Here is a 72089-nt window from a genome sequence, read left to right as displayed (position 1 = left end):
TTCATTTACCAGTGACAGCAGTCATGCACCACACTCCATTCATGTACCAGTAACAGCAGTCATGCACCTCACTCCATTCATTTACCAGTGACAACAGTCATGCACCACACTCCATTCATGTACCAGTGACAGCAGTCATGCACCACACTCCATTCATGTACCAGTGACAGTAGTCATGCACCACACTCCATCCATTTACCAGTGACAGCAGTCATGCACCACACTCCATTCATGTACCAGTGACAGCAGTCATGCACCACACTCCATTCATGTACCAGTGACAGCAGTCATGCACCACACTCCATTCATGTACCAGTGACAGCAGTCATGCACCACACTCCATGCATTTACCAGTGACAGCAGTCATGCACCACACTCCATGCATTTACCAGTGACAGAAGTCATGCACCACACTCCATTCATGTACCAGTGACAGCAGCCATGCACCACACTCCATTCATGTACCAGTGACAGCAGCCATGCACCACACTCCATTCATTTACCAGTGACAGCAGTCATGCACCACACTCCATTCATGTACCAGTGACAGCAGCCATGCACCACACTCCATTCATGTACCAGTGACAGCAGCCATGCACCACACTCCATTCATTTACCAGTGACAGCAGTCATGCACCACACTCCATTCATGTACCAGTGACAGCAGTCATGCACCTCACTCCATTCATGTACAAGTGACAGCAGTCATGCACCACACTCCATTCATGTACCAGTGACAACAGTCATGCACCACACTCCATTCATGTACCAGTGACAGCAGTCATGCACCACACTCCATTAATTTACCAGTGACAGCAGTCATGCACCACACTCCATTCATGTACCAGTAACAGCAGCCATGCCCCACACTCCATTCATTTACCAGTGACAGCAGTCATGCACCACACTCCATTCATGTACCAGTGACAGCAGTCATGCACCTCACTCCATTCATGTACCAGTGACAGCAGTCATGCACCACACTCCATTCATGTACCAGTGACAACAGTCATGCACCACACTCCATTCATGTACCAGTGACAGCAGTCATGCACCACACTCCATCCATGTACCAGTGACAGCAGTCATGCACCACACTCCATCCATGTACCAGTGACAGCAGTCATGCCCCACATTCCATTCATTTACCAGTGACAGCAGCCATGCACCACACTCCATTCATGTACCAGTGACAGCAGTCATGCACCACACTCCATTCATGTACCAGTGACAACAGTCATGCACCACACTCCATTCATGTACCAGTGACAGCAGTCATGCACCACACTCCATTCATGTACCAGTGACAGCAGTCATGCACCACACTCCATCCATGTACCAGTGACAGCAGTCATGCACCACACTCCATCCATGTACCAGTGACAGCAGTCATGCACCACACTCCATCCATGTACCAGTGACAGCAGCCATGCCCCACACTCCATTCATGTACCAGTGACAGCAGTCATGCACCACACTCCATCCATTTACCAGTGACAGTAGTCATGCACCACACTCCATCCATTTACCAGTGACAGCAGTCATGCACCACACTCCATTCATGTACCAGTGACAGCAGTCATGCACCACACTCCATTCATGTACCAGTGACAGCAGTCATGCACCACACTCCATTCATGTACCAGTGACAGCAGTCATGCACCACACTCCATGCATTTACCAGTGACAGCAGTCATGCACCACACTCCATTCATGTACCAGTGACAGCAGTCATGCACCACACTCCATTCATGTACCAGTGACAGCAGTCATGCACCACACTCCATTCATGTACCAGTGACAGTAGTCATGCACCACACTCCATCCATTTACCAGTGACAGCAGTCATGCACCACACTCCATTCATGTACCAGTGACAGCAGTCATGCACCACACTCCATTCATGTACCAGTGACAGCAGTCATGCACCACACTCCATTCATGTACCAGTGACAGCAGTCATGCACCACACTCCATGCATTTACCAGTGACAGCAGTCATGCACCACACTCCATGCATTTACCAGTGACAATAGTCATGCACCACACTCCATCCATGTACCAGTGACAGCAGTCATGCACCACACTCCATGCATTTACCAGTGACAGCAGTCATGCACCACACTCCATCCATGTACCAGTGACAGCAGTCATGCACCACACTCCATCCATGTACCAGTGACGGCAGTCATGCACCACACTCCATGCATTTACCAGTGACAGCAGTCATGCACCACACTCCATGCATTTACCAGTGACAGCAGTCATGCACCACACTCCATGCATTTACCAGTGACAGAAGTCATGCACCACACTCAATCCATGTACCAGTGACAGCAGTCATGCACCACACTCCATCCATGTACCAGTGACAGCAGTCATGCACCACACTCCATTCATGTACCAGTGACAGCAGCCATGCACCACACTCCATTCATGTACCAGTGACAGCAGCCATGCATCACACTCCATTCATGTACCAGTGACAGCAGCCATGCACCACACTCCATTCATGTACCAGTGACAGCAGCCATGCACCACACTCCATTCATTTACCAGTGACAGCAGTCATGCACCACACTCCATTCATGTACCAGTGACAGCAGTCATGCACCACACTCCATTCATGTACCAGTGACAGAAGCCATGCACCACACTCCATTCATGTACCAGTGACAGCAGCCATGCACCACACACCATTCATGTACCAGTGACAACAGTCATGCACCACACTCCATTCATGTACCAGTGACAGCAGTCATGCACCACACTCCATTCATGTACCAGTGACAGCAGTCATGCACCACACTCCATCCATGTACCAGTGACAGCAGTCATGCACCACACTCCATCCATGTACCAGTGACAGCAGTCATGCACCACACTCCATTCATGTACCAGTGACAGCAGCCATGCCCCACACTCCATTCATGTACCAGTGACAGCAGTCATGCACCACACTCCATGCATTTACCAGTGGACAGCAGTCATGCACCACACTCCATCCATGTACCAGTGACAGCAGTCATGCACCACACTCCATCCATGTACCAGTGACAGCAGTCATGCACCACACTCCATCCATTTACCAGTGACAGTAGTCATGCACCACACTCCATCCATTTACCAGTGACAGCAGTCATGCACCACACTCCATTCATGTACCAGTGACAGCAGTCATGCACCACACTCCATTCATGTACCAGTGACAGCAGTCATGCACCACACTCCATTCATGTACCAGTGACAGCAGTCATGCACCACACTCCATGCATTTACCAGTGACAGCAGTCATGCACCACACTCCATCCATGTACCAGTGACAGCAGTCATGCACCACACTCCATGCATTTACCAGTGACAGCAGTCATGCACCACACTCCATCCATTTACCAGTGACAGCAGTCATGCACCACACTCCATCCATGTACCAGTGACAGCAGTCATGCACCACACTCCATCCATGTACCAGTGACGGCAGTCATGCACCACACTCCATGCATTTACCAGTGACAGCAGTCATGCACCACACTCCATGCATTTACCAGTGACAGCAGTCATGCACCACACTCCATGCATTTACCAGTGACAGAAGTCATGCACCACACTCAATCCATGTACCAGTGACAGCAGTCATGCACCACACTCCATGCATTTACCAGTGACAGCAGTCATGCACTCCATGCATGTACCAGTGACAGCAGTCATGCACCACACTCCATCCATGTACCAGTGACAGCAGTCATGCACCACACTCCATTCATGTACCAGTGACAGCAGCCATGCACCACACTCCATTCATGTACCAGTGACAGCAGCCATGCATCACACTCCATTCATGTACCAGTGACAGCAGCCATGCACCACACTCCATTCATGTACCAGTGACAGCAGCCATGCACCACACTCCATTCATTTACCAGTGACAGCAGTCATGCACCACACTCCATTCATGTACCAGTGACAGCAGTCATGCACCACACTCCATTCATGTACCAGTGACAGCAGCCATGCACCACACTCCATTCATGTACCAGTGACAGCAGCCATGCACCACACTCCATTCATGTACCAGTGACAGCAGCCATGCACCACACTCCATTCATGTACCAGTGACAACAGTCATGCACCACACTCCATTCATGTACCAGTGACAGCAGTCATGCACCACACTCCATTCATGTACCAGTGACAGCAGTCATGCACCACACTCCATCCATGTACCAGTGACAGCAGTCATGCACCACACTCCATCCATGTACCAGTGACAGCAGTCATGCACCACACTCCATTCATGTACCAGTGACAGCAGCTATGCCCCACACTCGATTCATGTACCAGTGACAGCAGTCATGCACCACACTCCATGCATTTACCAGTGGACAGCAGTCATGCACCACACTCCATCCATGTACCAGTGACAGCAGTCATGCACCACACTCCATCCATGTACCAGTGACAGCAGTCATGCACCACACTCCATCCATTTACCAGTGACAGTAGTCATGCACCACACTCCATCCATTTACCAGTGACAGCAGTCATGCACCACACTCCATTCATGTACCAGTGACAGCAGTCATGCACCACACTCCATTCATGTACCAGTGACAGCAGTAATGCACCACACTCCATTCATGTACCAGTGACAGCAGTCATGCACCACACTCCATGCATTTACCAGTGACAGCAGTCATGCACCACACTCCATGCATTTACCAGTGACAGCAGTCATGCACCACACTCCATTCATGTACCAGTGACAGCAGTCATGCACCTCACTCCATCCATGTACCAGTGACAGCAGTCATGCACCACACTCCATGCATTTACCAGTGACAGCAGTCATGCACCACACTCCATGCATTTACCAGTGACAGCAGTCATGCACCACACTCCATTCATGTACCAGTGACAGCAGTCATGCACCACACTCCATCCATGTACCAGTGACAGCAGTCATGCACCACACTCCATGCATTTACCAGTGACAGCAGTCATGCACCACACTCTATGCATTTACCAGTGACAGCAGTCATGCACCACACTCCATGCATTTACCAGTGACAGAAGTCATGCACCACACTCCATTCATGTACCAGTGACAACAGTCATGCACCACACTCCATGCATTTACCAGTGACAGAAGTCATGCACCACACTCAATCCATGTACCAGTGACAGCAGTCATGCACCACACTCCATTCATGTACCAGTGACAGCAGTCATGCTTTCCATGCATTTACCAGTGACAGCAGTCATGCACCACACTCCATGCATTTATTCGCCCATTCCGATAATGTACAACACAAAAGAGGTGTTTTAGGGTGGGTGCCACCATGGAATGTGCTCACTATTAAAACATTTTTTTTTTAAACTCTTTAAATGTTAGAATTCTGGCTATGGAGTGCTTTAAACATATTACACAATATGTGTTCATCTTTCTTTAATTTATTGTGCACCCTAGGTTACTGTATGACCTTTTGGACTTTTAGGAAGAAAGCCACAGTGGGAGTGTTTCACCTGACGAGGCTGCAGCCTGCAGGGAATAAAACTACAATTCTAATAGTTCACATTGTTGTTCATACTTATATTATTTGTATACGGCACTATTTTTTTCACATGAAGGGGTCTTTAACCAATATTTGCTTTTCCCCTTGGCTCATGACTCCTGGTGGTTACTTCTTTTGTCCGCCAACTATCTCAGGTGACTCATCGCTGATCTATGAACTCCAGGAGAAAATGCTTAGTTGGTCAGTGATGATCCGGACTCATTGCTATGCTCTTCTGTTGCCTGCAAGTGGCACTGTGCACTCTTTCAACAATGCAACATACAGTAAGTACATTACAGGGACAGGAACGGTGACTTGCAGAAACCTGCAGCCACCACGAGCAAAAATACCTGCCGATTGCAATGAAGAAACTGGTGTTTGTTTGTCGGAAATGCCTTTTCTTCAATGTTATGACACAAAATTGCACCTGAAGCCTTGTACATCATAGGCATGTTTTCAACGGAACCTTTTGTTATCCATTGTTATAGTGTCCCAGCAAGAAAATAACTCAGTAGTAACCTTCCCATGAAGGCGCCGTGACAATTACATGACCACCATGAGGGATTTAGAACATATTTTTAACACTCTCTAAGACCAAGCAAACATTGTGTAAAATACAAACGAATACACATACTGTATCCCCTAGCTCCTGCAGGGCTTCGCCATGTTCTTCTGTTGCTCGTGACCGCTGGTCAGTAATACACAGCAGAAACTGGTTTGTGGTCTACAGGACCTTTTTGCACTGATAATTTAGGAGTGTAATTTCACCACTATATTTCGTTTTGGTTTTTTTGTTTGTTTTAATAACTTGTAGTTTTTATTGTTTTTTTTTTTATAACTCACGGCATTAATACATCTCAGAACCATTACTGCATCATGCGATATCTATATCTCACGTGCATCTCAACTGTACAACAACAATTTTCAATAGTTAACAAGGTATAGTAATAATCACAACCAATATTAGACTTCGTATTTCTTGTTCTTCCACCTTCTTTTTAAAATCGCAACCCACTTCCCAGCCGATCAGTGAGAAAATCTAGCACAGAAGAATAATCCTCTGCTCTGCTGAGCTTCCCAAATGCTTGAATATATCCTAGTGCATGTGAGTGAAATAGCCCCATATCCATTTCATCCTCTTTGTATTTTACGCTGTTGCCCCGTTTGGCCCTTTGTTCCATACTTTATACCGCACCTGAGGAACCTTTGAGCTCTGACATTTGTTGGTAGTGCTCCCTAACAGAAGATACTCTTGTATTGCTTTCTTGGAGGGGTTAGAAGACATTCCTGATACCGCAGCATCGTTACTTGATGAGCCAGTATTCTTTAGCCAACCATGCGCTAAACCAGGGGTGGCCAACTCCAGTCCTCAAGGACCACCAACAGATCAGGTTTTCTGGATATTCCTGCTTCAGCACGGGTGGCTCAATTAGTGGCTCAGTCATAATGACTGAGCCACTGACTGAGCCACCTGTGCTGGAGCAGAATCTACTAGTGCAAAGTCACATTCTCCTGCTTCCTGTTATCTTGAGAGATGGCGGCACGGCGAGGAAGAAAGACATGGGCCGAGGGCCCGGTGGAGGTGATGGTGGTCGCTGTCGGCGACAGAGATGCATGGACAAGGGAGCTGCAGTAGGTGGCGTGGTGATGCGGTCCTGATTGGCTGCTGGCTCATGCGCTCAGTGGTGTGGCATGGATTTTGGCGGGAGGGATCGCCCGGTAGAGTAGAGGCATAAGCGGAGGTGGACGGCAGAAGGTAGAAAAAGGGGAATTTTATATTGTGGTTTTTCAAAGCATTTTTGGGGGGTTTTCGGATTTTTCTGGGTTGGGTTTGGGATGGGTAGAGCATTTGGGGGAATTTGCGTGGTGGGGTGGTTGCGGATTCCGGAATCCGTTGGCGGATTGACGTTTTGACGAACCTCCGGCAGATGGCAGATTCCACTAGCGGAGGGAGCTGGCAAGGGCTCAGTGTATTAGTCCGGAATCAATCCGCAGGCGGATTTCGGGAACATTGTACAGGAGTTGGGAGGATTCTGTCAGGAGTGTGGGGATCCTGACAAGGGCGTGGATTTTGGGGTAAAATTAGCCCAGATTCAGCATAGGGGGTGGATTTGTTAGTGGAAACTCTCACAGTTGGATGGGGGCAGATTCCCAGTAAAATCCGTGCAGATTGGACACAAGTGCGGATTAAGCATGTTTTCCAATTCACGCTTGATTAGGTTAATAGGGCGAAATCCGGGTAAAACTGTGCGGATTGAACACAATGGCGAATTGTGAGGCTAAATCAGAGTGGCTCATATGAAAAAGTTTTTTGGGGAAAATCTGAGCGGATAGAGACTTTATCAAATCTGTTAATGGATTTCGCACCATGGAACAGATTGGCAAAATGGACTTTGTTGCTTGTACCCATATTTATAAGCCAGGAAGGTTCCAGCGGCAGGGAGGCCTCGAGTTGTCAGGACAAGGATCGGCGAGCGAAGCAAGTAGAGGATGCACCATGAGGATGTGGCAACGCTGCCCCAGCATGGGACATCACAAGGGGTCGGCCGGAGCCTGCATCCGCCCAAGGCAGCAGGGAGCAGCAGAACAGGATCCACAGCAGGGAACAGCTAGGACTACTGCAGTACCGGCCTCTGCTGAGACTAAGCCCATATAGGCAGGTACGGAAGGATGGGGGTACAGCTCCAGGTTACGTTGTTTTCTGGTCATATTTCCAACAAATATAATCTCTTATTAAGTTGTGTGTGTTTTTATAATTAAAAACATCAAAGAACAATGGGTTGTTTAGATTTTCCAGCAATTTGGCAAATGTAATCAAGTAATACAGTACTTACAAAGGGAGTGTACTTTTAAACAAGAAGATTAGGAAAAAGGTGTTATAATGTAAACCCTGACAGACCCAGTGTCATAACAGATGTGTCCAAACTATGTATATATGATCAACTTTATACTCTGGCTACGCAGCATGCAGAGAGTACATGGGTCTGACAAATGTGTGTTTATATTAACATGATCCTATTACTTCAACAGCAGAGATAATTAACTACACAATCTATTCAATCAACCAGGAATTATCTGTCAGCAATAGAAGCTGTAAACACTGTTTCATTTCAACATGTGAAAGAGGTACAGTACATAGGCAATCATTTTTTTTTAAAGCCTCTTTTTGAGGTCTAATTTTATTCAGAAATTGGACAGTGATAGAAAGCATGACTGTGCACACTTGAAGTCATTTTGTAGGTACACAGCTGCTTTATGTCATAGAAAGGCCTTGGTCTTTTTTATGCCTCGGCTGCCAATGCTTGGCGTGGGTTTAAAAGTGCATTCACTAATACTTAGCAGCTTTTCATACATTTCAAGTTTACAACTCCTCATCTGAAAATGTTGCATTATAAACAGCATGACCACTAGTTCCCACCACCTAAAGTCTTTGCAGAGATTAGTTACAGGAGTGGACGTAGAAGGAGCCTAGTAAATGTTAATACTGTATGTGTTTAATTGTAGTGCTATTTATAGTGGGTATATAATAAAATGTATATGAGATGTATTGGACTTTTGTCAGAAATGCCCATGGTTCTGACTAATTTGTTGGTGTAGTGTGGATACACTGGGTTTATGAATAATTGTTTTGGAGTCACCTCCATACTTAAATATAAGAAACCCAGCAACATTAACATTACTGACATCTCTTCTAACCATTACGAACCATTGGAGCCACTTGCTCATAGCACCAATGGAACAAAGACTCATTAATATTCACGGCCAGGCACATAATATACAGTTTTATTAGATGCTTCAGTGCATTTCAAAACGTTTTGATGAACCCCAGAAAATGCCAGGGTGAGTAAGAACCTCTTCACTTCTCGGTTACTTCACAACAAAGAGTCAGCAACCAAGCCAAAGACGAGAGAAGCACAAAAAGGCATGCCAGCTGCCAGTGTTACCCATCTCTCTACAACCTTAACACTGTGTTGACTGCGCAGCTTGGGATGCCAGTACTGTGGTTATTGCAGTATCTCTTTTGGTTGTGGCGAACAAATGTTCTCATACCTTTTATGTGACCAACAAGAAAGGGTTCAGTAGATTTTGGTCTACATGAACTGTTACACATTGTGGTCCTAAAAGTAAATTTTGGATGAACACCTTTTAACTTTCAACACACCCTACGAAAGTGAACTACGTGTTATCATCCCTGGCTACAGATTATTGTTACTGTGCCATTATACTGTATATCCTTTAGGAATTTTCATAAATAAACTAGCCTGGGAAAAATCTGTGTAATTCATACTAGAGGTGGTCTTGAATAAAGAATAAATATATCTACTGTCTCCTTAACCTGAATGTACTTGCCTTTTCCATTCTTCATCTACAATAACTCTGTAATGATAAGCTGCATGTCAGCAAATCCCACCAACATACCTCTGTCTTCACTTGGCACATCCCCAAATCCTCAGTAATTCATTCTTGCTGCTTCTTAGGACAGGAATGCCTTTTTTATGCAGTGGGAATTTTCATTTGTTTTCTTGGCACTGCTAGTGGACTCTTCCAGTACATGAAGGATTGTCATCTAATCCTACTTCCAGTTTTCCTTGTGCTTGTTTCAATTAGCTTTAAAACGCAGGGCAATGTCAAGTTGTACTATTTTAAGTCATGTAAAACATGCAAAGAATAGAAAACGCGCTCCTACAATAAAAAATAAGACAATCCGAGCACTTTGTCGCACAGTACAAAGCACCTTCAAAGAGTTGGAATTATCACTTTATAATGCCATACTGAGATAAAAATACGGCGCACCAATAATACTTGATGAATTAATCTTACAAACACGCTGCTTACAGAGATTACATGTTGATATGAAAGCTAGACTTGTCATGATAATGCAAAAGTTGTTTTCCAAAACTCAACGGAGTAACAAGCTGATCATTAACCCCACACACCTTTATGTAAAGTGTGCGTTTATCACATACCATTACTTGCGCATTATCAGTGCGCTATCAGGCTAAATAAAGTCATAGCTGTCAACCTATTATAAATGAGGCTTCTTTCTTCCCAGAAGAGTCGTTCGTGTCTATATACGAAAAAGTTGTAGGTGTTGGCGGGCGATCCCACGTCTGCGTGGGTAAGGGTTTCTGTGTACAAGGTTGATCCTATTGAAATGTAAGAGGAGGAATATATAGAAGTTTATGGAGCAAGGGATGCGTACAAGAAAAAACATAGTGACACTACACTGGCGGACGCCTTTATTCTTCTGCGGCCTTTTCCCCGCGATTTTAAAAATCCCGGGCAAATCGCGGGATGATGCGGCCCGTTCACGGCCGTTTCTCGGCCGTTTTGTGCGCCTGCGGGCATTGCCATTGTTTAGCGCTAAGCGCTATCAGCTGTTATCAGCTGTTGCCGGGCCGCTTTCGGGCCGCGCGCAGAATGCCCGTGACCATCAGCAAACATGCCCGAAAAATTTCGGGTATGTTGTAGGATAAACGTGGACGCAGCAGTACCTGTCAAAGAATGACATGTTTTACACTAATATAAGATAGAAGCTAGAAAAGTTGATTTAATTCTCTACTTAAAGTGAATGGACCTTTAAAATGATTTTTTCCCCTAATACACATACACTGCAGAGTTTATCTTAATCCTTCCACCGATCACCAACTGCTACCAGTAGAAGCTGTACTGTATATGTAAACCAGAGTGTGTATATGCACTATCAATATACAGGCATACCCCGCATTAACGTACGCAATGGGACCGGAGCATGTATGTAAAGCGAAAATGCACTTAAAGTGAAGCACTATCTTTTTCCCACTTATCGATGCATGTACTGTACGGCAATCGTCATATACGTGCATAACTGATGTAAATAACACATGTGTAACAGGCTCTATAGTCTCCCCGCTTGCACACAGCTTCGGTACAGGTAGGGAGACAGTATTGCTGTTCAGGACGTGATGACAGGCGCACGCGTGAGCTGCCGTTTGCCTATTGGGCGATATGTCCTTACTCGCGAGTGTACTTAAAGTAAGTGTCCTTAAACCGGGGTATGCCTGTATAAAGATGACTCTTTTGGGAAATATTGCCAATACTGTAAATCAAAAATACTAGATATGGGGTGGCCTAATCCAGTCCTCGAGGGCAATCAGCAAGTCAGATTTTCAGGGTATCCCTGCTTCAGCACAGGTGGCTCGACTGGGCCACTGATTGAGTCACCTGTGCTGAAGCAGGGATATCTTGAAAACCTGACCTGCTGGTGGCCCTTGTGGACTGGATTTGGCCATCCCCGCGATAGACTGTACTGTCATACATTTAACATATTGGTGATGCAGAAGACGCGTCAGTGCTGTACCTGTGAAGCAGGAACGAACCAGCCACGGAAAGCAGAGTGGGAAATACTGTAAATGAGCTCACAAATACCAGCCTCCGTTGCTTTGTATTTCATATTGATACACAGTGCTTCATAAAAAAACAGCTTCATATTCCTTATATGTACTGTACTTATGGTTTATGATTATATGCAAGTATATTTTTATTTAGATAGTACCAATTGGTTACGCAGCTTTTAAACAAAACAAAAAATAGATTAACAAAATAATAATACTGGGGAACATGGTACAGCAGATAAAAGTGTTCCCAGTACATACTGTACAGTATATTGGGGGGGAAAGCGTTAATGCCCAAAAGAGGTGGTAAACTGGGAGATTAAAGTGTGTTGGTTTCTAAAACATGGTGGTCAAAAACAATACAAATTATACATATACATATACATATACATATATACATATATACATATATACATATATACACACATATATAGGTCAAAGAGAGGAGGAGGGGTGTTATTTTATATTGCAGACACCTTACAATTTACACTGTTACATTGCCCACCAAGTCCACCCTCTTTTGAAACTCTAGTTGGCAAAATCTGCCTCTCCTTTTCTAAGCCCATCTTGCTTGCTGGCATCTACCGCCCCCCTAAAGCCCCTCTACAATCCTTGACTGATATCACCCAATTTCTTGCCTCCATTTCCTCTCTGAATGAGAAGAGTGAGCTGATAGTTCTAGGGGATTTCAACTTCAATTGGCTTGACCCTAAAAACCACAAAATCCAGATACAACTCAAGTCACTTAACCTATCGCAACTCATTTCCCAACCCACACGAATAAATCTGAAGTCGCATAACCATTCCTTGCTAGACTGGATTCTCTCCTCAAACCCCAGCAGAATCCAATCCTCTGGCATCCTTCCTGATATTTTCAGTGACCATGCAATAGGGTATTGTGTAAGGAAAATTAAACCGCCCCATTCAAGCCCTAAAGTTCTCCTCACTAGAACATTTAAAAACTTTAACCCACAACAGTTTCTGGATGACCTTACCAACTGCCCATGGCACAGAATCGATTTAATTCCCGACCCTGACTCTGCGCTCGACTATTTCCAATCCGAGTTCTTAAAACTCTGCGATACCCATGCTCCACTACGCAAAATAAGGGTACGGGGGGCCCACCTTCCATGGGTTACACCTGACCTTATAGCACTCTACCAGTTCAGGGATGCCTTGTGGAAAAGCTACAAAGTAACTGGCACTACCAAGGATCTCAATCACTACAGATGCCTGCGGAACGTGTGCACAAGGCAAACAAGGTATGCAAAAGCACAATATTACTCTGACAATCTCCACCAAAATACATCAAACCCAGCTAACTTCTGGAAGGTTATCAACAATATATTCCAGGCTCCTAACCATCAACAACCAAGTAATATCACTAAGGGGGATATTACTCTGACAAACCCCACTGACATTGCAAATGCATTCAATGATTACTTTGTGGGGTGTGCCACTAACTTATTAGCGAAACGCAGCACAAACCCCAAATCTGAATCTCATCCTGGGAGTACCCCTATAGTCCCACCCCCTCCCAACACTGCCCACAATTTTCAATTTAGCCCAGTATCTGAAGAGGAGATTACACAAGCGCTCCTCAAACTAAAACTAAGCAGCCAATGTGGACCCGACTTACTACAATCTAGGTTCCTACGACTTGGTGCCCCAGCCATTGCCAAACCAATTGCGTCCATAGTCAACTCTATCCTGTCTGCAGGCCATATCCCTAAGACCTGTAAAACTGCCAGAGTTGTCCCAATCTTCAAAAGTGGGGACAAAAACACTGTCTCAAACTACAGGCCAATCTCACTTCTCCCAATTCTATCCAAAGTTATGGAAAAATGTGTCCACTCCCAATTAAGCGATTTCTACACCAAGACAAATTTCCCTAGCCAATTCCAGTCTGGGTTTCGTCCCAAACACTCCACCGTAACTACCCTGCTAAAAGTTTGCAATGAAATCCAGTGCGGAATGGAACGGGGACAACTCACTGGTGCAGTATTCCTAGATTTTGCAAAGGCTTTTGACACAGTTGATCATGTTATCCTGCTTAACAAACTCCAGAGCTCTGGAATAGGGAAACATGCTTTAAACTGGTTTCAGTCATACCTATCAGGAAGATCCCAACATGTGTCCATCTCAGGCTCTAACTCCAACCCCCTGGATATCACCTGTGGTGTCCCGCAAGGCTCTGTTTTGGGGCCCCTACTCTTCTCAGTGTTCATTAATGATCTTCCCACAGCTTGTAAGGAAGCCTCAATACACATGTATGCAGATGACACAATCCTGTTTGCACACAGCCATAGCCTCTCTGACCTTCAACACATACTTCAGTCTGACTTTTTGAGACTCGAAAACTGGATTTCCCAAAACAAACTGTTTTTAAACACTGACAAGACTGTAACAATGGTATTTGGGACCAAGACTAAATTCTTAAAGCTTCCAGTGACTGAGCTCCTGATTAGAACCAACGCTAAAACCACCCTAACACCTGTCACTAGTTTTAAATACCTGGGCTTATGGTTTGACTCCCACTTAACATTCGGGATGCACATTGATACCCTGACAACCAAGACCTATGCCAAACTAGGGGTACTTTACATGAACAAATCCTCCCTAAGTCTCCTGGTCAGAAAGCGTATTGCACAGCACATGCTAATTCCAATTATTGACTATGGAGACATAGTATATGGCTCGGCTCCTCAAACCCACCTTAGCAAACTTGACACCCTCTACAATTCAATTTGTCGTTTTGTTCTCCAATGCAACTACAACACACATCACTGCGAAATGCTCAAAGAACTAGATTGGTCATCACTAGAGTCTAGGCGCAAAGTTCACCTTTCCTGTCTCACCCTCAAATACTTTCTGGGCAAGCTACCCAGCTACCTGAACAAGCTCCTCACCCCTACCACATGCAGTACCTATCACCTGAGATCAGACTCCAAAAGACTATTCATGGTCCCAAGACTCAACAAAGTATCCGGACGTTCCTCCTTCTCCTTCCGTGCACCCCAAAACTGGAACAACCTACCAGAGACTCTCATATCCACCACCAGCTTAAGTTCTTTCAAATCTAAGGCTGTCTCACACTTTAATCTGGTCTGTAACTGTTTCATACGCTCATAATATATATTTTCTTTAACTGTGCATGCAATGTCTTGTATATAATGTATACCTTGTTCATTTATGTAACTGTATTTGTAACCATGTATTATTTTGTTTTACTCTGTGCCCAGGACATACTTGAAAACGAGAGGTAACTCTCAATGTATTACTTCCTGGTAAAATATTTTATAAATAAATAAAATAAATAAAAATATTATACACACATATATATATATTAATATATATACACACACATATATATATATATATTCACACACACATATATATATATATATATATATATATATATATATATATATATACACACATATATATATATACACACATATATATATACACACATATATATATATACACACATATATATATATACACACATATATATATATATATATATATATATATATATATATATATATACACACAATAATACTGAGTTGAGTAATGGTGAGTAAAAAAAGTGACAAAAACCCTCCACAGGAAAGCAAATATGCAAATACAACTGTATGCTCATCTGCATGTCTTAGGCAGGTCTGCAACCCCGCCTTTCCCCATTATCACCCAGCATACAGCACTTCCACTGCAGCAAGGGATTCTGGGAAATGACATGCAAATGAGCACACAATGTCACTTTTTGCCTCAAAAACCATTTTTAACATGGTTCCCTATAGGCTTAAGCTTGCTGCATGGTCACAGCTTTGAGCACAGCCAGGGTTAAGGTGCATACCCAGAAAACCACCCACAGACAGCTGTTTCGACCTTGATGGGTTTCATCAGTGTGGGGTTGATTTTAACTGGATATATTATGGTATATATATATAATATATATATATATATATATATATATATATATATATATATATGTATTAATTTTTATTTAAATGTGGAGAGTCAAAGGAGGTTACTCATGAAACTGCAATAGTGCCGATCGGGGACTTTTGCACAGGAACGCAGATTAAAGTCAAAGGTAGTTTCCATGCAATAGTGCCCTGATTTGCACTACAGTAATTCAATTATTAACTCCCAAAGTACCTATTTGTAATCTATAACGATCCACTGACTGACAATTATGCCTGCACACTTCTTACCAGCTAAGGCTTCTTTAACATCTCGGAGAACAGAAACCCCCCCAAAAAACTGTATGTGTATATGGAAGCTTAAAATGATTATACAGTGCGGGGGGGTCTTCTGGGGTTGGATAAAATATGTCCATGCAATAAGCCCTTAAAAAGAAAGAAAACATCTACACAACATTATTGTAATTGGTTTCCTTAGAACAACTCAACCACGTTTAACACCTTCAATGTTAAACCAGACTGCAGTAAAACATGGACCCCCCCCCCCCCCCGTGCTACATTCTCAGTGATTTCATGCTTGTCAGATACTGTACCTACTGTATGCGGATCTGTTTGCCTAATCAAGGCACCGTAATTACTTTGCAAGAAAAAACTCATTCAGCTATGGATTTCAGGATTGACAAAAAGAGATGAGATAAAGAATGTAAAAACACGCCAAAGTATTTGCCTACTCTGCAAACATTAGAAGCCTGAAAACATATTTCCAAAAAACTTCTGTGCGTGTATTTCAAATGTATTTCTTAGAGATGCCAGTTACAAACATTAAAGCTTTCAAACATGCCTCTTCCATTAGTTAACTTTGCTCCGACGACGCACCGCCCCCTTCAAGATAAGTTTTATAGGTATATTTTACTGGCAATGATAAAAGAGATTCCTTGTGCAGTCATATCACGGACAGCTATCTCTTCGGAGTGAGTGCTTTCTGATGCCTACAAATCTGGCGTAGTGCCACATTTCTCTCAATCTCATGTTGCCTGCACATATTGAAAAAAAAAAAAAAAGAAGCATACTGTATTTTCTTTGTAAATTCTATGAAGATGAGCCTGTGAGTGAAATTGATGGCTGCCCCACTCATGGCATACCAAGGTCTGCATGGACTGACGCAGATACATTGTTAATATGAAATACCTGACAGATGTACACGATCCTTTTATCACTAGGAAGTGATTATTCCACAGCAACCTAACAAACATACTGTAGGTGTTAAGGTGCGAGCAGTATAATGTTACAAGTTCTGTAATAACTATGCAAACGATTATGGGATTTGCAATAGATAACACTGCAATGGTATGCTTCCTTTCTCAGGAAGACCCTCCCCATCATGCAAGCTGCCCCATCTCCTCAGCATTTTTGTATCTTTTAGGGTAAAGACGTTCTCAGTGGCTTACATCCATTTAACATAAACTTCTTAAACATTCATCATAATCGCATAGAAGGATGTAACAAATGAGAAAAGGATGATTAATCCACGTCATTGTTGCCGCTGTGACTCTTTGTACATACTCTAGATATGACACAACATTTTCAGTCCCCAGAAACCATTGTCATGTGGCATCCATTGTTCAGAGTGTGGATATATGCACCTGGATTTGCTCTTTAAAGGAACAATTCATGGCGTTTTCATTTTATAACACAGCATTGAAGCAGGGGGTCCCCGGAGCTGAACCCCATCCATTTCAGCTCCGGGGACCCCCTGCTTCAGGAGATACTTAACTCCATATGGGGTGCCGGTAACCACTCCGGCTGAGCTAGCTGGGGTTAAAAGTTGAAAGCTGCCGCATCACATGGCACTATAGGAAGCTGAAAATGATGACATCACAGTCTCTTATTGGCCGCAGGGGGTTGAACCTTTGAAACACCGCTATAACGGGAATCCTGCTAGTCGAGCGGAAGAGCTACCGGCACCCTGTTTGGAGGTATCTCCAGAAGCAAGGGGTCCTCGGAGCTGAAATGAATGGGGTTCAGCTGCAAAGTCCCCCTATTTCAATCCAATGTGAAATAAAAAGTTAATTAAAAAACAACTTGGATTCAACAAGTTTTTCAAAAGAAAAAAAAACTGGCGCAATAATGAGGAAAACAGCTGTCTTATAGTTGGAATAAAAAACAAACATTTTAAATAAGAATGAAAGATGAAAGTAAATCTTAAATAGCTACTGGTACACAATGCTGAAAAGGGCAGCTTTAGCTTGGGACTTACCACAGGTGTAGATGACATTGAGGTGCTTGCGGACTCCAGGATAGCACGGATCTCCAAATTCATAGGTGCTGGCATATACACTACAGCTTCTCCTTCCTTGGCACCGTTTTGTCATCAATGGAAGGGCTGAAGCTGAGTGGCACTCTAATAACAAGGAGGAAATACACTATGCTAAATATGTGCATTAAGTTAGAAAATCAGTAAAAGATCATTGTAACACCTTCTATGGTTTATAACCTCTCGTCCTCTTTTTTTTACGAATAAGTGCTACTCCATACTTGCTACATGCTTCCATGCAAAAAGCCCCTTAATTACAGCCTATTCAAGTGGGAAATATTTATGATGGTGTGCTGGCCTTGTGAAGTAGCACGCCTTAGTAAATAATAATCCAATATTTTCCTAGCTTCCATTTGTTTAAAAGAAAAAGAACGATAGCAGCAGTCCAGACAAACTTTGTGGATCAACATGAAATGTGTTTACAGTTTTTCCAGAATCAAGCTTTGGAAGGGGACTGCTTTTCCATTGTTTTTACCCAGAGTCAATTTACACATAATCTATTCGGATTAGCCATAGAAGGGAAGGAGAAACTTTTGCACAATATTGCAATGGGAAGTATCCTTGTTTGTCTCTAAATCAATTCTGATTGGTTTTTTTTTTTCTAGCATCAGTTAAATCAGCCAAGTCTGTCAGTAACTTGTGCACCTGAGTCAATAATCCGAAATGTAACCTTCTAAAATCTGACAAACTCCAGATACAGATAAAAAACCATTCTTGGACCTCATCAAAAACAAAGGGCTTGATACATAAAGACCCAGGATCTCTTATTCAGAAGGTTTGTTGTCTCTTGTCTACACATCATTTTCATATTCTTTTAGTAAAACTAGCACAGCCTGTATAAGAATCTATGGTTCCTCATGGATTGAGGGAGATAGATAGGGCTAGAGAGGGTGAGATCTTGGAAATATGCTAACTTGGATATGCGAAGTGTATTCAAATTATTGAAACATATTTCCCAGATCACTCAGGTATATTCCTTTTTGTACTCATGTTTCTCGCCAAACGTTGTTTAATAAAGTAGAAATATATGACAGACAGCACAAGCTATATAAAAAAGCTGATGCCAAAAAATAGTGAAGGTGATAGGGAATCCCTGTCAATTCTCAAATAAATATAGCATACATCAAAATCTACACCAAACTCTTATAGAATACACGTATATCAAGATGCTTTGAACCAAGGAATGGTATGTTTACTGATAAGTGAAACTGCATATACAGACAAATCCCCAGACAGCATACAGAATGTCAGGGAAAATTAGAAGCATGGATCAATGATGTGTCAGCACTACAGTGCTAAAGGTATTAAAAGTATCAAAAATACTGTGGAAGGCACATCCATCCCCAATATAGGGGAAAAACAGGGCAATATATCAATGTATGAGAATACAGAGTCCCTGTTTGGATATGCACTCCACCTTATAAGTGTAAATTATACATACTGGAAAGAGGTGGTGTATACCACCTCCACTGATTTTAAATAATGCATTGAGCTGCAGTTGCGAGTTTTAGTTTTAATCTACTTTTTTGTTTTCCTTTTGTTCAATAATAAATAAAATATTACTTCAAATCAGTGGATGTGGTATACACCACCTCTTTCCAGTATGCATAATTTACACATATAAGGTGGAGTGCATATCCAAACAGGCACTCTGTTTTCTCATAGTTTCCTAAGTACTATTATCCCTGAGTGCACCCCCAGTATTCAGCTGATGCAGAATCCAATCCCCTGTATATATCAATATATCAATGTAAGGAAGGGAAAGACTGAAGGCAATAAATAAAGCCTCAAAATCTATGCAAAAGTCAGAGTAAGGGCGGAAATACCGATGTTTCAGGGTACTGACCCTTTCTTCTGGCTCATTCTGACGCCTACAAAACACAGTACAGGCATACCCCGGTTTAAGTACACTCACTTTAAGTACACTCGCGAGTAAGTACATCTCGCTCGATAGGCAAACGGCAGCTCACGCATGCGCCAGTCAGCACGTCCTGAACAGCAATATCGGCTCCCTACCTGCACCGAAACTGTGCGCAAGCGGGGAGACTATAGAGCCTGATACAAATGCGTTATTTACATCAGTTATGCACGTATATGACGATTGCAGTACAGTACATGCATCGATAAGTGGAAAAAAGGTAGTGCTTCACTTTAAGTACATTTTCGCTTTACATACATGCTCCGGTCCCATTGCGTACGTTAATGTGGGGTATGCCTGTACCTCCCTTAATAAGATGAAATGTCCCCCCGAGCTTCTGGAAGCCAAACATACAGCGATCCACGGAGTGCTGCTCTCTCGATTTCACGTTTCTTCATCTAGACTGCATGAAAGCATTGGAAGCTCCAGAGGACATTTAATCTTATCATCTGGGGTAAAGTATATGGATAGAATGCTGTTATTTTAAGACAAGTACTGCGGATATCGGCTTTTTACATTGACATGGTTATTGTAAGCCTCCTAATTTTATTTGCATTTCTGTTTTTATAGAAATAATGCATTAAAAAAAAAGGGAGATGTCTGGACTTCAGCATGATGACACAAAAAAAAGAGAATCCACATGAAATATATTTACAAAAAAGTTTGCATCTCTCTATAAAAAAAAAGGATATTACACAAAATAAAACACTACAGACACAAAGGAATCTTGGTAAGCAGTCAAAAGTCTTCATTTCAGTTTCTATACAAGACTCCTCTGACACTGAATGTTTTTCCCAATATCCGAGCAGCTTTCTACTTTTTATCTACAAATTAAAATGGCATTCCAGTTCTGACCTCACACACAGTAAGGGAATGTATATTTAGACAGAATACTTGACAGATTCTGTAGGCTTAAGACTGAATAATTGCCTGAAGAATTCTATAGGTTTAACCTTTAATCTTGTGCTTAGCTGTACACCGGCGACCCATAACTGAGACTCGTCGGAAGCTAGCTTTAAGAAGCCTGTCACCTGCTAACTCTGTTGCCAGAAGCCCAGAAGCACACTACCGAATGGGGCAGTTATATAACAAACTACTTTTTTTAACTAATTCATTGCTATCTGCAGTTAGGTTGCAAGACATGTACTGCTGTCATTAGATATCTGAATTACTGGTATCCAAAGCTCGATTCTTTAGGCTTGGTGGAAACAGAGCATCAACACATCAGGCTTTGGCATGACATAATTACATGTTGACAAGTAAATGGCACCTACTGTATACCTAAGGCTGACAAAATAATTTAAGTTAACAAACACTGTGTGTTTCCTGAAACCACTGCCTAGAACTGGATTTTGGATGCAGAGTTTGGGTAGAGGAGGGTGCCACATTAGACGCTGGTTGAATCTAGAGTCCAAAAGTTGCTATGCAATATTTATAGGGAACTCATGGAAACCAAGTTCAGCACCTTTTTTTAGGAATCAAATAGTAACCCCAAATAATCATGAAATAATGAGGAATTGGACTTCAATCTTTAAAGCTGAATTATTAATCGTCGTTTATATTGATTATTTTTTTCTCTCAATATTACTTAATCTTCTACCCTACAAAAATGATATAATCCCCTTTTTGGTTAGTTAAACTTTTAATGTGTTCATGGTGATCAAATGCTTTGGAGAGTTTTTATGCTCTTTTCCTGACCTCCTTCATGCATGGCAGAGCAAGAAGATACTGAATGTGAGACAGAGCCTGGTAATTTATTGGCTTAACTGCCCAATAAATAATACAATATCGCATCTTCACTATACTTAACCTTTTTACAAAAATCATAAATGTCAATGTTTTATTGCTTTTAAAACAGTGGGGATTTGGGATCACTCTCCCTTTAGATCCGAGATCTAATGATGGCTTTGCTGGATATGGGCGATATGATGGTGGTATGGACTTTTGCAGAGCTTATACTACGTATGAGGAAACATATTGTTTCTATTTTTCATGCATGCAAATAATGTGATCTTGATAATTTCAGTGCTGGATGGGGTTGCGGCACCAGAGTACCGAAGCCCCTCATGCAAGTCCTGACCATGTGATCACTCCTCAGCCATCACATGGTCACGGCATCCCCACCATGGCTGCGTTCCCCAATTTCTCCCCCATGAAAAGGATTTTTTTTTAAATTGATGACGTTCGCAGACCGTCACAATGATCATCAGTGTGCCGGACCTCATGAAGGTCATAAGGGCACCCAACCAGTTACCTGGTGTGCATTGTTACGTTGTACTTTGGATACTTTAACTTCTGTATGGTACACCTTGTAGGACAGGGGTGGGAAACTCCAGTCCGCAAGGGCTACCAGCAGGTCAGGTTTTCAGGATATCCCTGCTTCAGCACAGGTGGCTCAATCAGTTGAAGACGGAGCCACTGACTGAGCCACCTGTGCTGGAGCAGGGATATCCTGAAAACCTGTTGGTGGCCATTGAGGACTGGAGTTGCCCACCCCTGTTGTAGGATATACAAGCAAGTTACAGCAACGTATACTATATATATTCGTGGAGAGCCTGATGTCGTGAGTTCCTGCGGGCGGTGATTCACGAGGGCCATATCGGATGCGGTGGAGTCACAGAGCAGTGTAGCAGAGAAGCGGCGTTTCCTGATCCTTTGGAGCATGAGTATTATCTCATAACATGTTTTTTAATCTTTTATGTTTGTGAGTTCATTTTATGAGCCTTTTTTGGGAATTAAATTCATTTTTGCACAGTAATGCACTAGGATTGGGCGCTTTTTTTCTTCTATTTTCTATGCAGGTGGAGAGGGAGGTCGTTGTGCCCTTTAAAGAAGCTGCCCTTATCCTGATAGTGCCCTTTTTTTCCTATATTGGACTTATTTTGGACTCCAAAGGATTAATTATATAGTTTGTATATGAGGGTCCACAGCACACCTTTGTGTAATCATTTATGCACATTTTATTAGTTTTCATTGATTTTTCAGTAAGAGATTATGTATTGATTTATAGGCTTTTATTTGATTTTATTTTGTATTTTCTCTATTTTTTGCTGTCATACCACACAGTCCTCGCGCAGTCCTCAATTGTATATGTATGTATGTATGTATATATATATACATACATACATACACACACACACACACACACACACACACACACACACACACACACACACACACATATGCCTTTTTATGGGAATTACTAATGATAGAAGTATTATTTTCAGGTAATTTTCCCATTTGGTTCAGAATGAAAAAATCAAAACATCCATACAAAGCACACACATTTTTATAAATGTACCAGGGAACATCAGAGTCTTGAGAAAAGCCTTTCTACACAAGGATCCCCAGAGGTTAGAATGTTAGAATGTCAAAGCATGTTATCTGACATTAATGATGGCATTGAGGCATGAGGAACACATGGGATTTTGGTTCACCACCAGCAGCTATTCTAATTGCAATTTGATCTCTCTTTTTTTTTATGCTCATCTTGGTTTTGTTGTGATGATTGCAGTTCCCTTAAGTCAGCCCTGGCAAATTCCTTATGGTTCATATATATTAATAACCCATCTGTTATTATAATATAGCATATGTAACCCTCCGTGCCAGGCTTCAAGGGAGATTACATTGTGTGATATATATAATAACACTCTAAATTGCATTATGTTTGGAGATATGTGAAAGAAGATGGTGTCCTCTGGCGCGTAGTCAGTACATCATATAGATATGTGGAAGACAGAAAAAAATATGTGACCTCCAAAACAGCTGAGACCTCGCAGGCTTATACGCTTTGGCCAAAGGGTTAACTAAATGACCCTTTTTCAAGAGATATATAGGTATTTCACTGTGTATTTTTGTCACATTAGATGTTGCTCTGGACTTCTTTGTTTCTTGTTTTATACAATTAGCCACGCCCAGCAGCACTCCTTTTGACACTTATATACATATATGTATTTTGTGGTAATTTTGGGGGGGTTCTGAGAGCTTGCTGGGTATATGTGTGTTTGTTACAGTTATGTATCAATGCGTTGTGTACATTTATTGTGCTAAACTGGAAGTGGGGCTGAAGGAGCTTGGCATGTTTTGAGGTTGATGGAGTTCCTAAACTTGGGGGCAGTGAATCAGCAGTAGAGACAAAAAGGATGAGCAGAGAGTGTGGGACTCATGGACTTTGGACTGTTTGTGAGGTTTATCCCTGCTGTATACTGTATTCAGTATTTGAAAGTCACAAACAAACAGTGCAATATAAAAGAGTGAGCATGTGATGGTAAACAATACAAACACCACTAGACACTATTGAAAAACTTCCCTTTAGGAAAAGAGTGTCTGCTGCTGTATCGGATAGGTAGATGTCAGTACAACACCAACGAGATAAACAAAAAGAAAGCGCAGGACCCTCATAGTGTAGTATTTAAAATAAGTGTATTCATAAAAAAGGTGAGATATACCTATACAAGAAAATAAATTCAAATAGGCATGTAGGTATAAAAACCACTGTGAAGGAGACGCTCCCACATCTGCTGCACGGAGTCCCCTGGAGCTGGATGGTCGTCTTCTCCGAAAGGCTCCGGTGTAGAGGGAGAGGGGGATTGGCCCGGTATTAAAGGGGTTGCACCCCATATGGCCACCCCCTGACCTCACCAGGGAGGCAAGGGGTTAACTGGATTGCGGTACAGGAATGTGGTTTTTACCTTGCTGCAACATGAAAATGTGTGTTCCCCTGTTCCAATGTATTATCATCATGTAAGTGTCTGCACCACATAAACACTGGGATCCATCTGGGAGAACAAGGGTTAATAGTTAGAAAGTGATTATAGCCCTTTGTTTAATGTTCCCGCCTTTTCAGGCTCCATAGGCCACCACTGCAGCTCCATTCATTTCAATGGCGAATCCAGCGGTTTTGGACCTGTTTCCCTCGAAGACCAGCAGGTGGCGTCCGAGAGGAGGAGCGGCGGTTTCCCATTGTAAGTCAATGGACCCATTGACTTCAATGAGGATTCCTCGACGTCGACCTCCAGGAACGAGTTGGCAGCCGTCCAAACCGCAGACCGCAAAAGCGGACACAATGTCTATTAAAAGAGCCTTTTCACTATCAGTCAAGGTCAACGACAATTGGCGTGGGAACCCTAGGTTCTAGTGTACCGGGGAATAAAATTATTTTTGCCCCTAGCTCCTAGGCCTCCCCACACACGACCACCACAGGGTCCGAGAATCCAGGACCCCCATAAAGGGTCGCGCTCCAAGAAGGTCATTGACTTCAATGGCGGAGCAAAAAGCAGCGCGAGAAAACGACCAAGTCCGAAATCCTGAAATGTGTAAGCCCATATCTCCGGTTCTGGAAGGACCAGAGGGCCAGAGTTTGGGGTGCATGCAGTCACTGTTCCAGTCCATTTCCGACCCTCTCCGACCAACCAGACGGAGTATGGGCAACTGTAAAGGTCCGTGACTTTTCCCATAGACATCAATGGCGGCGGTTCCCCATTGAAAGGCTATGGCGGAGAGTCCCATAGACGCCAATGGCGGAATTTCCCCATTGTAAGTCTATGTCGGCAGAACCCATAGGCGCCAATGGCGGAGTTTCCCCATTGAAAGTCTATGGCGACGGAGCCCGTTGATTTCAATGGGAAATGAGTGAAAAAACGAGATTTATTTTAAAGCGGAGAGTTTTGTAGGAAAGAAATAAAAAGTTTAACTTGTATTTGCGTATCTCCGATATGGAAGGTCGCAGCGGGCTGAAACTTGGCCACAATGGAGAGTCACTTCCGGCAAGAAGGACTGGGCCGTTTCGACCCACTGGGCCCAACAGAACCGGTTATTTTAATATGTCTTTATATTAAAACCTGTACTGTATTTCAAAGCTGGGAGAAAAGCCTGTGAAGATTCCTGCCCACTGAGGAATGCAAATGGTCAGGGGGGCGACCTAATATCTAAGAACAGACACCCTGATCAAAGGCTCAGCCTCTCTAACTGTTTACATTAGGGCTGAGAAGTGCAGGGCTTGAGTGGTTTGTAGGTGCTATAACTCACACCTACAAACAAAGAATATCCTGACCAGATACCCCATCTGGTAGACTGCCCGGTGCCCCTGACTTGGGTGTGTTGCTACAGAAATGAGACCCCCAGGGTCCCAGTACGCATGTGCCATCTAGCTGGGGGGCATGGGTTAACAATGCTCCCACTTTAGAGATTGGGTGCAGATAATTGTTCTCCAATAGCCTGCACTCAATTGTAAGAATAGGGTTGAAAAGATATATAAACTGATGTCAACCCTACAGTCTTTGTCTTCTTTGATACCAACAATTGATGCCTGATTGCTGTGGAATTGCTAATCAAGATTCCTGATAACTTCTGCATTCCCCCATCCCCTAAGTAAGTGTACCTCTTGTCTGTTATTTGTATCATCTGCTGTGTTCACCTATCTAAGGAATAAATATACTTTATTATATCTAAAGCCGTGTTCAGTTCAACCCAGTTATTTGGTGTATATTATAACCTGTCATAAGTTACCGTGACATCCGGTCCCACCTCAGGAGTGTCACTGGTATTCGCCTCCACACCTCCGTTCTTCCAGGGTGACCAAGTCCAGAGAGGGTTCACCTGTCGTAGAACAGTCCGCCCTGTGGGTCTTTAGATCACCTCACTAGCAGCACATACTCGCATACGTCTGCCTTCCCTGAAGAAGTGACCTGGTGTCATGAAACGCGTTGGAGTTTTTTTGGGGGGGTACTGTGATACATATCACTGGGTGCTAAGTTCAGCTCTTCCTGGACTACTAAACCATAGCATAAGGGCTCATCTTTGGTATGTTGTCTCTAACCACTGAGACTGAGACACCAAGATCCCTGTTGTTTGCTCTCTTGCGGCTGGGGCTGTGATCAGCTGGGGGCTGTGATGTGTCGGGTATCGCTCCGTGATTCAGCCAACCAGCGAGAGGGATTCCCCTCCCCTAAGCGGAGAACTGCCCTGAAGCGGCGAGTACGTGCTGCTAGTGAGGCGATCTATGGACCCAAAGGGCGGACTGTTCTACGGCAGGCGAACCCTCTCTGGACTTGGTCACCCTGGAAGAACGGAGGTGTTGAGGCGCATACCAGTGGCATACTCCTGAGGTGGGATCGGAGCCTTTCGGAGAGGACGACCATCCAGCTCCATGGGACTCCGTGCAGCAGATGTGGGAGCGTCTCCTTCGCAGTGGTTTTTATACCTGCATGCCTATTTGAATTGATTTTCTTGTACGTGCATATCTCACCTTTTTTATGAGTACACTTTATTTTAAATACTACACTATGAGGGTCTTGCGCTTCCTTTTCTTTTTGTTTATCCCGGCTGTGTTGTATTGTTTGAATCGTATCTCAACTTGTTGCACCTGGATTTTACTGGAAGATATTATCACTTATGATTTCATACCTAGTCCCTGTCTTATGTGGTTGGTGCGCACAGATGTGAATATTGCTAAGTAGCCGAGTGACTCAAGGTGCACCCAACATATGGCATCTGCTTTGGCTGGGACAGAAGTTCCTCGGAGTGCACCAGTTTGCAGCATGGTGAACATTTCTGTGTTTATATGTTTTTCTTTTATTACTCTTTGAACGATACGGCTGGAATTTGTCTTACACATGAAATAATGTGTTCGTTATTTATGTCTCTGCAGGGATATTGTTGTGGGTAAATTCAAGGGAGCTGAATGAAAGCACATTTTGTAGGGCTAAAAAGAATCTCCAGAGAATGATTATGAAATGATTAGGAAAGAGGCTGGAATACCGACCTTTTTTCCCTGCACAAAGCTACTACGTGCAAGGTTCCGATATAAACAAAAGGAAAAGAATTTGTACTAAAAGAAGAAAAATAAATGCAAAGGGTAAAACAAACAAAAACTTGGAAGTCTAATATAACTGATCCACTCGCACGGCGAGAAGTTACGGAGCCCAGCGCTTGTACAACATATTGCTCCATGCAGTGTTTCGAAGGTCACAAGGAGCTTCTACTGGGGCTAGGGGGATATATTCCTGTGGCACTTCGGCGTCCCTGTTTTATTACAGGGCACACACTACTCGTGGATCCACCCGTGGCCACCCTAGTCACGTGGCTAGCGGTATAATATATATATTTTGGGGCTCTCATTTTTTTTAGCCCTTTGAATGTAACCAAAGCACCTATACAGTATGTAACGAGGACTCTCTTACATTTATAGATTATACATTTTTATGCGCATAAAACTCCCTGTCTATTGGTCAGGGTGAGTGATCCTATCACTACAAGTGTGTCATTACATTAGCCGATATACTAAATAATTTTAAGTACAGGAGCTCATTTATTCATAGTGGTGCCTATCTCAACCACCATTATTGTATTAATAACAGTATTGGAGCCACAGATTGTATAACAACTAGTTTTCAGTGATCCTCTTAAGCTACTGTATCAATCATATTATTAATTAGCAAATTAGACACGGCCTCCCCTCTCATCACCAGGGTCACCGTGTAGTAGCTAATCTGCCCGGGTTATGTGTCACCGCCCATGTGCAGTCAGTGTTTTCATTGATCTGGTAATTAGATCACTGTTTACACACACTGGGTCTTTTCTAAATACTGTGATCGCAACTACACTACTAAGTTACTTTGTTGCGGTCTTCCTTGTTGCAACCTGAGTTACCATACACCAGTTACTACTCTTACAATCTTGTCGGCACCTGTGGTATGTGCATGTATCTGGCATAAGACTACTGCTCACATGTACTAGTGATCAGTTCTAACTACAGTATATTGTTCTCAGTTTAGATGCATGTGGCAGCCCTGATTGGCTCTTGATAAACAGGACTAGCTTTCAGAGGATTATTCACTCGCAATAAACACCACCAGAATTCACTCACCCAGAGCCGTGTGTACAGTATTAACAGACACACTACCAATGTTTGCGTGTCAGTTCTGTGTCCATGGGCTTCTTTCATAGTGTATTGATACTTTCAGTAGCCTACCTGGCATTCAGCCAACAACATTAGTTTTCAAGGGACCGTTATCCTACCATCACTGTCAGTCTCAGGCTACCTTCACTTGGTGATTAACATCTCCCCCCATCTCATACACACACCCAGGGCCGCCAACAGGGGGGGACAAACGGTTCTGGCGTCCCGGGCCCCGTGAGTCAGGGGGGCCCTGCTTGGCCGAGTGTCAGTTCATTAAGTTTTTTTTTAAAAATTGAAAAAAAAATGGCGGCGATTCCTGTGGTCCCGGCGCGCATGCCCAGGGCAAGAAGGGTGTCCTACCCACTGCCTGTGGGCCCGCTGCCCGTTCCCCCCAGCATCCCAGTCCAGCAACCCAGCCCCCCCCTGCTCCCCACGTGGGACGGAGGGGGAAGCTCCAAAACAAGACAGTGAGACAGTCACCTATCTTTTGTTGAAAATTTAAAAATAAACAGGTTGCATTGTAATGTTTTTTTCTGTATCACAATAAGAAAACAGTTAAGTAAAAGTTGCGCGCTAAAAAATATTTTTTCGTGGTAGGTGCGCTATGGGTCCGGGGGGGGGGAGGGTGCACTATGGGGGGGGGCCCTGCTCCTTTCATTTGTCCTGGGCCCCATGATTTCTGTTGGCGGCCCTGCACACACCCTCATTTCCTGAGGGGTGTATTTAGGGGTAGTGGTATTAATTATTACCATATACCTTTCCAGTACAAATCCGGAGTTTCCACTGTGTTATTCCACCTGGGGTCTCCTGTGCGTCATTGTATGTTATTTTAATGCCCTTTATTTTATTACCTATGTTTCAATAAAGATATTCTTTTAATTTTACCACCAATCATCCAGAGGGATGTCAGAGTGCTACATATTGGGTTTCTGTTTCTCGTTTAGTTAAGTCTACTATAACATAAATAAAAAGTGCATCGGGGTTCAATGAGCATGTGAAGGACCAAAGAACCCAGATGAGGGCTATAGTGCCTGTTGAAAGATTTGGCTCAAATACAGAAAAAGTATCAGTGCCCAGAATAAAGCATTTGATCTCATAGGAACATCACAGACCAAGCACACCTTCCTGGACTTATAATAAATGCATCTTGGTCAATGTCATAAAATAGAAAAGAAGCATGAAAAAAAGTGTTCCAGGCATCCAGGTGCTCCTCAGTAATCCCTCAGAACCTACAGCAGACTGCCTTGCAAATGGGGTACAGAATACATGACATGTGGAAGAGGCGTCTGAGTTTGCCAGGGGCATTCTTTGATAGTAGTGAGGTGGTGCACCGATTGGTGGAGGTTGTGGTAAGGAGTGTGGCTAATTGTCTTAAAAGGCATGTCAGTTAGGAGAGAAAATCCATTAGGTGGGAGCAACGTACAGTATGATGTATTTTGCCACCAACTTGGGGCCTCATGTGAGCTGCGAGTATGTCCACTGCAGAGGATAAACTCTCACAGGGAGTCGGTATTAGGATGATACTAAATACATTAAGTAATCATTCAAGAAGTGATTATCTATTGAAGCAAACGTTTGCCTGATATGACTTTTAAATGTACCAGCTGCAAAAAAATCTGATTATAGCAAATGTCTTCCGAGATTTTATAATCAACAGATACTCATTAGTAAGGCATTATTCTAACCTTCTTTCTGTCTTCCCTGAAAAAGGTAAAGATAGTAAACAACTTACAGAGGAGCAACAATAATGTGAACTCTTGTGTGAGAAGTCTGCTATGAGATGATTTCTCCTGCGGTCACGTGGAATATAAAACCATACAATCAGAAAGGTTCTGGTAGTCTTAGTGGATGACCATATAGGGACTTAAAGCATATAAGAATTACCCTCTAAGAATTCCACTTAGAATCGACATAATATAAGCTCCCATAAATAAGAGAGGAATAGTACATTAGTATATTCTACAACTTCCCAGCACACATTAATATATTTCTGTGGCTACTGTACTTAATTATCAGCTATTATTTATTCAGCAATATTGGGTATTTAAGTATGTATTACGATATGTGGTACGCCACAGTGTGATATAGGAGTATGTATATATACTTTTTAACTATTTGGTATGTTTTTGTATAATTTTAAATGGTGCTAGAAAATAAAGATATTTTAATATTATATACACCTTTCATCTCTACTACAGAAAGCAGTGTTATTTCTTCGATTTGAGAGGGGTGGGGGTTCAGTGTTACTTGAAGAAGAAAACTGTGGGGTTTTGAAAGCTATGTACACTTTAATTTTATGTATGAAGAGTCATCATGTTGGTCCCTTAAAAGGTGACATGCACAGCCTACAACAAACCAACATTCTCCAGGACCAAAACGATTACTAGATACTTTAACTACGTAGGTGCCTATTAAAATTTAAACACCATTGAACTCCAACTGAGAAAAAGAAAGAAAAAACAAGGAATGCAACTCAATAATCATTTATAGAAGACAGATGTGGACAAATGAAAATATAATTTGTCTCAATAATATTACATGGGATAGAGGGAATTGAGAAGAAATCGTTTTGGTTACTTATGTTGATCTTACCTATTGAAGGCATGCCAAGGTTTTGGTATGGACACTCCAGACTGCCCCCCTGTGATCTTCCAAAGATAGCTGAATAAATGGCTATCACTGTGTTTCTCTTACAGGTCAACCTCAACCTGTCATCTTCACAGGCGACCTTACTCTTGTATTCATCTGAAACAAAAAAATGATGCTTGTGGTCAATCAATGCCTTCTAACTTATACAGAGCTATGAAAATGACAGCAAAACCAATCAATATTGTTGGAGCCTCACAGGCACCACACTTTAAGGAATCATTTGCTTCCTCTGACTTTCATGGAGTCAACCACCCACACATGGAGATTGCGGATAAACATCCCATTTGTCCTTAGATATCAAGCACTGAGTTTAAGATACAGTATTCTATTTGTTCTGTTCTTAATGCAACAACCTCTACATTACAAATGAGTAAGACAGCGATCAAGATCATGTTCAAACTGTAATGACATTTCCATAAAACCTTTTATTTGCACAAGGCATCAGCCAACTAATATAGAGCTATGGTAACTGCAAGGCCAGTGACTCAGATTTTATTCAACAGGAGGGATAGCATCAAAAGACTGTTCATGGTCCCATGGTTCAGCAAAGTGTCCGGACGCCCCTCCTTTACTTACCGTGCACCCCACAACTGGAACAATCTCTCCTGGAGACTCTCACCAATGCTGCCACCAGTCTAAGTTCTTTCAAAACTAAAGCTGTCTCACATTTTAACCTGGTCTGTTACTGTTACATACGCCTATAACATGTATTATCTCTAATTGTGCATGTAATGTCTTGTATATAATGTATAAACCTGCTCACTTAATGTAACTAAATATTTGTAACCATGTATTTGTCATCATAACTCTGTGCCCAGGACATACTTGAAAACGAGACTTCAATGTATTACTTCCTGGTAAAACATTTTATAAATAAATAAGTCCTTCTCACTGTCTTAGACCTTAATTGAACGCCAAACTATTTTTAAACCATATATTTTGTCATTGTAGACAAACATCACATCACAGTCATTCTAGCTCTCAAGTCACTCACAGACTCCTATATTGTTGTCAATACTTTCATACAGTACCTATTAATACAAGGTCTCTGAATTATGACCAAAAGGAGTTTCTAGGAGAAGAGGCAGTGCCTTGGAACAGGAATTTATTCCTGACCATCTCGATGGAGATTAGTATATTCAGATTTGTTGTGACTTTAGGGTATGTAGTATCAGCATTGAAGCAGCGCAACTTAATTGCCAGCGTAAGTAAAGTTTCAGACTAAGGCTGCGAATATGTAGGAATGTGAACATTCAATGTTAACCTCATTGAGGCAAATAAGTATTGCTACATATTTGATGCAAAGATAATTAAATAGTTCCACTTTGCCAACGAATTTAATTTACAAGAATAGGACAGCACTCATCACCTTGTCTACTTCTGATGTTTCCTGTACAGTTTAAAGATAGATTGTATAGTGTAAGACCCAAAACTTCGCTCCAAAAAGCATAGATTCCACTGAATATATAATACACATTACATTCAATAGGGATTATATAAAGAGGAGACAAGAAATCTGCCGTGATTTCAACTTTGAAGTTACAGTATTTGGTATTAGTTTATATGCATTTCTTAGACATTTCATCATTGCCATATTTAAAAGTGCCTTCACGGTCATTTAAAGCAGCAGAATATGTGTTTTTCTTTTGGTAATAGGTGGAAAGCAGAGGGTCTCGGGAGATGAACCCCATTGATTTCAGCTCCGGGACACCTTGCTTCCTGAGATACTTCCGTAGGGCGTGCTGGAACCTCCTGCTCAGATTTAAATGCCCCAGTCATCCAGGCCAGTAGGAAGCTGCAATGGATGACATCACTGCTTCCTATTGGTCCGTGTGACGCAGGACATTTAAACCGCCATTTTGATAGCCCCACACAGCCCAGCCAGAGCTGATACCAGCACCCTCAACAGAGGTAAGTATCTCTGGAAGCAGGGGGTCCCCAGAGCCGAAATGGATGCGGTTCAGCTCCGGAGACTCCAGGTGTCAATCCTATAATGCAAAAAAAAGAAAAATGTAGAATTGCTGATTTCATATTTTTATTATTTCTCCAGATTTAAAACTACTCTGATGTGAATGAAAAGAAACATAAAAGCAAATCTCAAGATGTTAGAGCAGACCTACTGTATAACTCCACTAATGAGCATGCCAGGCCAACACACCGACTAGAGCACTTATATACATACAGCATGCGTGACTTACAAATGCCGTAAGCAGGGTTGCCACCTTCTATTGAAGACAAACCCGGAGATACATGTTTTTACATTTATCTTCTTTATATATTTATTTCACTTATCGGTGTCTCCCGACATCCTCCCTTCAACATGGCTGCGCAACATCAAATGGCACAGTGTTGTCATGAAAACAAGATCCTCTGTGTCGTCACGACGTTACGTGGCCTCCTGTTGCCATGACAATGTGGCATCACATGACGCCTTGACACCATAAGGCGACCCGTTGTCATGGCAACTTGACGCCGCGTGATGCTGTGATTTCACGTTGCGCCATTTGACGTCTCACAGCCATCTTGACGGGATTTGCAGGGGGGAGATGCCGGGGAGATGCCGAGAGGATGCCAGGAGACGCCAGCGCCACCGCAGATTTACCAGGTAACCCCATAGCCTGGAGATACGTCGCCAGAACCCGCAGTCTCCGGATCAAACCCGGAGTGGTGACAACCCTGGTCGTAATACAGGACACGTCCTCCTAACACAAGAAGGAACTGGCACTCTAGAGGTCTGCATACAAAAAAGAAAACTTTTAATCCACACAGATCGACATTTCGGCCAAACACACTGACCTTTGTCAAGATTTGTTTCTTCTAACCCTGGTCATAAGTCAGTTCCATAACAGCTTGCTAACTAGAGGGTGTCTGATATGATGGGCTTGCCTAGCCAGGGCAAGTAAGGCTAAATCGTTTTTAATTCAGTTTTTACTGTAGCTGGTGCCAGAGACCTGAAAATACACAGAACTGCTTTTAAGTGGGGGAGTAGGATTCTGGTAAAAATGCAGCGCTCTAAAGTCAGGGGCAGAGTTCCAGCTGCATGTTACATTAGCAAATGGTGTTGCAAGATCTGGGACATACTGTATGATGGTTAGGGCTGTAGACAAGGGGGACAACAAGGCTCTGCTCAACTGGGCCTTTAGGGACAGGTGTCTAAAACCCATCCATGGCCAAGGGTAACGATGCTCGTCTCAAGACAGGAAGCGACTCGCAGGGCTGAGGTGGGATATTAAATCACTGACCTTAACCATGAGACAGAGTCCTGAAAAAAGTATAGAGTAGTCAGGGTCACTGGAGGCAGCAGAGGCGCAAGGTCTGGGTCACAGGCAGTGGTCAAGGCACAGTACAAACAAACAGGAACAAAATGGACACCATGCTCTGGCAGCTTCCTCGAAGCCAGCAATCAAGATGGCCCCTGAGACTTCAGTGTGTGCGGAAGTGACGAAAGGGTTGCCAAGAAATAAGATGGCCTCCAGAGCTTCAATGTGGGCGTTGCCAGCGCCGTAGCCTCATACCAAGAAACACTTAGTTTGATGGAGGGGGGGGGGTGGAGGTGGTCCAATTTGGTTGTGGCTGTCTTCCCCCAGGATCTCTCTCTCAAGAACATCTTAGCAGCACCCTTCTACCCCTCGGCTAAGCTCAACAAACTCATGATGACCCAGGCCGTACACCTTCCCATCTACATCCACTACAGCCCTGATTAACAACATGGCGCCTATGTGCCTCTACTCATCAACTATGCTGCCCTGTGTCTCCCGCCAAAATATTCTATAGATGACTCTTGCACTAGTAGTTAATTAATAAACTATATCTATTATTATCTCTATTTGTAAAGCGCCAACATATTCCGCAGCGTGATACAATGGGGTACAGAGTTATATATATTACAAAAACATAAAACAGCTACATACAAGCGAGGACAGACATGCACAGATACAAGGAGGTAATGAGGGCCCTGCTTGGAACAGAACTAATTGAAAGAAGCATTGTTTCCGTGTTACCGTAGTTGCACTGATTTGGACCAAGTTGTAAGACATTTAAAAGAAAATGGATAGGGGACCGATATAAAAGGAACGCAAAATATATTTCACAGGAATATTTCTTTGAAATAGAAAATTACTGGTAGATTTCACAGTGAAGAAAGTGATTGAAATGAATAAGGTCAAGGTGAGGACAATTACTACAAGACAAATGCTTTTAAGCCCATAAGTTTCATGCTTGCACAAGAAATTTTCTAGTGAAAGTTTACCCCATCTTTCTTGCATCATTTTACCTTTTTTTTTTTTTTAAACTGTCTATTTTGATTTATAAATCAATTTTTGTGGTTATTACACACTCTGAATTGCCAGAAAGGGCAGAATTTTACTTTGGGTAACAGCATTTCTCTGTATTACAATGATATCCCTTTTTACTTAACCATACAGACCACTTACAGTTTACATGTCTATGTTGAATTTATTCCATATGTTCTAAAATGTTGTTTCTAGTTAGAGTTCATTTTGTCGCAATCCACCATCTGTTACCTCATAAATCTAAATAACTTTCAATACGAGCTTATCTGAGAGACAGTATATATGTCAACCTGATTGGACAGAGAGCTACAATTAAACCCTGGAACTAAACATTCAAAGAAGCCCAAGGCAGAAAAATCATATAAATAGGAGACAGTAATTCCTAAATTCAATATTTGTAGGTGGGGGGTGGGGTGGGTGGAGGGGGAGAGAGGAAGGAAGCAATATGTTCAAACAAGAACATGGTAGAACACTGGAAAATGTCTCCTAGATAAAAGAAACAAAAATCAAATAATGCAAGTCAATGGGATATTCTTTATATTCCCACTAAGCCACCCTCAAAAGAGTTTTCATAACTTAGCCAGAATGGCAGTGAGGTAATATTACAAACTGGAATTTTTTTTACTACATGGGATTGTATTCGGTCATGTTTCAAAAATCCCTGCTGCCTGGGGTAGACTGAGGCAAAATGGATGTGTTGAGTTTTTTTTGTTTGTTTTTTTTTAAAGAGTATGGGGGATTGCACTGGCAAGGCATTTAAAGCAGCAGTCCAAGCTGCCGTTTAAAAAACAATTTTTGCCCCCCTTTAATATGTGCATGAATACAATCCACACAATCATAAGTAATTAAGTTGCCGATCGATCGGTGAAGATTAGGCTCGGGGGTTCACTAAATGGCTGTCGGTGCAGCAGAAGAGGACCAAAGATGCAAAGTTCTGTAGGGAAGATCATGTGACCAGGCAGTCACTAGATACAATTGGTGCACTGCTAGAGCAGGCACGGCTCAAAAAAGAGTGTGCCAGAGCCTGTTTCAGAAGAGGAAGGGGATGAGACTTTGTAAATGGTTGCTATAGAAACAAAAAAATATGCTTGCTACATTATAATACATTAAAAATGTAATTTAGAATTGTTATTAAAAAAATGCTACAGGGTTTTTCTCAAAGTACAGAACATATTAATTAAAAAAAAACACATGTAGGATATTGCTTGGTCTTCAGCTTTAAGACAGACGATGATACTCTGATTGCTCAATAGTAAGGTGGAAACATGGTAATGCAAACTGTAACACTGAACTATTTCTTCAATCAATTAATACTTTCATGTTACTCCATTGACATCTATTAAATGTTCGTTTTAACCTGTTCCGTGAATATTTAGGTCCCTTGAGACCTCTTGCAGTCCAGTAATTCCCTTACTTCAGGCATCAAAATAGAAATGATAAGATCGTTGAGAAATAAATACTAAAGGTTGACATGTCCACATGATTACCAGTTTATACACGTTTTCAATGTCTGGTTATACCCATGTTCCAGCTTCACGCTGCACATCCAACATCCAAAATCACACTGATGAGACCCACATGGTTGAAGCCTCTCTCGGGTGATTACTGTAGGTTTACTGGCTATGTACTTCGTAAACCCCGGCTGTGCAGAAAAGCTGTGTAATGAAGCAGGCATCAGCTTATAGGGGTCCATGTTAAAAGGGATGAGAAGTAAAGAGTGACACACTGTGCTCATTTGCATGTCATTACCCAGAATCCCTGGTTGTAGTGGAAGCACTGCTTGCTAAGCAATATTGGTGAAAGATAGGGCGGCAGACCGGTTGGACATGCAAATGCACCACAAGTGGTCTTTTTATTTACTGTACTATTTATATCAAGAACAATTGATCAATATTATATTATTATTATTATTATTATTATTTATACAATCTGGGACAGTTTGTTTAGCTAGGCATGACGGGATATGCAGTCCAGCTTTCCTCAATACAAAAATACAATAATTCAGAGTCATAGTGGACCACAATATTTGGTTGTTTCGATTAAGTAGGCAACTGTCAAGTAGTGATACATTTATAAGAAGAACCTTGTTTAGAATGGGTTATGTCTAATGAATAGACCTTAATTGAATTAAATAATCCATAATTTTAATCAATACTGTTATAATTTCTATCCACATTTGTTTGGGGGCGGGGGAGTTAGGATCTGACAAGAAAAGCCTAAATACTTGTAGCCCCCTTTGGAATTACTAGGGCCTTAAAGGGTTAACTGTGTGGGCCCACAAAGAGTAACGCCCCTTCTCTATCACATGGTGCTGGGCTGGCTCAGCAGAAGTTAAGCCCCACCCCCTCCTGCCTGGGGACAGTGACATTCCGACTGGAATACAAATAGTAAGGGGGAAGTAATGTGTGTGTGTGTGTGTGTGTGTGTGTGTGTGTGTGTGTGTGTGTGTGTGTGTGTGTGTGTGTGTGTGTGTGTGTGTGTGTGTGTGTGTGTGTGTGTGTGTGTGTGTGTGTGTGTGTGTGTGTGTGTATATATATATATATATATATATATATATATATATATATATATATATATTTAAACAATTCTTTCATAAGTAATGCTTTGGGGCTCTGAATGAACTGTTGCACTCTCTGGAGAAGGTATTTCCATTTTTCGGACACATTTTGCTACAACAGATTTTTGTGTGTTAAGTGCATAGTTTTTTTCTATAATAAACAGGGACCTCATATGGTAATAGAATTAGATACTGTAGCAATACACAGGCGGCACACTTTATTTGACTGCGGCTCATTCCGCAAGCCGGGATATGTCCCGGCTTGCGAGCTGCAGCACCTCGGCGTGCCGCGCATCACCGATGCGCGGTCACGCGTCATCGGGTGCCTGCGCCCCCTGCACGCGTGCACAGGGCTCCCCGAGGGAGCCCTGGTGTCCCGCGATGTGGGGGACGGCGGTGGGGGGTTCCGGGGGACCCGGCGGACCCGGAGAGGGGAAGGGGAAGCCCCGATCGGAGGACCGCTCCTCCGAGGCTTCAGCGCGCGCCCGGCACATCCCGGCGCGCGCCCGGCACATCCCGGCGCGCGCCCGGTTACTGTCGCGGCCGAAACCGGGCAAATGCTCGAATAAACTCGGCCGCGACCGTAGCTGACAAAGGCCTGGGTCCCGCTGCATCCGGCAGCGCGCGCGGCGCGTGCACGTCACTCACTAGACCTGAGTTGCTCCCGAGCCAGCCCCAGTCTCTCCTCGCTGCAAGGCTCGCTGCGCACTGTGATGCGTCAGCCAGCAGGGGATACACAAGGATTGTGATCCCAAGTGGCGAAGCGTCACGTGGCCTCGCAGTGAGCCAATGAGGAGGGGAGCTGTCTGGTGCTACGGGAGGGAAGTCTGTGCAGCCGTGCATAGACCCCCCCTCCTCTGGGGGGGACAGCACGAGCCCTCTGCTCGAACCACGCCCCCCCTGATCAAACCATGCCCCCCCCCCACTCAAACAACGCCTCCCCCCACGCTCCAGCTCCCTACAGACCGCAGGTCAATTGCCTCTCAGCGCGCCGCCTGCATGCGGGCACGCTGACTGAGGCAGCGGAGCCTCAGCCTCAGGGAAATTATCTGGATACATTTCTAGCAGGAGGTAGCTAGGTGAAACAAGAGAAGGATTACACCAGGAGGAGGGCAGTGGGATTACACCAGAAAGATGTGAGGGTTAACACCGAGATGAAGGAGAGAAGCTTAGAAAACTATGCAATCATCTTTAAGAATATTATGATTTATTTGTAACGTCACCATCATTTTGTACTATTTTTGTATGTGAGTATTTATCTCCAAAGTAAACGTTTCTTTTTATGTGATGAGACCAGAATGCTGAGAACTATGGTGCTGGGTTAATCCAAAAAAGAGAAATAAGGACATTTTACAATGCAGTATGTATCGGTGCAACCGTTGGTTCTGATATATATGCATTTGATTTATGGCATCAACATGACTAAAACTGCGGCATTTAGTCGTGTTGATATTTTTTGTTGTCACGGTAAAAAAAAGTGTTATTTGCAACACTGATGTATTGCGCCATAAAAAAACCTCTAACACCACAGGGGTTTAAATAAGTCCCCGGAAGGAAATAAAATAAATGGCAAAACCTACCGGTAAAATAAAGGGAGAAGGGAGAATTATCTTTTCACTCAAAGACTAGCGACTTTGTGAAGCTGCAGTCCAGCAGTGGTGGTTTGCATGGCTGGCGCAAGGGTTTCCTGCGCCCTAGGCGAAACGTAAAATTTGCGCCTGAGATAAATGAAATAATAAAATAAACAGTGGCACTTCCCTGTGTCTGCCACCCTGCTTCTCCTTCAGAATCCAGCATAAAATGATGCCGCGGGCGTCACCAACGTGACGTTGCACGGTGTCCCGTTACCATGTAACGCTACGTCATTTGATGTCACGATGTCACAGTTGTCACGGCAACACGACGCCATGTGACGTCCACGCCGTCATTTGATGCCCGATTTTGAAGGAGGAGCAGGGCAGCAGAACGGAGGCGGCCGTTCTGCGCCATTAGGACCTTTGCACCCGGGACGACCGCTTTGGTTCGCCTAATGGACGGGCCGACCCTGGTGGTTTGGTCAAAATACAGATTGAAATATTTTTTAAATTGGTAGATGTAAATTGAGAACAAGAATTTAAGATTTTTATGGTCCAAGGTGTTAAACATATTGTCTAGCCATCTCTGGTCATACGATATTTGATGGTTTACCGTGCTCACAACCTCTGTTCTTCTGATCATGAACATTACAGTGGCAGTGTATTTTTTCTTTGCTTTTATATAGCCATTTGTCTACTAGTAAAAGCTGTTGTGCTACATACAAGGACATTAAAATGATATGTTTAATACGTTGCACAAACCAGACCAAGTACAATTATGACAAAAAACATTTTGACTGTTTCATTCACTGCCAAATGTCACACAATAGTCTGACTGCAAACAACACTTTGGAGGTAAAGACTTGCATATAACAACACAGAGTGTGTTACATTTTAGCTTCTTATCTAGAGCTTTCATCTGCATAAACACACTGGGATCTGCGGAGAACAGACGCATCAATTTGAGCCTATATACTGTATCAAAAGTGGTACAATTCTGGGGCAAAACAAACTGTAGCAGATGTATCAAAGAAAAAATCCTACTGATTTTCAATCAGAACTTTTCCTTTGATCTATATGGGGCAGAGCTTTTGCTCCAAAATGTCCCAGACATGCACCCATTTTGCCTTGATACCAACACCCATTTTTTTTTTAAATAAATCAACTATGTTTAATTTGTTGGTCATTAGTCCAATCTGAACCCATGTGGGACTGTGTCCTTCACTTCATATTATACAGTCTGAAAGCAGAAATACAGAGGCAAATGCCTGGACACCGATTCTCCTTCTGGCCGCCCATGAGACACCAGAGGATCATGCAAAGCGTGAAGTACACTGCTCAAAAGAATTATTGTGAGGCATTACTTTCATTCCGACCTGGAAATACTTACTTGGCCTGCACTTGTACCACACAACCAGGTACTTGCTGGTTCCTGGACACGGGTCTGAGCCGAACAATCGGCTATTGATAAGAAGCTGGCAGCTCCTCCGGTCCTGGCACTCATCCAAAATTTTCTACACAGACAGGTGTACAAAAAAAAGAGCACTTTAGTCGTTATAACAGGACCAAAACTGGAAACAATCAGTCTTTATACAAAGTTTAAAATAGGTGCAGCCCTCAGGAACATGACGGCTTTATTTTTAACTCAAAATAAGGCAACATTGCAAGATAGAATAACACCTAATTTCACCTCAGATTAAAACAGCAACCCATACTAAATGGTTTCGCTGTGTACACTATTTTAATGGAGAAGTCTCCCATTGCAGGGCTGCATCAGTCCTTACTGTAGGGTAGTGGTTCCCAACTCCAGTCCTCAAGAACCCCAAACAGGTCAGGTTTAAAGGCGTTCACTGCTTCTGCACAGGTGGTTCAGTCCAAATGATTGAGCCCCCGATTTAGCAACCTACTGTATGCTCAAGCAGGGATATCCTTAAAATCTGACCGGTTGGCAGTGTCAGATTTCCCATTAGCCTCGATAGGATAGGCCTACGGTGGCAACATTTTGGGGGCGGCCAATTTTCATTTTTTTCTTTTTTCCCCCCCATATACAGAAGCTTCTCTCTCTTCCCCACTGATGGCCGGGAGAGCGTGGGGCCACTGTAAAAGTCTCTTATCTTCTCCTTCACACCGCCCTTCTCCTTCTGCAGCATCGTAGCGTCAAATGGCAATGACAACGTGATGTCACATGGCATCGTGTTGTCATGGAAATGTGTCATCACATGACATTGCGGTGTCATTTGATGCCACGGTGCTGCAGGAGGAGGTGGGCCGGGCAGAAAATAGGTAAGTGCCTAGGGACGGCCACATTTGAAATCTGCCACTGCCTGTTGAGGATTCTTGAGGACTACAGATGAGAACCACTGCTGGGGGACCCTTGATTAAAGAACTTGGTATCTTTCCAGATCAATAAAACAAATGGTTGCAGACAGAACGGTGCCAGCAAGTCAATAATTAATGCCAACCGATGATGACCATGCACAGGTACACTGACTGGTTGGCATTTTGACAAAGTTGTTAAGCAGGTGGTGGGAGTTGCAGGCCAGAGCCAAAGGACCTCACATGACCTGACCAGTGGCCAAGTCTGCGGCTTGTAGGTAGAAAATCTGAATCAGACTTCTAAGGTTAGCCAGACCCCTTACACCACTTGGGCCCAGAACAGCTATGCCGGCTTCTCCCCCCATGTTGGCCACCTGGTCTCTCATCCTGATTAGTAGGAAACAATTAGGGGGTCACTTTGAAAAAGAGAAAATCTCATAATCAAACATTATTATAGTTTCCCAAACCCAGAGTTCTCCCATTGTGGTTGCACTGTACTTCTACACCAAGGAAATTTTGGTTCCGATACATAGCAAACAAATGGAAACTTGTACGGTACTGCTGCTATGCCAAGTGGAAAGTATGAGGTTTGGCAAAATACTTTCCGGGTTTTCAGGTTCCAGTTCGAGATTTTGCTCTTGCTCGCGCTCTGTGGCCGAAACGTCCATCTTTGTCTCCGGCAACTTCCTTTAAAATGACAGGCCTCTGAGCAGGAAGTTGCCGAGCAAAGTTCCAGTTCATGCAACGCGCTTATAATTATTGTCTTGCATGTTACCAGAACCCAGGGCCGCCAACAGGGTGGGTCTATTGGGGTTGGCGACCCAGGCCTGGTGAGTCAAGGGGGCCAGGCCGCCCACAGCGGCTGCCGGGCCTGTGTCATAAAAAAAAAAAAAAGAAGAGAAAAGGACCCTACAGGATTTGGCGAGGGGGGAGAGAGACCCTACAGGATTTAGTGAGGGGGGAGAGAGACCCTACAGGATTTGGTGAGGGGGGAGAGGGACCCTACAGGATTTGGTGAGGAGGGAGAGGGACCCTACAGGAGGAGGTGAGGGGAGGAAATGGGAAATTAAGAGTATTATTATTATTATGGAGTAGGGAACTGGCTCTTATTGTTACAAATGACCCGTAGTATTTGTATCACCATTACTATTATTACTATGTAACTATGTATTAGTACATGATTTATACAAGTATATAGTCCACGGACAGAGGAACTCGTACAAATAAAGCTTTTCTTACATATGTATTGGGGGGGCTTGGGGCATTTTTTATATGTATTGGGGGGGTTGTTTATTTTATATGTATTGTTTTATTTTATTTTAATGGATTGTTCTCTTTTTTAGACGTATTCAGGTCTTTTGTAGATGTATTGTGGTCTTTTTTTTAGATGCATTGGGATTTTTTATATGTATTTGGGTGGGCTTTATATATATGCAATGGGGATGCACCTTGAATTTGTCATGGGCCCCAAGATTTCTGTTGGCGGCCATGCCAGACCCGGCTCATGTACCTCAACTATCCTTGTCTTCAGCCCGCCCCGACCACTGCACGTACCTCGACTATCCTTGTCTTCAGCCTGCCCCAACCTCTGCATCCACACCGACTACACAACTCTGCTGCCAGCCCTGACCTTTGGCTTACGACTCACTAATCTATCAGGACTCTGACCCTCGGCTCAGGTCGGTTCTTTCACCTTCCTACCTCAGCCCGGCTGTTCCGCTTCCTGCTTGAGACGAGCATCGTTACAGAAAGGAGGCTATACTGGTTATCCAACGGAAAGCTTCATCATTTACCGATGACGTTACGGCTTTTGTTTGGCTACCGATGCCGAGGATGCTGCCTGCCATATTGTTCCCCTGGTCAAGTATTCTTGCCAGAGAGGTTAAAGGGTTAATTTACGGCCAACTGATGATTCACTGGAAACAGGAGCCGCACGGTTGAGCTCCGCAGAATCACCTGGAGCTGCTATAAGGGCCCCTAGTCAATATGCCATGAAGCCGTTTCCCAGTGCTGGAGAAGGTTTGAGTTCCATTCATTGAATAGAACACACCTTTTCTCCAGCGCGGGGAAACAACATATTTAATTGGGACTTAAATATAAAACATGAGGCCAATGGGCTCCATACAGTAGCTCCAACACAAATGCGATACACATTTAGAGCAATATTTACTAAACAGTGTTTGTCTATAAGTCACCTTCCAGCACAGCTTAATAAATATTGCCCTTTAAGACCCATTCAAAGAGAATAGCCTGCATCTTCCAGCATAGAAGGTGTATATTGGAGTAGCACTGTTAAGTGTATGTGGCCATTTGTCCCTTTTCCATAGGTAAATGACATACTGTATATTGTAAAATAAACATTTTGCTTACCAGAGGGTCTCTGCTTTGCAATGTATCAAGTGCCTTTGACAGGCGGTAGGTTTTAACTTAAGACTTCCAATATACATAAAATAAACTTTCAAGAAACAACTAGTAGAATTCAGGAACAATACAACATTTAGAACATTAGGAGGGACTTACAGAAGCACCCGGAGGCACGAGCTGCTCATAATATACTGTACACTTTACTCGACATAAATTAGTGAGAGTTGAAAGATTTTTGTTTTTCTTTAGTGTGGGAGGGGCCTTTAACTCATCGATTTGCAATTGTTTGCAGACCCTCCAGCACTAAAGCAGCTGAAGATGGTATTTCCAGGTTTGTTTTTTCCCTGAAAAAATAAACAACTTTCAAGAAAGGGCAATTGCGTTTCACCCACATTTACCTGCCCGCCCGCCTTTTATTTGCAAACTGTCAACATTCTAGTTTTAGCTTCTGTTTAGTCTGCAAACGACATACAGAATAGATAATAAAACCTGTTGAAAGTGAACTTAATCCTTTGCAAATATCTCTGCAGTTCCCCCATTTTCCAGTCAATTGATTCCAATACAAAGGCAATTGCTAATTTAAGCAGTTGAAAAGTGAAATGTTTTTGTCTTAACTCAGTATAGAGGAGTTTATTGAATACATGTCTTATACATTAAGATAATGTGTTTTGTTTTCTTTTGGGTGGTTGATGCTGACTATTTGTACCTGCAAAAAAAGAAATAATGGAACATAAATTGAATGTCCCATTAATCTAAAGATTAAAAAACAAAAAGGTTAGTGTGTGAATGGAAGATTAAATCAGGGAGCTCGACAACATCTAAAATAACATAAATTCTGTGTGTCATATACATGTAATGTTTTCATATATTACATCCCAACCAGTTGTATTTTACAGCACATCCTTATGTCACATGTATACATACTGTACAACAAAGAAAAAATAGGACCAGCTCAAAAATGATGAGAGTTATGCAAAAAGAAAAGAGTGTAAAAATAGTCGGTGCACGTAGGACACAGAGGTGCCAGAGAAGCCTTTTACTTGATATACTAACAAAAATAGATACTGCACAACTCCAATGTAGTGAACAGTACAAAAGACTTGCAGTGTGTTCAATGATTTTAGAGACCTATGGATACAAAGTAATAAACAGCAACATCTCGGATCGCCATGATCCTGTCTCAACAGCTTGAGAAAGGATCGTGGTGATCCGAAACGCTGCTGTTTATGACTGTCTTCTGATGTCTCTAGAATCGTTAAACAAACTGTAAGTCTTTTGTACTTTTTTGCTACATTGGAGCCGTGGACAATCTATTTCTGTTTTATGTCACATGTAGAAATAAAACATTTAAAAAGTGAGAGAGGTACAGTAGATCCACAAATCTGTATTAGTGACTTAACTTCAGTTAGCGTCGCGTTAAGTCCTAACGAAGATCTTCAAAGCTCCCTAGCGATGCGTTAAGCGCGGTCTTTATTCTAAGTTAATGTTACCTTTAATGTAACCATGTATTGTCATCATAGCTCACGCCCGGGACATACTTGAAAACGAGAGGAACTATAACTCTGACTGTATTACTTCCTGGTAAAACATTTTCATAAATAAAATAAAATGTAGGTGGGGGCCACCTCAACACATATCCACTGCAGCCGTTAACAGGGGCTTTAATGCAGTGTTATTCTACTGTAGGTCCTGGTTACAAGCTGGCGTTAGGTGCTTCCAGCACATAACACTGGGTAACAGAATTTTTTTGGCCGGCTCCAGGGTTTGCAAGTGAGCCACTTAGGCTTCCTGTATTGCATGGGCAATATAGGAAGCCAAAGGGAATACCCTGGACTAGGCCAAAACATGTGTGTGTTAACCCCTTGGCTAGGGTTACCAGATGTCCCGATTTAGCCGGGACGGTCCCGCTTTAGCCGGGACTGTCCCGCTTTTTAGGGCTCAGTCCCGACTTTTTGGGGTGCTGTCCCGTTTTTTTAGTGCGTTGGCCATACATGCGCGATCTGCACTAGCCGACCGCACATGTGTGATCAGCGTTTGCCAGGCGCTCATACGCATGCGCAACTGCTAAGTTCCGATCGATTAACTTGTGCATGAGCAACTGGCAAACGCCGAACGCACATGAGCAGCCGGCAAGTGCCGATCGTGCATGTTCAGTTGTCCTGTTTTTTTCTGGGACAAATATGGTCACTCTACGCTTGGCTACCTTAATGGGTAGCTCCTTTCATTTGTCCTGGGCCCCATGATTTCTGTTTGTGGCTCTGCTTAAAAGCTGTTGTTTTTGCCTATATTTAGCTCTGTGAATCTCCTGATAATGTCAGGAAAGTATTTAATTAACGTGACGTTATTTGCTCTGATTTAACCAAGCTTTGTGTATCTACCCCAGAGTTCCTTATGATATCTATGGTTAATGATATGTATTTTAGTTCTATAACAAGGGACCTGTGAATATTTTCCAGAGGCCCATCAGACTGGATTTCCACCTTGGTCACCTTTTAAGAAGACCCATATATGATATGGGGTACAGTGGTTAAGCAATTAGTCTAAGTCTAAGACATAAAATTGTGGATTGCAATAGCCTGGACTCATGGCTACTGTCCCACAGTCACAATCGCTTCTATCAACTTTTGTGCCCACACACTGCCATCTTCTGCACTTATTCCCTCACCTGTTGTCTCTGTAAGTCTCCCATACCAGTTAGATTGTAAGCTCTCCAGGGCAGGGACTTTATTTCCTATTGTCTGATTTTGTTAGTTGTCTTATTGCATTACAATTTCCTATAATGTATTGTCTCTTTTGTAAAGCGTTGAGTACACCAGGGGTGCGCAATCTTTTTTCCCTGCGCCCCCCTGCCGCCTGTCCCCCTCTCCTCGCCCTCCCCCCCTGCTTACCTTGGTTCAGACGTCCTGGCGTCACGTTGCCACAACAACACGATGTCAGATGACCCTGCGGCGCCATTTGACGCCGCGTTGCCATGGCGACGCGTGACCAGGGGCATCTGAAACCAGGTAACTAGAAGTTTACAGAGGCCCTGCAGCTCCCCCCGGCATTAATTTAAATGTATTTGGGAAGAGTGCGGGGACCTCTGTAAACCCCCCCCCCCCCCCCCGCTTTGCGCACCGCTGGAGTACACTATAGGCACTAAAGATATACATACATAAATATACCAGGCCATTAACATCGTTAATCTTGGTAAAATCAGTTTTTCCCCTGTACCTTTCAAGACACACATGTACATGAAATGTACATATATGTTAACTTATCTTTACTTATAAAAAAAAAACAAACAATGTGATTTCACATGTGCACAAACACATATACACATTCATATGTATAATACGTATGCCTCTCTGCCACTCAAGGATGATCACAAGATAACAGAATGCGGAGTTTACTAGCTGTTGACTGGATTCTCTTTCGTATCAAATGCAGCTTTTGGTACAGACACATTGAAGACGATTTGATGAGTACCTGAAGTGATGTGCCAGTCGAACAGGAAACATCTTCTCTAAGAAAGTTTGCAAAGGTTTGTGGGTAACGGGAGGGGCACATCTGGTGGCTGGGCATGTTCCGGCCATAAAATGACGACTGGATGCTGATGGTCGTCCTGTGAGGACATTTGAGTGAAACGTGTTCTCCATCACAGGCCCGCAACGTGTAATTCTTTAATACTCTAGAAATATAACCTGCCATAAAAAGACAAAAGATTAAAAATAAAAATAAAAACATCTTGTATTTTAAAAGTAGTCATTTCTTACAATTCAAAAAAAAGCATAAAAATGTCAGTTTGTGGAACTACAAAGATGCTATGGGGGTAAAGAGCTATGCAAACCCAAAAAATGACAATCATATACATTGTCATTATATTTGTATTTATTTATAAAAATGTTTTACCAGGAAGTAATACATTTATTTATTTATTCATTTATTTATTTATAAAATATTTTACCAGGAAGTAATACATTGAGAGTTACCTCTCGTTTTCAAGTATGTCCTGGGCACAGAGTTATGACAAATAATACATGGTTACAAATACAGTTACATAAATGAACAGGGTATACATTATATACAAGACATTGCGTGCACAGTTAAAGAAAATATATATTATGGGCGTATGAAACAGTTACAGATTTGAAAGAACTTAAACTGGTGGTGGATGTGAGTTACCTCTTGTTTTCAAGTATGTCCTGGGCACAGAGTTATGATGACAGATACTGTACATGGTTACATTAAGTGAGCAGAGATTATACATTCAATGTGCAGAGATTTCGTGGACATTTAGAGATAATATATATTTTTTGGGAATGGTAACAGGGCATCTCAAACATCAGCAAATGTCTGACATCTTTAGGGGAGATTCTTGTGGTCTCATATCAAAGAGTCCTGACGTCAAATGCTCTGAAAACTCTCAAATCAATTACATAGGGGAGATTACAGTAGTGTAGGCTGTGATAACTTCTAATTAACCAACAAAAAATACAGAGAGGTTGATCCACAAAGCTTTATTCATGACTACAGTAGTATTAGTGATCATAGATATTAGTGTGTACAGAAGGGTTTTTATATACATGATGAGTGCGGATGTAGAAGAGACCAGGGAAATGACATCTCTTCAAAAGGCACGCACTACTATGCATCTATATTTCTCTGGGATCAAATCCACTGCTAACACTGTACTTTGTTATATAGTCATGACTCATACATTGAATCAGGTAGAAACTATGTACAAACAACATAGTAACTTTTATGCCAACTGGAAATATGCTTCAATATTTCATTTGGAGGACAAGGATAAAAAAACATGAGATGGACACAAGGGACTTGTTTTCATTCCTAAAAAGAAAACGGCAAATTAAAAAAAAAAACACTTGTGAGCACACACACGTCTCAGACAGGTTTGCAACCCTGCCTGTCCCCATTATCTCTTAGCTTACCCTGCTAAACAGAAAATAAATTGCAAGAGAGAGCTGCATAAACTCTGTCCGTGTTAGTAATGCTCACATGCAATCATTTACAAAAGAATACGTGTTATTTTGAAAGGTGCATACACCTTTATAGAAAACAAAATCTATCACACAAAGTGCCTATTTTCTGTCAATTCCAAAAGCTACAGTTTTCACAGTCCTCATTGACTTACATGTCAGAGTAAAATCTGATGAATGCATTTATTATAAAAGTAAGCTTTCTCAACGTAGTTCTTTTTGTAATAGATAAATGTTAATAATGAAAGTTCACTACATCTTGTCTGACACAGATTGTCAATTTTTTTTATGTTTTTCTTTCCAACTTGTCAGACTCTATAAACTGCAATAAAACTAAACCCTATAACCATTACAGCCATGGTGATATTCTTTACTCAAGTGTACCCAATAGAAAATATGAGGCCTTGTAGTCAGGATTCAGTCCAGTAAGAAAAACATTAGGGGGCCAATTCTAGTAGCCCCAAAATGTGGGTTCTAATTCTGCTGGGTCTGACACCGATATCTTTTCATCACAAGGGCTGATTGGTCTTAAGTATATTTAAATGAGTCACACATCCTAAAATATTTTCTTGTTTATATTTGTTTATCCGGCTCGCTTTTTCTCATTTATATGAGAATGGATTTGCCGACCAATCAGTTAAAGCCGGTCAAAAATAGTCCTCCTCCCTTGGAGGAGTTAGCACCACCTTGAGGTCAGGTCGCTTCTAAGGCTGAGTCCCCGCTGGTGCTGAGGGCGCTCATGCTTAGAGAGCGCTCAAAGCATGAGCGCCGGGTGTCCTGGATGTACGCGCACACGAGGGGGGGGGGGCATTGCGGGTAGTTGAGCAGGGACTTACATTTAGCTATATGTCCCACCTTAAACCTTTCTCACTGACTGCCCCATACCTCTGGAATGCCCTTGCCCTCAATACCCGACTAGCACCCTCTCTATCCACCTTTAAGACCCACCTTAAGACACACTTGCTTAAAGAGGCATATGAGTAGCACCGTGGCTAATACTATACACATGATGCATAAAGCTTGGCCCCCTGCAGACGCACTTACCAGAATGCCCTCCTGCTGTCTCTGTATGTTCTTCCTACCAATTAAATTGTAAGCTCTTCGGAGCAGGGACTCCTCTTCCTAAATGTTAAATACTAATCCTGCTTTTAACCATTCACCCATTAAACGCAGCATAGTATGAAAGCATTGGTAGGGAGCATACCAAGAAACTAACTTTTAATAATAAACTGAGTCTGTGACCCACTGAGACATTGATCTTTCTTATCAGCAAATAAAAATACCACTTGTTGAGGGCATTCACGTCTCAGACATGTGCTTTTCATCGTTATCTTCTTGCATACAGTGCTTCCACTGCATTCAGGGATTCTGGGTAATGGCATGCAAATAAGCACAGTGTCATCTTTTGCTTCTTATCGATTTAACATGGAGCCCTATAAACTTATGCCAGCCGTATTACACAGCTTTTCAGCACAGCCTGGGTTTAAAAAAAAAAAAAATGCATGACCAGTAAAGTTACTCACAGAGACTGTTTCAATCTTTTGGGTCTCATCAGTGTGCAGAAGGTTATACTGGATTTGAATGTAGCCCCGGTAAGAAATGGGGGCTATATATCTTTCTCCTGCTTGTGTAAGTCCCTCTAAGGGCAGGCCGCCAGGAGTTATCATGGGTTTTCCCCCCGCTTCAAGCCCTGCCTTGAGTGATGGAGGCAGGCCCCTGACTCTGTGTGCAGGCCTGAGACAGAGGGGAGGGGCTGCTGACATCATGAGGGGTGGGGCTGTCTAAACTCAGTCCTGCCTGCTCCTGTAAGAGACAAGTAGTGAAGTTCTGGTTTGGGTTGGAGTAAGACCTAGTAGTCCTGTTCTGTCCTGGGAGCAGAGAATGCTGAGAGTGTCAACTATGCTTGGAGGAGATACTCAGGCCCAGCCTGAGTAGAGCGGATAGAACTAAAGGCGGTGGACCAATGCCCCTCACCCTGCTCAGGGGGTGAGGGGGGAGATCTAGCCTCACCCAGAGGATATACCCTTGGGGTGGGTGCAAGGGGTATTGACGCCCCATACAGCCCATCCTGCAGGGGTACAGCCTCGAGGAGACGAGAGGAGGAAAAGACCCTGTATACATTTGGGAGCACAGCTGTGTATGAACTGCGGTGTATGATCTGCTGTGTGCTGCTACAGAAAGAATAAAGAGACATTGCTGCTTTTATCAAAGACTGTGTTGTGAGATTGAAACCTCTCGCCCTGGGACCAGGGCTTCCCTGGGAGGGTTTCTCCTTATTCATTAAGGCTCGCCAGAGATGGAGGCGTTGCACCACCAAGACTGCTAAGAAGATGGAGACATATACCCCAGAAGCCTGTCCCTGTTATCCCCTATACCACCGTGGGAGACTCAGGCCCTCCTGTTCCTCACAGGTATGCACCACCAACATACATGTAGCCAGCCCTCACTACACCCTATAGGTCCAGTCTGCGACCGGGGGGGGGGGGAACATGGGTTACATGAAGCTGGGATACGATTCAACCACACATTATATAAGTAATGGTAGGTAAAAAAGTGACAAACCCTCCCCTGTACAGTGTACAGCAAATAAAATGATCACTTGTGAGCACATTCACATGTCTCAGACAGGTCTTTGTTAACCTAACCAGCTGTTTATTTATACAGGATTTCAGGCCCTCAGTGATGCATGAACATCTGATTGGTCCCAATGCTTTCATCACTATAAATGGGTGACCAACATTACCGACTGAAGGGTCTGCAATGTCACTCTCTCTGAAAACGCTCTCCTTACCAGGTACCTTATCAGATTGCAACTGCACTTTTATGTGAAGGGAGGCTCTCTCTCACATAGATGCGGGTGAAGGAAAAATGTCAACACCTTCACAATCATTCTCAGAAGGCTGCTAGACCAATAAGGACAACAAACGGAAGGTTTGGTGGGGGGAGGGGGTGTCAACACTTATCTGCTAAAGGTAGACTGCACAAACTGATCAAGGACTTGTCGGAGTGTTTGCGAGTCAATAGGCAAAAAATAATCAAGTATATAACCAACAAGCATGGAGGGGACGAGAATAAAATATTTCAAGAAAGTCATTAATAGCCTATGTTACACTGAAAAAGTGCCAAAGTTAAGAAAAGCATCAAGTTTTTGGGGGTCTTTTTTAGTTTGGACTTAACAATTTACATTACTGTTAAGAAAGGTGAGAAACTGCTGCTGTTTCGTGGTTATTTGGAATATTCTCTAGAAATTGGGTGCTAAATGCCCTGACCTCACATGAGGAAGCTACAGTATGACAGGACTTGGGTTTCACTGCAACCCATATGCCTGGACCTAAAATAAACATTTACGTGTTTGTGCATAACTAGGCGCGTCCTGATACAGGTCCCTGCCCAAAGAAAAACCTAATGCAGAGTTAAACAAATTGTAATTGCTTTTGTGCATCACTTTATTCCAGCAGTTTGGTGTTATAAGGACACATTTCTACCAGTCAGCTGCTACACTCCCTTCATGGTTTTTTAATATAAAAACACAACACTCCCAGAGAGAAACTAACATAAATAGCACCTCCAGTTCCCAACGTAAAAATGCAATCCCAGGTAGCCAAACCCAAAAATACAATTTTCAAAAATTATTCAAACTAATTGGCTTTATAAAAAGGGAATATCTATTAAATCAAATATTAAACTGCTTATTTTTAATTGGAAAGTAGGCCCACAACAGATTTCCTCTGGGCCTGTGAATGGGGTAGTTTATCTATCAAATCTTTTATCTACTATTATCCTACCATGTCCTCCTTATCAGGGAGCAAATAATAAGGGTCAAGGAGGGACGGAGGGAAGGGAGCTTTATCTGTGCAAACTTGTGAAAAACTATTGAATTCTGAGTACTGAGGGTGCTTTTACCCCGGAAGACATTTTCTTGCCTTCAAATTCTTTATGGGCAAGCTACCCAGCTACCTGAACAAGCTCCTCACCCCTACCACATGCAGCACCTATCATCTGAGATCAGACTCCAAAAGACTGTTCATGTCCCAAGGCTCAACAAAGTATCCGGACGTTCCTCCTTCTCTTACCGTGCACCCCAAAACTGGAACAACCTACCGGAGACTCTTACATCCACCACCAAGTTCTTTCAAATCTAAGGCTGTCACACATTTTAATGTGGTCTGTAATTGTTTCATACGCCCATAATACAAATTATCTTTAACTGTGCATGCAATGTCTTGTATATAATGTATACCCTGCTCATTATGTAACTGTATTTGTAAACATGTATTATTTGTCTTACCTCTGTGCCCAGGACATACTTTAAAACGAGAGGTAACTCTCAATGTATTACTTCCTGGTAAAATATTTTATAAATAAATTTCGGAGTTTTTGGTGCTAGCAATGTTTAAACCACCATAACAATAATAACTTTAATACAAACCTAGACCGTCGCCACCACCACCACATATTAATTTGCAGAGTCTATGGTCCCTGTTTACTATGAAAACAATGCACTTAACACACAAAAATCTGCTATAGCACAATGTGTATGAAAGTTTTAATTGCTCTCTACAAAGCGTGCAACAGTTCAATTAGAGCCCAAAGAATTATTTATTAAAGTTTAGATTTAATATACAAAAAGTACAGCACAAAAGATTATTAGAAGAAACATACATTATAAAATGCAGATAGTTTCTTAAAATCAAAATCTAAAATCAACAGATTCTAACTTACGCCTAACATTGATCAGATCTTTTCCCAAAGAGGTCATGGATTGGAATATTAGAATTCACATATTTTGTTGACATCAGACACTCCAGTTATTGAATTCTAATTCATAATTCAAATGCATGACTTGTATGCTAAAACTTTTTGTCATTGAAAACAAAATATTTGGGCGTGTTCTCAACCCAGCCCTTTTCATCAATAAGCCCCATGAGTTTTACGACCGACTAAAAGAAACCTTGAAGCTTTGCCTCATTATATAATAGACCATAACTTTGTTTCTATATAATTATTAGGTATACGCCATCTTCACTGTTGCATCTGTGTACTTTATATCCACGCCTGGATATGACCACATAACTTCTACTTTTGCATGGGAAATAAACATTAGAGATTATACATACAGTAGAAAACCCTGAGTTTTTTGATCATTTGATTTGTGTTGTCACAAAGGTACACATGTATGTATCTATATATATATATATATATATATATATATATATATATTTATTTATATAGCGCTATTAATGTACATAGCACTTCACAGCAGTAATACATGTGACCATCATAAATAACAAATACTACAAATAACACATAGTGAGAAGAAATGCATCAGCCATAAAAGTAACATTTAGGAAAAGGAGTCCCTACTCCGAGGAGCTTACAATCTAATTTGTTGGTAGGAAGAATGTACAGAGATAGTAGGAAGATGTTCTGGTAAGTGCGTCTGCAAGGTGCCACGGTCAATGTATGAGGTGTAAAGTACCAGCCACGGAGCTACTCATATGCTTCTTATCTACTTATTATTCTATATTGCTGCCAGGGTCAGGATTGCATATTTAATAACTGTACCCAAACCTCTGGCTGTCATCTTGGCCTCACCCCCCTGAAATTATCCAAAGAATGCCTTTCAAGGTGCATTTAGAAGGTTTAAATTCATTCTAGTGTCAGGACAGTCATATTTCAATCCCCTCACTTACAAAAACAGATATCCTTATCTCTAGATACCATCAGTCCAATAAACCACAGACTTGGTCAGGGGTATAAACAGGCCATAAAAACAATTCTTGTATTTTTATGACAATTTGCAAGTTAATGTTACCCAGTCTGCCCGGCTCCAAGGGAGTTTACATGTGCAATATTTCACTACCCAGCATAGGTTACCTCAATTCAGGGTGGATTCAGGCGGCTGAGTGATGAGGTAGCAAGGATGGCAATGATGGGTGCCAGGAACCTTTATAGTACAACTCAGTCTTTATTCATGTCCCCAGGTTACGGAGACACATCACACACATATGACAATGTTGTACTGTTTCTATATTCTCATGGTTATTCATGAACACGGTGCTTCCCTGTGTGCCCACTCTTAACACTCACAGAGAGGTGTATTTACTTGGTTGCACTTCAAGTATTGGACCTGGCCCAGCTTTTGAGTGACATACATTGTATCCCATCTTCTATGGGCATTTACTGGCATCCTAGCTGGTTCTGAGAAGGTACTGATTATATTTCATCCCTAATCGAGAACTGCCACTTCCCGACCGATTGAGGAGAATGCTCTTATAGATCCGCCTGTATAGCTGATCCACTGAAATCCGGGGACCCTGTTCATGTAGCCAGCTGTGGCGTGTCTGTTTCTCAGCGTCTCTGTTGGCCATTATTTGTGATTCTCCTATAACGGCACTGTGCCTATCCATAACAAAACAAACAAATAAAGGGGGACAAATCCCTATGGCAACACAGGGTGGGGCCCAGCATGTACTATCCTGCTAGTAACCCTTTAGAAGGGGGGTTACATTAACCTCTCACGGACCAAATTGATTAGTATATTAGTATACTAAATACTTTCTGCCATATTCATTACAGTGCTGTTTGGAGAAAAATTGCACAGATAGCCCTATATTAACCCCCTATATTATGATTATGTTCTTCACCATTGAAGCTAACAGAACTTTTATGCATATTTGTGAAGAACTAGTCCAGCAGTATATACAAGCACTGGAAACCATGACGAACATCTAACAACGGAAGAAAGAAAAAATATGCCTTCCTACTGTAGGTTCAGCATGACAAACTTTTTTTAAATAGTTTTTTTGGTTAATGAATAAAAAATGTTAAACGAAGATTAACTAGGTTCTTCAGTGCTGTTCACCTATCTCCAACACTACAACACTTTGGTAGGACCTTGCCATGGACCCACCCCCAGCAGTCATCATATTGTATGTAGCACTGTTCCCCCCCTACCCCCTCTCTGGGAGATTGGGAGATTGCACAGCCTATGCTACGTGTGGGTGGTGCACTATCTGTTTGGAGCAGGAGATACTGAGTTGTCTGCAGTGGAGTAGAGACTTGGACAGGCTTGGATCTTGGTTCTGTAGTTCTTTCTCGGGTGTTCAGCGCCTCCAGCTGTAGTGGGTCCCAGGGTGTCCGGAAATCAGCCCCCACTACTGCAGTTTTCTCCCTCCTGCCTAAGGACTGATACTCAGACAGGAGTGTGTAGCAGAACAAGGATCTTTATTGATGTACACCAGGCATCCACTGCAGTTCTCATTACAGTGATGCAGAGACTTTGGAAGTCCCAGGCTTCTGTTCTTACAGGCCTTGGTGGCTGAGCCTGATGGTCTCTCAGTCCAGAGACTGAGCGTGAGCACGCTCATCCCTGCCATGGGAGAGACTCACAGCTCTTCATTCCTCTCTTCAATGGAGCAGGAAGCTGACTAACTTAAGTTTTGCTACACCCACTTGGAAGACTCAAGAAGGGGTGGGCTCATGGACTGTACCCATCCCTGATAGGCTTACACAGGCCATGAGTCACCACCTTACTTCCATCACTCACAAGAGGGAATAAGGAGGGATCAAGATCCCATAGATTAACCTGTTATGGCCTGCAGCTAACAGGGATATAACATGGGGAAAGAGAGGTAGTATGGGACATACCCTTTACATGTAATTGAGCTTTTATTACGGTTACAGGTATTTTCTTAGCTGCTGGTATCTTCAGGGACACAGACACTGTCTTTGTAATAATGGGATCCCTTTAAAGATTAAATACAGTATCAATTCTCCAAGGCCGAGTTGCCAGCACCACCCAGTGCCAGGTCAACTTCTCCACTTAGAGAGCATTGGACACAACATTAGTTAAGCTGGTGGAAGGAACAGTGATATGTGTCTGGAAGGTTGGACATCTTGGGCATCTTGGCAGTACATATCTCCTTCCACCTCCGCTTGGATAAAACTTAGGAAAACCTACTGTAAACTTGCCTTGACATCTAGCTGATAAGTGCAGGAGTGTTAGGTACTGCAGTACCCATGAACATCCACCGGGACTGCTGCTGTTGCTTCCAGACTCTGAAACCCGACACCTTTGCACCTGTCCCATGCCGCCTTCCAGACCTATATAAACCTCCCTTTCCTGTTCCTCCCTTGCCTGTTTATACTGGTTGCTCCAGCTCCTGCTAAGTTCCTGTATTCACTGCTATTGTTGCTATTGCTGTTGTCCTGCCTCCTCATTGCTGACCTCTGCTTGTGATCCCGACCACGCTATCTGCCGTCTGCCTCCGACCTCTGTTTGTGACCCCGACCACGCTCTCTGCTGTTCCTGCCACTGGGATCCACCTCAGCCATAGATCAACCCTTGGCAAGGAGCAGGTATGCCGCCTCACCCCTCAGCCACAGTCACCCTGTATGCTTAAGCATAGCACCTAAATCTGGAACTTTCAACAACTACAACTGAAAACGAAGCCTTATGAGTTATAACCCCTTCCTGCAGGGACCTCCAGGGTTTACAAGATAACATAAAATGGTTACAATATTGCAAAGTTATTATACATGTTCCCATAGCAACTACCCAAAGTAAAGGAGTTAACCTCTTAAATCCCAAAATATTTCAACAATATACTACTTTAACCACCAACAATGGACCTTTTAGGTTCAGAATAATTTTAAATGGGGTGGGGCGAAGAGGGAAAACACTAAACCCCTGACAAATTGTGTGGGCAAACCCCACCCAAGATTAAAAGAGGGGGCCTCCACAATCTAAATCCATCCGAGGACAACTCTTTACGAACTACCAAGGACCAGGGAAACCACCTAAATCTTAGTTCTCCCCCCCAGTATGGTTCCATAAAACGAGACATAAGGCCACAGGAGAAACAAACAAAAAACACCAAGGAAATCTGGGATTTTCCCGAATATTCCCGTCCTAATGGCTAAGACATCCCTCTGTAACCTCTTAATATTTTGGGAGATGCTGCTAATGAGCCCCCAACCTCTCCTATGGCATTACTGTTATGTTATGCAGCACCACCACCAGTGTGGCTTTTAGGTCAGTAACGGTTACGTCATGCAGCTCTCAAGGAGTTAATATCAGATAAAAGTGAGTAGACAGAGGAAATCAAACCCCACAGCTCATCATGTTTACAAATTAACTGCATTATTTAAAAATAGAGTCTAGGTTGGGTATAAACAATAATGTATGAATCACTCAGATTTAATCCCTTGCACATGTCACTGCCTTAGTACACTTTTTGTCGCAGGAGAACTGTCCCATTAACAGCCAACATTATCTTTAAATTGCTGTGATGGTGAAAGTTCAAGAAAAATCAGTGAAACCGGTGTCAGCTGCTCGTGTCACAGCGCTGTGACATGTTATCTTCGGAATCTCCATGAGTACCGAATGTCTACTCTTACTCCTGCCCCGGGGCTTTGTCTTGTTTCAAATACCAGGACATTCTGGATGTGTCCCACTTTGATTGACAATAGAGATTCTTTAACTGGACAATGTGTCTTCCCTCAAGGCTGCCTGGTCAGCACAAGTGGGGTTGCATATTCACTTGCATGCCCACCGCTTTATTTACTGTAGCTATTTTGACTGATCTTTGACATCGCCTGTTCTACAGTTACGTAGCAACATGCACAAGATACTTTTCTTATTGACCGTTTCATGCTAGGAAAATAAGAAAGCATTTCACTTAGTACATGACGTATTTGTTAGTTAGGCTAGGATCGGTGTATATTGAAGAGTACACGCGTTCTATTAGCTAGTCTACAGATTAGGGTAATACAAGGACCCTGTTTGATATGCTGTGAAGTTGCTTTCCAGTGCTAGAGAGGAGATCTGCTAAATTGAAATGAATGAGATTGGGAAGCAGTATCCCAGCAAATTCAATAAGTGTCCTTAAAGAGCACAATCACCGGTACAGGTTAGCGTTAGCGCCTATTGACTTGTATTTTTTTTTTTACCAGGAAATAATATATTGACGGTTACCTCTCGTTTTCAAGTATGTGCTGGGCACAGGGTTAAAATGACAATACATGCTTACATTAAATGAACAGTGGTTATGCATTTAATTTACAGAAATGTCATGGACAGTTAGGGGTAATATATGATTATGGGAGTATGTAACAGTTACAGACAAGGGAGGTTTAATTCCAGATTAATCTGCCCCAAAGTGGGATGGGGAAACAAGCCTTTTACTGATCAGATAGATGTCAGATTTGTGTACAATGTTCAGAATATCATGTCCTTTTGAAGTCCCTTTGTGTTGGTGCTGAACTATGGTTATCATTTACAGTTCAAACATTTTGCATCCCTGTACGCATTTTAAAGTTCCCTTCATCTGCCTTTATGTCATTCACTGCTGGAGGATGAGGAAGGGAAAGAAGTAACGCTAACCACCAACTAGTGTTCTGTGTGTAGATAGTGACAGTGTAAATATAATACACCGATATTGGATGACAAAAGATAAAGTTAGTGTGTAATGTCCCAATCAAAATAAAGTCCAGAAAAAATATAGTCCAGAAAAAATACTTCAGTCCCTCTGCCGAAGTTCAAAGAGGGGTCCCACGTCCCTCCAAAAGGGAAGCAGAAGAAAAGGGTCGATGTCCTCTGGCGCGTAGACTCAGCAGATCAAAGATGAACATGTGGAAGGTAGGAGAAAACACAACAGTGTAATAATGATCGAAATCATAAGAGCATCCGATTTTATTGTAGAACACTTCCATACAGTATACTGTATTTAATTTAAGATATTCACACACAATAGGGCAACTTCAAGGGATATCTTCCTGTGTTTCCAGATAACAGCAGATAGAATATTGCTGTGCAGGTTGCTATGCACCTCCAAGCCTCATTATTGGTTAAAAACCTGCACAGCAATATCCTATCTGCTGTTATCTGGAAACATATATCTAAACTAGACATATGGAAGTGTTCCGCGATAATCGGATACTCTTAGAATTTTGATCATTTTTACACTGTTGTGTTTTCTCCTATCTTCCACATATTACATAGTTACATATTTACATAGTAGATGAGGTTGAAAAAAGACGTAGGTCCATCAAGTTCAACCTATGCTAAATTTAGACAACAGATACTTTATCCTATATCTATACTTACTTATTGATCCAGAGGAAGGCAAACAAAAACCCCATTAAGGGGAAAAATTAATTCCTTCCTGACTCCAAGAAGTGGCAATCGGATTAATCCCTGGATCAACATCCTTCCCATATATACTTATTTGGTATATCCCTGTATACCTTTCCCATCTAAAAATATGTCCAACCTTTTTTTTGAACAAATCTATTGTATCTGCCATCACAGTCTCCATGGGTAATGAATTCCACATTTTAACTGCCCTTACTGTAAAGAACCATTTCCTTTGTTGCTGGTGAAATTTCCTTTCCTCCAACCTTAAGGGATGGCCCAGAGTCCTTTGTACTACCCGTGGGATGAATAGTTCTTTTCAAAGCTCCTTGTATTGTCCCTGAATATATTTGTATATAGTTATCATATCCCCTCTTAGACGCCTCTTTTCTAATGTAAATAAATCTAATTTAGCTAGCCTCTCCTCATAAGTTAGAATGTCCATTCCCTTTATTAATTTGGTGGCTCTTCTCTGCACTCTCTCTAGTTCCATAATGTCTTTTCTTAGGATTGGTGCCCAAAATTGTACTCCATATTTAAGGTGTGGTCTTACTAATGCTTTGTAAAGGGGCATAATTATGTTTACTTCCCTTCCATCCATTGCCCGTTTGATGCAAGATAAGATCTTGTTTGCCTTTGCAGCTACTGCATGACATTGGGCACTATTACTAAGCCTGCTGCCTACAAGCACTCCTAAATCCTTCTCCATCAAGGATTCCCCCAATATATCTCCATTTAATTTGTAAGTCGCCTTTTTATTCTTCATCCCAAATGCATAACCTTACATTTATCTGTATTAAACCTCATCTGCCATTTACCTGCCCACGTTTCCAGTCTCTCCAAGTCCTTCTGAAGAGAAATTACATCCTGCTTTGATTCTACTGTATTACCTTACACAATTTAGTATCATCAGCAAAGATGGAGACTTTGCTCTCGATCCCAACCTCAAGGTCATTAATAAACAAGTTAAAAAGCAGGGGTCCCAGTACCGATCCCTGAGGTACTCCACTCACGACTTTAGCCCAACCTGAAAAAGTTCCTTTTATGACAACCCTCTGTTGTCTGTCCTTTAACCAGTTTTCAGTCCAGGTGCATATATTATTACTGAGTCCAATTTTCTTTATTTTGTACACCAACCTCTTGTGTGAAACCGTATCAAAAGCCTTTGCAAAATCTAAGTAGACCACATCAACTGCATTACCCTGGTCTAAATTCCTACTTACCTCCTCAAAGAAACAAATAAGGTTAGTTTGGCAAGATCTATCCTTCATAAATCCATGCTGACTATTACTAATTATTTTGTTTTCAATTAGGTATTCCTGCATATTATCCCGTATTAAACCTTCAAGATGTTTCCCTACTATTGAAGTCAAGCTTACAGGTCTGTAATTTCCCGGTTGTGATCTAGCTCCCTTTTAAATATAGGCACCACATCTGCTTTACGCCAATCTTGTGGTACTGAGCCTGTGGAAATGGAGTCCTTGAATAATAAATATAATGGTTTTGCTATTACTGAGCTTAACTCCTTGAGAACTCTTGGATGTATGCCATCGGGGCCAGGTGCCTTATTTACTTTAATTTTTTCAAGTCGCTTATGAACTTTTTGATGTGATGAGTCTACGCACCGAAGGATATCAACCCTTTTCTACTGCTGGAGGATGAGAGAGAAATATCCCTCGACCATGCATTGCAATTACCCTCTAAAATCAGATGTAATTCAGGTGTTATTCCTTAATCAAACTATAAAAATGTTATGGTGGGTAAAACAAAGTGGCAACAACCTGGGTACAATGCAGACTTGAAGCATCCAAGGGTTTATGGACTGATCTACAACCTCGTCAAAGAGAATCTTCCCTTTAGATTTTACATTCCTGGTGCATTGGCTTTCTTACCCAGTATACATACAAGTATATGGTTTTATTATATTTATATTTCGTATTAATATTTCCTTTCCCACCCACTTTGCCAAGAATATGTTGGTACCCTGTGAATAAATGGTAATAACAATAAGATAGATAGATAGATAGATAGATAGATAGATAGATAGATAGATAGATAGATAGATAGATAGATAGATAGATAGATAGATAGATAGATAGATAGTGGCTCAGTGAGTAAAAGCACTGACTGTGAACAAGGACACTGAGTGAAGGGGAACCTGGTTAAACTCCAGGGAATCAGCTCCTTGTGACCTTGGGCAAGTCACTTTATTTCCCTGAGCCTCAGGCACCAAAAACAGATTGTGAAGCACTTTGAGCCCATTGGGAGAAAAGCTCTATATAAAATAAAATTATAATATACATTTAGGGAAACCAAATACTGCTGTAGTTAATATTAAATAGTAGAAAACTCTTTAAAAATGGGAAAGTGCCGACTTGTCTGTTGATTGTACCCATTTATACCTTTCATTAAATCAGAATGTTTAGTGGACAAACATTTTGTGTTTCTGTCATGGATTTAAGACCTCGAGGGAAGAAAATGAAAAGAACTATGAGCCTGAACTCTCAACCTTATTACCTCTTCTGTCTCCATAAAAATGACAGCGTGTTTACAAGGAGGAAAATGCAAGCAAGGTGAGAAGGGGGGAAGTCCAAAAATCTAAAGACAAGGGTTTATTCCAGAGTATCTTGCTTTTTAGATAGGAATACAAATATACTAAACAGAGTTGAAAGTAAATAACTTGTTGTCTACACTTCTACTAAACCAATGTTGCATGTCATTCTGTAAAAGTTCTAAACACACTAGAGCTTATATAAGAATAAACATGGAATATATACAGTACCAGTACATTTGCTTATTCATTTGTCTCAATTTAGAGTGATTCTGTTGGCGAAACCCAATTTTTTGACACATTCTGTTACCTGAAAGGTCTGTCTTCAAAACTAAAGAACTCCTATAAGTATCAGCATTCTGTTGTGTAATGGGATTGATTAATGAAGGAGTGCGACTGTTTTAGTTGTGTATAAACCTTTTTTTATCGTATGCTGTGCTACAGTACTTACTTTTCAGGACTGTAATACACACACAGACAGACCATAATATATATGACTCGTATTATAGCAGGCTCAGATTTCAGCAAGCAGTCATGTCGACACAACTATGTACACATTTGTCCAACTCCTGTAGCAATCTCGTTTTTCTGATACCAAGAGGGAAATGAAATAGAAGCTCTTCCAGTCAATGGGCGGAAAAGAGAAAGTCAGAAGATTAATGAACGCGCACTTCGTTTAGATTTGTAGAGGTCAGCATACAAGGCATTTTGTACAAGAAACGTCTTGCCATGTAGCTTTGAGTCAATCATATTGTAACTTCATATATGCTTCATTTTCATTTTTACAGATTTTAAGGTAAGGTAAAAGAAACCCACCCCACACTGATGAGACACAAAAAATGGAAACAGCGGTATGTGAGTAGGTTTACTGGCTATGCACTTCTTTATCCCAGGCTGGGCTGAAAATCTGCATAATACGGCAGGCATAAGTTTATAGGGGCCCATGTTAAAATGAATTAAAAAGAGTGGCACACTGCGAGTGCTCATTTGTATGTCATTACCCAGAATCCCTGGAAGCACTGTTTGCGAAGCAATAATGTAGAAAGACTAGGTTTCAGACCTCTCTGAGACATACAAATGCCATCACAAGTGGTATTTTTATTTAAAGGTAAAGAGAACAAACCATGAGTATTTCTGAGGCACAACGGCCCCATCAAGAGAATCAACAAATAGCACAAATACCCAGCCGCAGTCACCATATATATTTTCTTCCATCACCAAAGCATATCACACACATGGTTGATACACACAGAGAAACAGGATTATGCATTAATTCTAGATGTACAGTACAGCTACGTTGGTTGGTAAGAATGTAGGACCGTTCCATTTGTACAATACAGCAGCCGGAAGAAAGTGTGTGTTAAGGAGACCCTTCTGAACACGAAGAAGCGCATTTACAGCATAATCAACAGAGGTCTAAGTCACAGGAGTTTACAGGTCAATGCTCAATGTGGATAAGGAACACAGCGTGGCTTAGGTAGGATGTGGTTCACCTTGGGAACTGGTGGTGAAAAGTCAAACGTGGGAGGAGAAAGAGAAATAATAAGTAGTGCATAACAAAAGGAGGAAGACTAATTAGTAAACTTCTCCTTGTACGAAGAAATTGCACAAAGGTTAGAGGACGGCTTTCCCGTATATTGTGGGGATAACAATAAAAACTTCATTTGTCACTCAATAGACCATAACATTTAGGCACACCATACTTATTAAACATTTGAATAGGCTTTGTTAAACATTGTGTTAACCCTTTGAGTGCTGGAGGGGCCTCAGCACCGGAAGGCCACAGCCCCTCTGAAACAGCGCTGCCAGGTGACTGCGGGTGGTTGGGGGCCCTTAATCTGGAAACAGAAGAGAAGGAGCTCTCCCTTTCCATTTCCCTGTACTTCAGATCACATCCCGCTCTCCACGGGAATACAAGATGCAATCAAAACTTACACACACACAAAAAAGCCCTCTTTGGGCATCAGGTGGCCATTATGTCATGGGACCACGCCCAATGTGACTACGTCTTGGGGCACCCAAACGGTTAATGCAAGTCATTTTCAAAGTGAAAGATGATCTTATTTGCTTCCACTGTCAGAATAAATAGATTTCTCTAGAGATCCCTGCAGTATAATTCTTATTGTATCTGGCAATTTCTATTATGGCAACATTTAGTCAGTCCCCTTCATTTGAATAGAGCTGATCTCTTCATAGTATATTGAATAGGGGACCATGAGATGTCTGATGGGCCATTACCAACTGCAAGGCGGTGTGCCTCGGACTGTCAAGGCATTGCACGCGGTTGACCTGCCCATTCTCGCAGCCAAGTGACCGACCATAGCGCTTCACCGGTACTCATTTACTCTGCACTATTGCAACTGGACTAACACGGCTATTGCTATTTATTTTTCAGTCATTACAGTTAGGATGCAACCCCAGTATGTCAGCCCTGAGCAACACATTAGCTCTTTCTCCACCAGAGAAGCCTCCAACTCACAAATACCTCGGCAACTCCAGGGAAATGTGATAAAGTTAGAGGCATTTCGCTAACAAATTACCACCAACTTTTCTGCAAAAAGGTTTTTACGAGTTTGTAAATTGCTTTAAGTATTTAAAAAAAAAACAGGTGGCAAAACAAACGGGGACCAGTTTGAAAATCTTTAATAAACACTGTAAATGATCAACTGGAAGGGCTGCCGGAGAAAATAACAATACTAATCCTCCGTATATGAAATAATCTACTTCACGGAAGCTTCCCCCCAGATAAGAAAGACTTGGAAGGACTTTGGAAGACTTGGCACATTTTTCTGTTGCCAGTTATTCAGAAGATTAAGACAAGCTCAGTTACTGTTCATGGCATATAAACCTCTCTCTCTCTCTCGAGATTAGGGCAAAAATAACTCATTACTTGGCTCTTGTTGGCTCTAATCTGTCACTACCAGACATGAATGGGTGCTAAACAATGAACAAGTGAGGCATTTTAAAGCTGTTGTTAAACCAGGTTGTAAACACAAGCCATGAAGTCATATATAGAAGGCTAAAAGAATCATATCCATGTGTGACTGGGTAGGGGGTATAAAGAAGCAGTTCCAAATAGGATCACATTTTACTAACGACAGCATGTTTAACGGGTTAGTGATTGATACCTTAAAAGAAAACCAGACAAGTAAATATTTTCTTTCAATAATTAAATTTTGATGGTTTTCTAAATTTACACTTGGGAATTATTTTCAGTGCCAGAATGTTTTGCCTTCTGCGTGTTCAATAACCTTTCACTACCATAACGGTCCTTTTGAAAGTAAAGGTCAGGTGTAAGTCATACAAAACATTTTTGTTAAATGATATACATGACAGTGGCATTTCTTTTAGGGAATCAAATCTGGGTTATCCATGCCTGGCTCTTACAAAAATGAAATGTGGATTTTAATAGATTTTAATAGATGGTGAAGAAAAAGGAAAAAAAAAAGGAGATAAGGCAGAAGTTAACAAATAACATTTTTACAAGGAAATATTTCCCAGGACCTCAACAGCCCTGTTCCTTTAACCATGGTGAAAAGAAGGGTAACGTACAGTAAACCAGGCACGCCCCGCAGGGTGGGTGCAAGGCTTTCCAGGGGGCGCGGCGGTTGCAGAGGCCCCGCGCTCTTCCCCAAGTCATTTTAATTAAATGCCGGGGGAACGCGTGAGGTTTCTGTAACGTCCCTTACTTGGTCTTCAGCGACACGTCGCCATGGCAACACAGCATCATTTGACGCCGAAGACAAGATAAGGAGGGGCGGCGAGCAGGGGGGAGAGCAGGCAGGGGGGCACAGCGGGGAAAGTTTGCGCACCCCTGCAGTAAACAATGAATTCTTTACCTTTTCCAGAATGGTACCCGATACATCGGTAACTGATTGTTGCCTTTCTCGCCCTACTGGGCCAGTGGGATTATAAATCATTTAACAAATAATCAGACAATTTAAGGTTAAAAGAGGTTAATCAAGAACATACTGTGGCTGGGAGTCATGAAGCCATGATGTGGGACATCACGTCCGATCTTACGATAACTGCCATTGACTTGAATACCGCCAGATCGAGCGCCATGTTCTGCTTCGCGGCTGCACGACTCTCGCCCAGTATCCCTTGCTGCAATGTTTTTTTTATCTTCAAAGCTCAGCGGCTATGGTGTGCTGGAAGCCCAATACCACATGAAGCCACAGCTTCAGAAACATGAAGGCGCGAAACATCTATATTACGCCAACAGCTATGTGCCCAATGCTTTATATAAAAAGGGGAGAAGAACCCAAACATAAGAGCATCTATTATAAAAAGAGTAGGCTCTTTGGAGCAAAGATTAATATCTCAACAAACAAGTGACCACAGGAGATACATGATCAAACAATGAGTGGTAGGGAAGTTGGAGAGGAAAATGGTGGTGCACAATCGGAAGAATACACCAAGGGATGGTAAGTAATGCTAATTCAAATGTTTATTGGCACATAACAGGATTTTAGAAAAGGCACTCTTAGATGTTTCATGCCTATCGGCGCTTTATCAAAGAGCAGTGTAGGCTGGTAGTACCTTACCCTTTGCAGAAAACACATTTGTGTGAGGGTCTATAGCCCGTGTCAGAATTTTGTTTATTTACATACGAATAAGCATATTGGGCTTTTCAGGCTAGAATACTAAGGCTGGGGCTATAGAGGGGGGGAGCAGTGCTGAGGCGCGCTGACGCTGAGGCTCGCCTGCTGAAATCTGCGCGATTTCCTGCCCATGCAGGCGAGCCAGCGGGCGCGATCGGGAGGCAGGGGGAGACTGAGGGAGGCGGGGCAGTGACGTCGCTGGGCCAATCGCCCACGACGCACCGACGTCAACATCACGGCGCCGACGTCACGGCACCGTGACGTTGACGCTGCTCCGCGCTGATTTGATGTTTTCAGCCGACAGCGCTTTGAAAAACAGTTTGGCTGTCGGCTGAAAAATCCAGCGCCACAGCACGCCTGCGGACGCTCGCGTTAGCCCCCTCTAAAGACATCCTCATGGAGGATGCAGGGGCTCAGCGTGGAGCGCCCGCACGGCTCAGCGCGGCCTGTCCTTCTATGGACTCAGCCTTACATAGTCTACCTGTACGGGTTAGATGGTTTCAGCTTATAATTACCATTTTAATGGTTTTCTGCATAATTCATCTCCTCCCACCCCAAAAAAAGCCAAGGTTCAAATGAATGCGATTTAGGAATTCATTCATTTATTTTTACTTTGAATAATTAGGTCTGTGTGAATCAATGGTGTTAAACTGTGGCAGACTAGCTTCTCAATTCAAGTAGTTGAGACATGAGCGGCCTAGTTGTTCCACCCTCACTTTGGATAAATAAAGAATGTCCCAATAAAACCTGTTATCCTAACTAGTGTGCACCGAGCAAGAGGAAGACAGATTCCCAGCAAATTAAATAGTGCCCCCCCCCCGCCACACACTTCAAGCCTTCAGTATCTGTATGGTAAAAGATACGATTACAGTACCTTTCTAAAAATAGGTCACTCAATCACATGTAAGGAATCTAGTAAATCAATGTTTCTTCCGCCGTATTTTCCTCCAGAAACACAGCACCGTTGCACCTTCGGTAACACTTCCAGAACAAGTGGTGCCATTGTTCAGATTTCTGTATTGCGAAATATTATGCAAAAGTTTTTAGATAAAACAATTCCCGGAAGAATCTTAAAGTGGACTCTAAGCTCATTGTGGCAGGAGTTATGTTCTCCGTGTCTACTATTTTATGTCTGACATTCTTACAGTAGTCTAGATAAACCAAGTGATTCAGAACGGTGCTAAAGAACACAGTGCTAATTATAAATGTGATTCAAATAATAAATGTTAAGTGTAAGGTGAAATAACAGAATTCTCAACCTTCAGAGGGAATTGCACGGATTCCCTATAGCAACAGTATACAGTCTGCGCAGTGAGCTCCGATCCGGAACACAGAGGACTGCTTTGCTGTGTACCTGCCTCCTCGACCGAGTAACCGAAAGTTTGCCAAGTTACCGACGGATGTGACGTCAGACGCCATCTGATGCCATTCAGTTGCGGGAGTATCGAAGACAGACGGCTCGGACACTACCTCTCTGGCGTGAGATTCACTGCTCAACTTAATCTGATGTGCTTGTTTCATTTGTACACAATGCGAGTACATATTTTAGCTTCTTTTTATAGATTTGTTCCATCATCCACTGTGTGATTTTATTGCACCATCATATTTTTCTTGTTTTTTGGGGTGTTCCTGACTTATTGCTCCCTTCATACCCTGGATGTATATTCTTACAGTAGTAACACACTGAATGTGTAAAACACACTGCAATGTTAATGTTATAATGTATTATTGGGCACATTGTTTATTTATTAATATTAGTTAGTATTGAGATTTTCATCAAGATATACGAGGTTAAAAACAATACTGCAGAAAAGGTTTTATTACTCTCGATTTCAGTCAGCACAGAACATTAAATGGTAAACAAAGACAGGCATCTATATATGCTCATTTACTAAACTCGCCGGTCTGCAAAACTGAGGCAAATCACCAGATTTAGCAAAGGCAAAATCCCACCTGCTTTCAATAGGACTACATATTAATTTATATTTCTGTATCTACAGTGTATGCACTAAATACCTTTTATAGTTTTTACCTGGCGTGCTGTGTCGTCTTCCCAATCTTCGGAATTTGGTGGAGTATATATTGAATATGTTTTGGCCCACATTTGCCTTTATTTGCTTTTTTTAGGGTGTGCTACTGTACCACGCTTTTTATATCTATCTTTCCAGGGCCGCCAACAGGGGGGAGAGCCAGGACACTTCTCCGGTGGTTGAGGGGGGGCCCGACCAGCAGGCACTGGAATTTGGGCCCAGTGAGACTCAACTTCGGTGTCCGGCTGTCGGGCCTCTGGTTGCCGCCGGTCCCCAGCTGTTACAAGCCCTTCTCTGCAAGACCGGGTCTCTCTCTTGACGGTGCGCGCCATAAGCTGAGCGCAACTTCTGTGTGGGCCCAGCTTCTAGTACGCACCAGCGGGAAAGAGGCCAGGCCTCACAGAGAAAAGCCTGGCATGGGAGAGAGGCCCGACATGGGAGAGAGGCCCAGCCTCGCATTGAGGGAAGCCCAGCCTTGCAGAGAGGGAAGCCCGGTGTGGGAGAGAGGTCCAGCTTTGCAGAGAGGGAAACCCATCATGGGAGAGAGGCCCGGCCTCGCAGAGAGGGAAGCCCGGCATGAGAGAGAGGCCCAGCCTTGCAGAGAGGGAAACCCATCATGGGAGAGAGGCCCGGCCTCGCAGAGAGGGAAGCCCGGCATGGGAGAGAGGGAAGCCTAGCATGGGAGATAGGCCCGGCCTCACAGGGAGGGAAACCCGGCTTGGGAGAGAGGCCCGGCCTTGCAGAGAGGGAAGGCAGGAATGGGAGAGAGGCCCGGCCTCGCAGAGAGGGAAGCCCGGCATGGCAGAGAGGCCTGGCCTCGCAGCTAGGGAAGCCCAGCATGGGAGAGAGGACCGGCCTCGCAGAGAGGGAAGCCCGGTATGGGAGAGAGGTTTGGCCTTGCAGAGAGGGAAGCCCGGCCTCGAAGAGTGAGAAGCCCGGTGTGGGAGAGAGGCCCGGCCTCGCAGAGAGGGAAGCTCGGCCTCGCAGAGAGGGAAGCCCACAAGGGAGAGAGGCCCGGCTTCACAGAGATTGAAAACCGGCGAGGGAGAGAGGCCCGGTATCGCAGAGAGGGAAGGCCGGTGTGGGAGAGAGGCCTGCCTCACACAGAGGGAAGCCCGGCCTCGCAGAGAGGGAAACATGGCATGGGGGAGAGGCCCAGCCTCACAGAGAGGGAAGCCCAGCATTGCAGAGAAGAAAGCACAGCATGGGACAGAGGCTCAGCAGCAGCTGGGAATAGCTGAGGCAACAGAGGCCTCAGACCACCCCAAAAGGTAGGTGTGTTGTGTGTGTGTGTGTGTGTGTATTTATTGTATTGTGTGTATTTATTGTATTTTGTTTGGGGGAGTATTGTATTTTGTCTGTGTGGGGGGTATTGTATTTTGTCTGTGTGGGGGGTATTGTATTTTATGTGTATGTGTGGGAATATTGTATTGTACAAAAAATTGTAGTCCTGGGCCCTGGGAAATCTGTCTCGAGAGTGAGAGACTTCAGCCAGAAGCCAAATGCAACGAAGAATGACTTCGCACTCCAGTAAAAATGTTCAAACAATAAGTAGCTGTATTGAAGATACACAGTGTCCAACAATGGTACCTTCATCAGCACCACCCTCATGCAAGTCCCATAGTTGGACCGAGACGTTGGACTTTGTGTACTTCTTGTTTGAACACTTTTACTGAAGTGCCGATTCGTTCTTCATCGCATTTGGTTTCTGGGTGAAGTTTTTCTATACAGTACTTATTTTTTATGACCCGTGCACTTCTTTTTCTTTTTGAGGTGTGCCTTCTGTATACTGTATATGTGTATCTATATATTTGTATACACATTTTATAATGGATAGCCATACAATGGATAGCCATATTATGTATTCTCTTGAAATTAGCTCACTTCATGCTTTAAGCATTGAGATAATCTATGGAACAGTCGAGCGTATTAAAATGGTTTCAATTGAGCAACCCCACCTATTTGACACAGGTGTAGACATTTCAGGATCTAATCCACTACCCATCATTCACTGATGAAGTCACCTGATAGTATGAAGTAACCTGACACAA

The 72089-nt window shown here is 42.7% G+C and overlaps 1 protein-coding gene across 1 annotated transcript; it reads right to left on the bottom strand.

The window, feature by feature from the left end:
* Window positions 1–18064: 18064 nt before the first annotated feature.
* LOC142492434 (protein eva-1 homolog C-like) lies at window positions 18065–69529 on the bottom strand. The gene is made up of 5 exons (XM_075595074.1): window positions 69403–69529; window positions 48206–48420; window positions 41448–41571; window positions 31578–31730; window positions 18065–18255 (listed from the first exon to the last, which is right to left on the bottom strand). The coding sequence occupies exons 1-5, from the start codon at window positions 69527–69529 to the stop codon at window positions 18065–18067; spliced, it is 810 nt and encodes a 269-aa protein (XP_075451189.1).
* Window positions 69530–72089: the final 2560 nt, after the last annotated feature.

This window comes from Ascaphus truei, chromosome 4, assembly GCF_040206685.1.
Source record: "Ascaphus truei isolate aAscTru1 chromosome 4, aAscTru1.hap1, whole genome shotgun sequence".
In the NCBI taxonomy this organism is placed as follows: domain Eukaryota; kingdom Metazoa; phylum Chordata; class Amphibia; order Anura; family Ascaphidae; genus Ascaphus; species Ascaphus truei.
This window is presented reverse-complemented; position numbering and strand designations above follow the sequence as displayed.

Bases quoted from the DNA above. Each gene is read 5' to 3' on its own strand.
- LOC142492434 (XM_075595074.1), bottom strand. From the start codon at position 69,529: ATGAAACAAGCACATCAGATTAAGTTGAGCAGTGAATCTCACGCCAGA. The intron at 48,421-69,402 runs GTAACTTGGCAA...TTTTTATGGCAG, and splicing joins GTCTGACGTCACATCCGTCG to GTTATATTTCTAGAGTATTA. The intron at 41,572-48,205 runs GTACTCATCAAA...CTGTCTGTGTAG, and splicing joins CGACTGGCACATCACTTCAG to AAAATTTTGGATGAGTGCCA.